Consider the following 72,089-nt stretch of genomic DNA (forward strand, 5'->3'; position numbering starts at 1 on the left):
AGACAGCAGGGCAGCAGTGCCACTGGGCAGCAAGGTAGCAGGGCAGTAGGATAGCAGTCCTTCTTGTAGCAGGGAAATAAAGCAGTCCTTCTGAGTCTTCCACATGTTCAGATGTTTACTGAAGAGTTGCATCTGAGGGTTTAATAGTTATTCTTAGTGCCAGTTTTGAAGTAGGAGAATTTTGTAGAGAGGTCCACCCCCAACTGTGTTTGAAATTCCGTTCCTCCCTGTTCTGAATGTAGTACGGTAACCCAATGTAATCCTATGGGAGAGGTAAGCCTTGCAGTAGTGAAAAACGAATTTTAGAGTTTTTGCCTACCAGGACATGTAAAACTTAAAAATACTTGTCCAATATTTTGAATATACTGCGCCATGTCCTCTGGGTTGTATAGGACATACCCTAGGGCTGACTTATATGTATTAGAAAGGAAGAATTAGGCCTGGCAAAAGATTTATTTTGCCTGGTCAATATGGCAGTTTAAAACTGCACACACAGGCTCTAATGGCAGCCATGAGAAATGCTTAAAGGGCTACTTAAGTGAGTGGCACAATTAGAGCTGCAGACCCGCTAGTAGCATTTAATTTGCAGGCCATAGGTTCAGGCAGTACCACTTTATTAGGGTTTTACGAGTAAGTTAAATGTGCTAATTGGGTGTACGCTAAATTCACCATGCTTAAGGGAGAGAGCACAAGCACACTAGCACATAAACTAGTTCACAATCTATGAGGGTTAAGGCAAAAAGATTGAGAATAATCATGCAGAGTGGGTCAAGACCAACACTGATGAAGTGCAGACTGGGTGCTCTTTGGCTAATCAGGTAGGAGTTCAACATAGGTCCTATTCTTGCTGGATGCACTTGGTTCACCTCTAAATTTCCCCATTACCTTGAGTACCTACAAATAAACCTGCAGTAAAGTTTTCTAAACACTAATTGCAGTGGTCTTGTCTTTTGTTCATTATGGTATTCACTCTCTTGGTACATGCATTCATTTATCCATTGCAGTAGATGTGTAGCGGACTATGGGATATCGGTACTAAGTGTTCTTGCTATAAGTATTTCCAAGGTATGAGTACCTAGTGCTGACTTTGTGATGTTGCCTGTAGGTGGTGGGCATCAGTACCAATTTGTGGAGACCAGGGTTTCTTTTTCATCAGTAGACTGACCCAGACCCGGTTGACAAAGGGGGAAAGGAGAGGTAAGAGAAATACATAAAATAGGTAAAAAATGGAGAAAGCTGGGGTGCAAAAGAAAACTTGCAAGAGAGAGATAAAGAGACATGACAAATAGGGTACTGGAATAAAAAAACAGGCAGCATTGGTATTTAGCCACCACAGCATTTGGCAGCACCAGCAGCAAACTTCTAAAACTTTTGGCCATGGTGAAGGTGTTTTTTTTAAATCAATCAATCATTTATAGAGTGTGGCACATCACCCGTGAGGGTTTCGTGGCATTGGAGCTGTTCGCTTCTGCATGGAGGTTGACTATTCAAACAGCTAGATCTTTAGATCGTGTCTGAATTGCTGGAGAAATGGTGCGGTCCGAAGGTGAAGGGAGGTTGTTTCAGGCCTCAGCTGCCAGATGCAAAAAGGAGAGTCCTCCGTTGCTGGTTTGACGGATACGTAGGGGTGTCTATGAAGGAGAGGGAGGCTGATCAGAGGTGCCTGGACAGTTGGTGGAAGGTTAGGTGTTTGTTGATGTATGCTAGTTCTTTGTTGTGCAAGACCTTGTAGGCATGGGTCAGCAGCTTGAACTGGCATCTCTTTTGAATCGGGAGCCAGTGCTGTTTATTGAGATGGGGTGTGATGTGGGTCCTTCTGGGGAGGTTTGAGAATGAGTCTTGCCACTAAGTTCTGTATTGTTTGGAGATTTTTCAGGAGGTGTGCAGTGATTCCTATGAAGAGCATATTTCCGTAGTCCAGTCTGATGGTGATGAGTGCCTGTGTGATGGTCCTTTTGGTGTTTATCGGGAGCCACCTGAAGATCTTAGGGAGAATGCGAAAGGTGTGAAAACAGGCAGATGAAACTGCATTGACTTGTTTCTTCATGGATAACATGTTGTCCAGGATAATGCCGAGGTTGCTGGCATGATCTGTTGGGTTGGTGGGGTGCTAAGCTCCACGGGCCACCATGAGTAGTTCCAAGGCGAAGTGTTGTTCCCAAAGATGAGGACATTCATCTTGTCCGAGTTAAGTTTGAGACATTTATTCTTCATCCAGTCTGAATTTCCATCATACATCTGTGGAAGTTGGTTTTGGTGTTGGAGGGATATTTGGATAGAGAGAGGTTGAGCTGGTGTAGGAGATGAAGTTGAGTCTGTGTGAATTGATGGTGTCAGCGTGTAGGCGCTGAAGAGAGTCCGGCTGAGGAATGAACCTTGAAGGGTTCCGCAAATGATCTTCTTGGTGGGAGATGGATCCTTTGATCTCTGCTGGTGAGGTACCAGGTGTTTCCTTGAATCCCGATATCATGGAGTCTGTTGATGAGGATGTGGTGGGAGATGGTGTAAAATGTACCAAACAGGTCCAGGAGAATGAGGGCTGCTGTTTTTCTGTGGTCCAGGAGGGCTCTGGTGTCATTGGTGGGTGCAATCAGGGCTGTCTTGGTGCTGTGGTTGGCTTGGAATCCATATTGGGAGGGGTCCAGGAGGTTGTGGTCTTTAAGGTTTTGGGTGATTGCTTCCTTGAATACTCTTGCTGGAAAGAGGAGCAGTGAGATGGCCAGTAGTTCTTCAAAACGGCACTGTCAGCAGATGATTTTGTCAGGAGGGGCTTTACTTCAGCATGTTTACAGTCCTCAGGGAAGAAGGCCGCAGTGATGGAGGTGTTCAGGACCTTCCTGAGCTTATTGCCTGTTGCCTTGCTTATGAGGTAGAAGACGTGCTGAAGGCATGGGTCTGTAGGCAGAGAGCACAGAGTTCATGATGGAGATATGTCTTGTGTGGTGAGGTGTTCCCAGTAGGTAATGAGGTGTTTGGCGTGTCTGTTCATAGATGCAAGCTGGTTGATGGTGTCTTCGGCAGAGGGATGGTGTTCGATGTTTTCGTAGAAGGTCGAGATCTTGTCGTGGAAGAAGTCCGCAAGGTTGTCAGACAGTTCTTGGGAGGGAGTGACATCGTTCTTGACAGCTGCGAGATTGGTGAACTCCTTCTCGATGGCAAAGAGTTCTTTGCTGTGGTTTGCGCTAGCTTGGATGCAATTTGCTAGAATGTTCTTCTTTATTTCTTTCAGGAGGTGGTGGAACTGTTTGAGGGCGGGCCTGTAGGCGGTGCTGTCTTCTGATGTTTTGCTGATGCACCGCTTCCTTTCGTGTTGACGCCAATTGCATTTGGTGGAGTGCAGTCCTGTGGTGAACCAGCTTGCCCTTTTGCTATGTTCTTTAGCCTTGGTTGTCTTGACGGGGCGATGGTGTTGGCACATTGCGTGATCCACGGGGTGAAGTTCTTTGCTGCTTGTTCGGGGTCATGTGTGAAGCCTGGGAGGCGGGAGTGGAGTGTGTTGTTCCACTGGTCTTCGGATATCTTTTTCCAGTTTCTACACATGGACCTGCAGGGCCCGGCACTGGGTAAGTGGGTCCTGTTATGATGAAGTGTATGCTGTGGTGGTTGGACCAGGTGAGTGGTGTGCTGTGGGTGTATCTGACTCTGTCGCTGGAGGTGAAGAAGGGGTCGAGCATGTGTCCTGCGATGTGGGTGGGGTCAGTGACAAACTGCTTGAGTCAAATGTTGCTCATGCTTTCAAGGAGGTCAGCGGAGCTGGCTTAGCTGGGGGTCATTGCGGTGGAAGTTAAGGTTCCCTAGGAAGATGTAGTGCTCTGAGTCAATTGCGAGCAGGGCGATGATTTCTGAGATGGTTTTGCAGAAGATGGGACGGGGGCCTGGTGATCTATGTCAAGGATACCTTTGATTGTGTTTTACCATCTGTGAGGAGTTGGAAGTTGAAGTGTTCCATTATCAGTGTTGGATCATCTGGGGATGTTGTGCAGCGGAAGATGTACCTGTAGATAATTGTAATTCCGCCTCCATGCTTGTTGGTTCAGTCCTGTGTGTTATCTGGTAACCTTTGATGATAGTAGTGGCGATGTCTGTTGCAGACATGGGGTGGAGCAACTTTCTGTGAAAAAGATGACGTCTGGGATAAGGAAAGAGATCATGTCCAAAACCTCTGTGGTGTGTTTTTCTGAACAAACATGTGTTGAGTGGGATACACTGGAGTGTCGTTGTGGGTTTCTTGGTTGATATAGCTGGTGCAGCCATGTTAGCAGTGTTGCTAGTGAAGTTGGTTGTTTCAGTGTTGAAAGTAATGGGGGGAGTTCGGCAGGAGAATGGTCTTTTGGTGGTCCATGGGGAGGTGCGTCAACAGTGATTGTTGGTGCGTCTGAGGGCCAGGGCACAGAGGTCAGTGGCAGTGTATCTTATAGAGGTGGAAGAGCCAGGAGTCCTGGCGCTGGGCACAGTTCAGGTGCAGACGGGCGCAGACAGGCTTGCTTTTGGCATGCCTTTTGTGCACCATTGATGCTCCCGCCTTGCAGCGGATACAATAAGTAGTCCTCGGAGGTGGGAGGGGCTGGCAGGGAGGGCACAGAACAGGAAAAACCAGGGGGAAACAGCGGGAACGAGCAGTGACTACCAACCAGTCAGGATGTATGAAGGAAGAGCCAAAAATAGGCCTAAAGAAATAACAATTAAATAAAGTCAAAATGCCTGCCACAGAGGAACAAAAGACTAATTAACAGATGAAAGTAACATCAATACACTAAATACCAGGTCAACTAGACAGCGAGCCGCTGACAATGGGATTGAACCGGTGGGCTTGAGGGCTGTTTGCAAGGCACAGTCTCGTGGAGCTGGGCAGCGGGGGGAGCAGCACACTCTTCAAGGAGGTAGAGGGCTCCTCCCTGGATCCGCACAGTGGCCTCCATAAGTAGTCCTGGGAAGTGGTAGGGGATGACAGGAAGGCAGGAGGGTGCAGGGAAGAAAAATCAGTGAGTGGGGGAAACAGCTAAAATGGGCAGTGGCTACCAATCAGTCAGTCTGAATGGGGGAAGGGCCATAAATAAGTCTAATGAAATAACAATAAAATAAAGTCACATTTTGACAAATTACACACCGTATGTACCCATTACTAAAATATATGAATCCACTGTAGCATGCACAAATATCTTTGCTGGACCTACAAAATACAGTACAGTTTCACATTACTTAAAAGCACTAATAAATTAGTCTGATTGTGTTATTTAATTGATTGATCCACAGCTTCCTGAAACAATGGTCAACTTAAAAAAATAACAAAATTACATTAATTAAATAAATGATGTTCAGACCTGGTGAAGTAGTCTAAGTCTCTCAATGAAATGTGATCATTTCAAAATGCTACATTTCCTCACTTGGAGTATAGTTTATTTTACTCTGGGGCACAAAATATCTCCACATACCCATCTCATTGCACAATGAAGCCTACTACCGATGAGAACAAGCAATGGCATTGCCAATTGGTCTTGCATGGCTATGAACTAACGAAATTGCTTAAAAATATTGTACACTTTATTTGTAGTATTCCATGACTTTGTGAATCGGTCTTGCAACATCTGACTTCCTATTTGTAAAAGTGCAAAAAGGGTGCAGTCCATTCTATTTGTTTAAATTGCTTACAAAATAGTTCAATTTCCTTCCAAGTGTTGGAGTTGAGTCACAAAAGCATGTAAGTGTATATGAAAAGTACTGCAGGAGTACTACTTTACATACTACAGACCTCATTTGTGAATCAGACCCGAAATATAAAGATTTGTAATTGACTTACCACTGTAAACAGCAATAATGTAGGCATGTTTATACTACTCCACGTTTACAAAAGTTCAACAAGTGAAAAAGGAGTGCATACCTAACTACTGTGTGCATAACTTACACAGTAAATATATTTCTTTTGAAAAGTGTGACTGGAAAATCTCATGTAAATGTTGGGAATGCCAGCTCAGGAGAAACCTTTTGGCTGCTTAGAAATAAGCCAAGGTGCATTTCCCACACTTCTTGGAACATTTAAGCTACACCTGGAAATTCAAGGCATAACTGTTGCAGTAAGTAGCACCAAACTAAGAGGCATTGGAAAAGAGGTTAGACAAAATAGGTTTAAGTGACAGAAAAATCAAGGTTTTCTAAAGGTGATAAAAAATAAATGGAGGATTTATTTGATAAATGAACTATGCATATGTAGGGCTAGGAAATCAATTTATAAACACAAATGCCCAAAGATCTGCTCAGAAGCTCTCAGCATGCCAATTACCAAACTGGTAGTCTTAAAGCCAATTTGTGCCTGCTATGTTAACTACTAGACACTTTATGCCCCTTTATCTCACTCTTGCAGGCTAGTGCTTTCTGCCTCTGTGACGTTTTTGATGTCTTTCTCGTCCTCCGTTTTTCTGATCTGTATGTTTCCTGCTCTTCCACTCTGTAAATACCTGATGCGAAAAAATAAGTGTTGGTCCCCAAAGAAGTGCTGTACCCCCAACCGGCAAACACCACCTCAAAAAAAGTACTGGTTTCACACTTTCAGGGATGAGTGTTTGTCACTCACATAATTTTCTCTGATGTAGGAGACACAGCTGTCAATGTCTCCTCTTCTGATAGGACCATGATGACCTTCATCATTAAAACCATTGTGTGCAGTTTGATAGTTCACTGTTCCATTGTTTCACAACAAATATAATGAATCCTCTATATGGTATTGTCTCAGCCAGAGGCCAAATAGCTGATCTTTGTTGTAGTTGGTGGAAACTAGGACTGCTCAGCAGGGGAGTGATTTCTTTTCTATTACTTGTGCTCTAAATAAATGCAATGCAGGTTTGGGTACACTTGAAATGTACTAATTGCTTCTCCTGCATATTTTTCCATAAGCAGTCACATTTTTAGTGCCTCAATTGAACTGTGTAATGAAACAGCTTGGGATAATACTGTTACTGCGAGGTCTCAGTAGCTCCTCATAAGGTTTTATCACCAAATTCTGAGTTGTTCCATTCATAATGAGGATTAACATGCAGTAAAAAGCCTTTGTGACAAGTAAAACTGGACTGTAGTGCTCATTTCACATTGAAACAAGCTTTATTTGGGTTAGACTCGTATGTAGGGTAGCATAATTTTGCTCCTTTTATGTTACATTAAGCTGGGCCTTATCTATATTTACCTTTGGCCTTATGTACTTGTATGATGCAGTGATGCAATAATACTAATGAGATATGGAGCACTAAAAGTATAGAAGGTGCATTTATTGTGTGTTTTTGACATATATATATGTGTGCATAGTACAGTTTTTCCTTTTTCAGAGGTATCTGGATTGCAGATATTGATCATCTGTAGGTTTAGATTGTAAGGTGGTGTGCTAAAATATATATGAAATGTAATGCATTCGCCAGGGATTAGTGAGAATAAATCATATATGTGCTCAATGCTTTCTTTGGAAATTATGACCAGAGGTAGCTTTTAGTTAATAATACGTGTATTTGTTTATTGTACCACATATAAGAGTACAGTATCATTTATTGGATTATATTTAGACTGTAAAATAAATATGCATTTAAAGAAAACGGTTAAGTTAAAGTGATTGTGGGCCTTAAATGTACAGGCGAGACATTTAATACCAACATGGAAGCTGTTTTTCCCATGTTTTTCTCCTCTGTAGGTGCAGACCAAAGGCATTCGTTAGTTAGTAAAAAGCACATTGTATTTCAGAGATAGTGAAGCGTGGAAGAACTGTCAAGATCCATAATTTTAATGATGAACAAAGGTATTTGACCAGTTGGTACTATCAGATTAAGGCAGGAATGCAAGAACGCCTCGGAAGTGGAGACAGGAATATGGGAGTAGCATTCAAGGCTCCAAGTTCTTTCTTCGGAACTGGAAAAGTACTATGATGTGTATGAGGTCATATTTCTCGAATGTTCTTTGTGCATTTTAAGAAGGGAACCCATCATGGGTTTGGTCAAATTTTCCTTCAGACTTGGAGGGGTGACAGACCACTCTTATCATCTCTGATTGAGGTTTATGCTATACATGACTCCTTACTTATAGAAATTATACAGAGGTTCTGATGCGGACACCTTTCTTGTTTCTTGATTACATAGGGTTTCCCCTATCTTTAGTTTAGTGTAGAGTTTAGTGGATATTGTGAATCTTTTCGATGTTTTGGAGAAGGATCGAAACCATTCATCTAGTCATCAAATCCTTTCCCTTACTTTTTGCATAGCTGCCACAGAAATTCTCCTTGCTGTTGAGGACCAATCTTGCACGTCGCTTTGGTCTTCCTTTGATAATCCTGTACTTTTATACTATATTCTTAAGATTGATTTATATGAGTCTGCCTTTTAGTTTGTAATAAATTTACAATTTACTGGCAACCACCATATCTAATTAAGTACTGGTTTCAATTTACTGACTCAGATTTGTATTGTTGGTCCTAATGGTCGCACTGTACTCTACGATAAAATTTGTCGCTAACCCCTTTTCCTCTCAGGCTACCATGAAGGTCTATTGACCAGAGTAAACTGAAAGAAACAGCACAGAGCGTTCTCATATGCTACTGTTGAAGGGCAGTAAACAGGCTGCAAAACTCAAGCAGACATTATGGAACACAGGAACGTTCTGGAATGCATATTGTTGGTAATTGTTAGGAACTGAGGCAAAGAGAAATTTTATTATTTTTTCAAATTGGGTGACCCTTGTAGCTCCCCATTATGCTCGATCATTTTGCTTTGATCTGCAAAGGTCCAAATTACTGGAAGAAGATCTGTTTGTATTTTCTGTCTTCTTAAGTGAAATGTTGGCATTTACAGAATATATCATAAAATGTGCTTAAGCCATTCTAAAATTTACCACAAATTGCGTTGAATATGTTTCTATCTGAGAGCAGTATTGCCTTTGTGGTGTCAGCTAAATCAATACTTAGAAAAGGAAATACTGTGGCTATTAAGATCAATGCACACTGTGGCAATCGTGGCCTCAGCTTTGTTCTGTCCAATAACAGAAAGGGATGCATCTATGGACCCGCGCCTGACAAATTAATCTGTCTTAAATCTGTATTAGGTAACAGTGCCTTGTAAATGCAATCTAAAAGGGAATTGCTGCACGTGCCAAACACGAGAAAACAAGCAGAAGAAAAAATATGTGAGCACGTCGTAAAGGGAGGTCTGATTTCAAGCAGGCCATTAAAGTTTATGACAAGCTGACAATTAAAGCAGTGTTTATATTTAGAGAGCCATAGGGGATCCCTTAGAATGAAAGCTAGTTGCAGAGAGAGGGTGGCGTGGGAGATTTCACAGGACATAGATGTCAAAGTAAAATGTGCTCGAGGTACTTAAGGGTCCTCTAAACCATTTCCCAGGGCAAAACATCTCCTCACGGAGCAATAGAATATGGGTATATCAAGGGGTAATGAGCATATGCTGCGTGAAACAGAGATCATTCTAAAATGGATTTTCAGCTGCCTGACCTGAAATAAATAAATAACACAATGAAGTGAATCACAACATTCTTGTTGCATGAAAATCGTTCTTTGAAAAATAGGTCTCGCCTGAAGATGTTGTCTTCTGACTGCAGTGAAGGGGGCAGTCGGTTTAGTCAAGCCACCGAATCATCCCAAGTTGGGGGTGATTTGTTGATTCATTGTTCCAGCAGAAAAACTCCCTCGTTTGAAGTGAGGTTGGTAGTGGGGTGGAGTGGGGTGCAGTAAAGGATTTGATTATTGTAATCCATGTGGGCCCAGCATTATAGTCAGGCTTTATTCCTGTCTTCAAACCCTGCAGAAGAAGGCTCGCTTGTCCCTTCCGAACCTACGCCCACTTGTTAGTCTTTGCCAGCATACACCTTTAGCTGTTTTTTTGTCAAAGGCCACTTATCTATAATACAGAGTAGGCTTTGTGTACGCCCCTTGCTCATGATTGTCTTTCGTCAGTTTCATTCACCATATTCAAAGGCTTTTCCCTCAAGTCCTGTGTTTGTCTCCAACCTGGTGTATTGCTTCTTTGAATCAATTCTGGATGAAAGGCATGTATCTATCCTCTGGTGATGTGAGGGGGCTACATTTTTAGCTCTGTTTCAGTAGTACATGGAAGTGCATAACTTTGTTCTCTCTACCTCCCCAGTCTGTTTAATATTATTCTCCAGTGAACACTCCCCCCCACTCTCCAACTGAAAAATAATTTTTCGCATTCCTGGATGGGTGCAGCACGCGGGCCAGCATATGCATACATCGGGAGGCGCCAGCGGCTATTCGGCTATTTGTAACTTAGTTACAACATGGCAAATGGCCATATTAGAAGGGTAACTTAAAATAAGGAGAGCTAGTGCAAAAAAGTGTTGGCAAAGCCAACAGGTCGGCACTCTCCTTTTAAAGGCAAGACCTATTGACATTGCCCATGCTTGTTTTTACAAGCCATGTAAGACAGAACAAGCTCCTTGAGGTTAGGGTGCTTGTTCTTCAGAAGTAAAGCCTGAGACGGCAGGGGCAAAAAGGTGGCATGTCCCTAATTTACATGGCGTGCAAGGCATGGATGGCGACCATAAGTGTAATACATATTCAAAAGGAAGGTTTTCTCCACCTTGCTCCCGGATCGTCTCAATTGTTAGAGGCACAATATATTTACTAGTTCTTTTAGTAAACAGTAATGCTTACTACCAAATCTAGTATAAGATGATAAATCTCTTTCCTAAGGACAAGGTAAACAGGCAATACCTCATCCTTCCACGACCAGCAGGAGACAAATGGATAGATTTGCAAGCCCCTTGTGACACTTTTGTGCCGACGATGCGTTACATTTGTGACACTGCGGCGTAAAAAATGTGGCCAATTTACACAACGTGACGCATTTAAGGAGATGCACACCGTTGTAAAGCCCTGTGTCACATTATACCAGCGTGAGGTATATTGTATGCAGGTTGGGCGTTCCCTCGCAGGAAAGCCTCGTAAAAGTGATGCAGTGAAATCTACAAGATTTCACAGCGTCACTTCTAGGACGCCAATGCGTCAAAACCTTACGCCTGCTTGAATCAGGCGTAAGGAGTGATGCAGTGTAGTGGGAATAGGCCTCAAAATGCATTGCTGGAGTTGTGTTGTGCTTGCGACATGACCCCAGCAATGCGTGACTTTTGCCCCAACAGATGCATCAGAATTTCTGACAGATCTGTCAATCCTTGTGCCATGGTGCGCTGTATTGTAAATACGTGGAATCCATGGTGGCGCAACCATTTCTTAGGGTGGGGCAGGGAAAGTGACACATCTCTACAGATGCATCTCTTTCTTGTAAATCTGCCCCAAAGTATGTAATCCTGAAAGAGATGTGCTTAACTTGACTAATGCTACCTCCTGCTGCACAGTGTAGGCCATGAACCATGGTTTACTAGGTATATTTTGTCGGTATGATATAAATATAGTAAACAGGGGGTTCCTCTTGCAACCACAATGGGCAGACATTTTGGTCTTTACTCATTTTGACCTGAAAAATCAATAGTCCTCTGGTTCCTAAGTAAGCATCCTTGTGTGCTAAGAGTTTCAGGACCCTTTTCCCTGTTTCCAATCTGTTAAATCTGTTTTATCACTTCATAACTACTAGAGTGACTTTTTGCGAGAAACTATACATTTTTATGGAATGTAACCGACTTCTAGAACCCATCCAACTAGAATACAGGTGGGATATCTAAACAGTCAGAATGGTTTTCTCAGTAGATAAGCAACCTTGGTTTTTAGATTTAATCAGCAGCGTCATTTTTTGCACATACGAGCCACATTTGATATCACTGGCCCTTTGATCAGTTTTTGCCAGGTGAAAGGCACATGTGTGGACAAACAGGCACCACTGTGGATTGTGATTTACATATTTGAGCACATTCACTGCTGGGAAGCTGTTGTCCTGTGGAGATTAATAAGACTTATCCTTGAACCAAGTGTTAATGGTATGTTGAAGAACTGGCTTTGCTTATGTTAACCTTGGGCTGAAGTATTTACCTTAAACTAAGGATGCCCATTTAGCTCTCCTCAGAATGTACTCTCAAATAGCAACACTCTCAGCTCAGTTCTTGCATCAATTTGTTAAATGGTAAATGACCTGGCAAAGTTGAGGTGCCTGTGCTCATTGCAAATTTACATTGGAGGCTCAAATGTGGCCCAGCAGCATGATATTAAACACAGGTCTACTAACGGGCAATAAGTAATTCAGGTGTTCAGCTACAACAAGAAGTAGTTTATTATGCTCAGATTAAGGCAGTGGCAATGTCTTGTTGCTATTAGATGACAGTTTTGAGAACAATGCTGGTCTCTCTCCCTAATTCTGACTTGAGAATCCCTGTGTCAGAGTCCCAAACAAGCTTGTGAGCAGCTCTGGGTGAGAATTTTAATCCTGCTCTCTCCCCGTGATGGTAACCCTCTTTGATTGGTAACTCTAAGCAATGGAGATACACAAAAGAGTACAGGAAGAGAGAGAAACAACACTGGACTTAGCAAACAACTCCTCAGGACCTCTAGAAAAGTAGAAAGGTAGAAGAGGTGGAGCTAGGCAATAGTCCCCCTAGCTACCTAGAACCAGTCAGTGAAAGGAACAGAAAGACGGCAGAACTGGAATCCAACCTCAGGGCTGCCTCATCGAAGGAGAAGAGAATCCAGTATCTCCAATAACATACTGACAAAGAATCTGTAGGTCTGAACAAAGGTAGAAGGCATGGAACCCTAAATATGGAAACTGCCTCAGGAATAGCATACATGGATGCAGAACAGGTGCAAAATTATTGAAAGCACAAGAAAAACCCATCAACCTCAGCTGCCAGGTTTTAAGCCCATGAATGTGAGTGAGGGTTCTCATCTCATCCCTAGTCGTCTTGCACCCAAACATTTTCTCATTCTAGCCTTGAAGTGGCAAGCCCCATCTTCCTGTGGACTGCCACAGAACCTAGCACTAGAATGCCAACCTCCATTCTTCCTCAAGCTACACCAGTGGCATAGCTAGTCCTCTGGCTGCCCGTGGCTGTCCCTGCATTTGCCGCCCACAGTGAAGAGTGGGAGGAGAGGTTACTGGCAAGAGTTTTCTCTTTTTGCCGCCCAAGCAAACGCATTGAGTAGCGGGGTTGGGGTGGGGGGCTGCTATTGCCTCCCTAAGATGGCAGGTAAGAGGGGGGGGACACAACATGAAACTTGTACTTTCTTCTGTTTCACGTGTGATTGGATATGTAGAGTGATTTGGGGTTTGGGCTTCTGACACATTGCTACTGCAATCAGTTCAGCTGGACATGATGATTGCAATGATCTTAACTTGGAACGTCCCCCAATATACTGCATCATCTTGGGTGGCTACAGAATGCTGTTGTACTCATGGTGCAATAGGTAGCTGGCAGGGACTGAATGATACGCATCCTTACTGGCTTCCCCGAGAGTGGAATTTAAGTCTCCTTTTGCAGTACATAAATTTGTTTTCGTGATCATTAAAATCTTTCTTGCTAAATGCTTTTATTGCTTTATGTTTCTTAGACAACTTTACTTGTTAAATTACAATTTTGTTGACAATTTTAAAATGCCACTAGACAGCACATTCCTTCCTTACTCAGATTTTAATCATATGGAATTACATGCAAAATGTCCTTTACAAACAAACTGGCATTTAGCTTCTCATAGACTGCTAAAGCTGTGGTTCTTTAACAGTACAGTATATCCATGGCTACCCTGTGAGATCATCATTATTCTTCTGGTGTAGTCTAACTTCATGAGTCCTTGGTTGTTAAGTGTGCTTTATAAATACACTAAAAAAGGGATATAAACCTTTTTTGTTGCACTGCAGAGGATTGGCCTCCCCCAGACAGTTTGGGAAAACAATGAAATTGCCCTGTGGAGGTCTGTCAACTACAGAGGGCCTGTAAATCAAAAATAACAAGGCATTTTGTCAGCCAAAAGTCTGCAGCTCAGACTTTAAAAGAACCAACAAACTGCACTGCCCAACTGGGACCAGCAAATGCCTGCAAACTTTATAAAAACATCTTTTTTCGAGCTCCTAAATCTCTACAAGATTTATGCCAGATTCAGGAATTCATATAATAAAAGAAATGCTCTTATGTTTCATCAGGAACCATTGGGGAATTTCACCCAGTGATAACATATAAAACAGTAATCTTATTTTGTTATGCATTATCTATTATTTGTGGGTTTCTCACACCAGCACTCAGCACCTACTGGCTAGGTAAGCAATGGCTTGATCAGCAGAGTGCATGGCAACGAAAAATGGCAGTGCAAATTTAAAATCAGGCCATCTACTATTTCCCAGACATTCCTATCAATGCAAAAAATCCTCAATTGATTTTCTAAACTGTAGAGTATCGGGAAATAACAAAATCATATTTGATATTTTGGTTAGTTTGATTCTTTCACTGATAGCTAAAATGGCTGGTTTCATAACAATCTTTCTCAATACGTGATATTGTTTGTATTTGCAGTGATTCTGCTACATATATAAAAATGTTGTGTGATGACTTGTCAAAATCGATATTTGAGCTGAAGTGCTTCCCTGTAAGAGATTCTTGACACTTGCTAGACGGTATGCTGAAAGCATCTTTACAATCCTCAGAGTTAATGAAAAATGTCATTGACTTTTTAACCCATTCTGGGAGACCGCTCTGCAACGCTTTGGCACACTGCACTTTTTCCTGGACCCTGAACCCTGAGAGCACTGTAGTACCTTACAGACACTCCCTGGAGGATGCTACAAGAACACGGGGCCGGTCGTGTAACGTGGGAGACCGCTCTGCAATGCTTTGGCACACTGCACTTTTTCCTGGACCCTGAACCCTGAGAGCACTGTAGCACTTTACAGATACTCCCTGGAGGACGCTACAGGAACACAGAGCCGACCACGCAACGCGGGACGTACGCCGACTCAGCACGGGCGAAGACCATCTACTATTTCCCAGACATTCCTATCAATGCAAAAAATCCTCAATTGAAAGCCACTTTTAACAAATTAATTTATAGTTGTCCCTTGAAGCACAGTGCGTTAGGCTGTACCAGAGAATTAGGTTCAGGGCGTTCCAGAGGCCTTGACAATGAACCCTAAATCATCTGTCAATCTAATGCAACAAATGTACTGAGATAGGATAAGGCTGCTATGCAATAGGTCATCTTGCACCCTCATACCATACATGTTAACTCAGACTTCCTGTTTTCATTCTAGTTACTGAATATTCATATTGTGCTTTGGTATGATTGGCAGAAACATTAACTTTATTATTATTATTATTATTGTTGTTCAGGCACATGCATCAATGTAAAAACCGGTCGCAAACGGGCAGATTCTCAGAATCTGCCCCTTTGCGACCGGTATTTTTGCATTTGGGATGCATCATCCCAAATGCAAAAATCACAATTTAAGGAATCTCTAAATTGCGATTCCTTAAATTGCGATTGCATTTAAGGAATCCCAAATTGAGATTCCTTAAATGCAATGCATGAAAGTGAAAAAATTAGCGATTTCGCTAATAGGGGGAGCAAATTACCATGAAGTTGAACTTCATGGTAATTTGCAAAAACTTTGAAAAATGCACCTTTGTGCATTTTTCAAAGTTTCATGTTGCGCACACACATGCCCTTAGAGCATGTGTGTGTGCAACATATATGCACAGATCAATTTCAGGGGTGCAATAGGGTGTCATTTTGACACCCTTGCACCCTTGAAATTGCATGAGCAATTTGCGAGTACCTACTGGTACTCGCAAATTGCTCATGCAATCTCCTATTCATTCCTATGGGCCTGGAGACCCATAGGAATGAATGGGACGTCATTCCTTAATTGCGACTCGCAATTTGCGAGTCGCAATTAAGGAATTTGTAGGAATCGCTATTTTTATAGCGATTCCTACATGCATAGGCTTTTGCAATTCCTTAATTGCGATTCCTTAAAAATCGCAATTAAGGAATCGCAAAAGTCTTTATTGATGCATGTGCCAGGTTGTTGTTATACTCCTTCTCATTTAGAAATCATCATTATTTGAAATGGTTCAATTTATTAATGATGAATGGAACTACATCACTATTGCAAAAGGCCTTTAAAATATTCATGATATCATTGGTGTTCACTACTTTAATAGCACCCTTTTAACTGTCACACAACCCACACATATACACGAGTCTCTGCAAATATGTTTATAAAAAAACACTGAAATTCAACAGTTACAGTTTACTGAGAAAATTATAACTTGCATCCCGCCATGCACTGCTTATGGTCTCACATATTACATCACTCATGACATGTTAAATTACATTGTTGAAGTTCTTTTAATTCGCAATTTTTGGTGGCATTCAATATGGAATACTAACACATTTTATGATGAGCTCTAGACGTCAATGATGAAATAATACCATTCCAGTCGGAAAAAGTTTAGTATGGCATTTAGAAGTGTATTTCTTAATGTGATTTAGCTGTGCTACATTTTTACGTAGACACCATTTTCGCTCATATGGATACTGTTCTGATGTTCTTTTCATCTTGTTCCTGCCTACTTTCCCCATTCCATCATGTCTCCCTTCGTGTCTTTGCTCCCCACAGTTCTCCCAGAGCAGGAGAGACTGTGATTTTCCTTAGAATGCATTTATTGTGAATGGTCTTTTCTACGTGTTCCAAATATATCTAGTCCACAAGGTCTTTACCGCTGTATTTTTGACATGTAACGGCAAGAAACACTAGTGTATGGGTCATTGTTGAATTAATGTATCGTATCGTAGTGTGTGTCTCCGGACGGCAACAGTGCAGAAGTTGCTTGATGCTGTGGTGAAAGTGGGTTAATGTTATATACTTTATTAGACCATTGGAATGTTGCGAGTTCCATTGAAAACAATAGAGTGCTCCGGGCTTCTAATGGCCAGGAGAAGCCCAGAGCTCCAACATTCTAATGCTGTCATTCACAGCTGTTGCTATGAACAAAGGCCTCATGGAGCCTAAGGTGATTTTAATTCACTCTGGCTTTGAGGCCTTTGTTTTATTTGTTTAACATTCTGTCCTCTAGTGGTGGAATTTTCTAATAGCCCTCTGTATCTGGGCTATACCAGCATTAAAGTCCCGCTCAGTTGTTAAAGGCCCTTGCCTTGGACTTGTGCCTTTAATGTCCAGTATAGCCCGATACGGCGAGCTGTAAGGTTAAATTATTGCGTCTCATGTTCTGATTGGCCCGAAATGTGTTATAGCTAGTAATATCATGCTGAATTAAGAGTCTTTGCTAAATTTGTACCTTGAAAATGTGTATAAAATCCTGATTTTAGGGGTGAGCCAGAAGATTACTTTCCTGTTCTACTGGGGACCCTGTTTAATTTATTAGTGACTCTCTTTTTTTCTACTAGAAATGCTGTTGGTTTCTCTTGTGATTTGCTGTTTATTTCGCACACGAAAAATTCAGATTTCCAATGATGTACTCTGCATTTGAGCATACATGTCATATTTTGCATGATTTTTGAGATTTTTAATAAAACCCTTTAACTTTTTCCCCTGCTGTAGAACTCCGTTGTTGAGTGGGCCCAGTTATCTAATTATTTAATTACTCAGCTAGATTTATGTAGGTCCAGATGTTGAGTAAGGTGTTTTTTGTCACAAGATCAAAGGTTGGAGCGGAACCGCCAAAGGTAAAGATTGGGAGATCGGATTTACAGGGTGTCTAAATTTTGTGGTTTGTGGTTCTGCTCCTACACATTTATTGATGACATCACTTATGAGATCTCAAGTGACATAATTCATGACATCGCTGACAACATCATCTAATGATTTTTGACAGTTTGCTATACGCTTTTCATACTAGAAGGTATTCAGCGAACTATACCTTAGACCCAATTTTGTATCACTTCTCTAGCCCTAATAGGCATAAACCTTAGCAACATGCATGACATGAAGCATATCTGTGAAGTCAATCACATGTAGTAGATATTATACTTTTTTTAACTTCTATCCAGATGTTTAATACATGTTATGTCTCTGTAGATAATAACACAATCATTACTTATCAAACCTTGAATACTGTTCAAAAGAGTGTTTTGTCATTATTTATCTTAATGCGATATAGGTGTTAAATACCTCATCTGACATATAATTTTAAGTCAACGGTTTCATATCTGTGCATTAGACACTGATAAGCATTGTAAGAAGTCGGATTATTAGTTGAAAATGTGGAAGCCCTACTCAAATAATAAACACAGTCCTTGTCAGGGTGAACCACAAAAAGTCACTAAATGTTCTTGTTAACCCTCTGGTAGCTCGGCACAAAACCAGTCAGGCTTAATTTAGAGGCAATGTGTAGAGTATTTATACAGCACACAAACAGTAATGCACTGAAAACACAATACATGAAAAATACCTAACAAACTTAGAAAAATAGAGTACATTATAATAAATAAACTGTCATCAATATCAAAGAAACTCAATCAGTAGAACCTGAGATTCAATTATTTAAATTTGTAGTTAAAATAGCACCAAAACAGCACAAAGTGCCATTTGCAGTCTTTTAGCTGCCCCAGACTGGGGTAAAATAGCAAGCTAAGGCTGACCGTGATGGAGCAGGGGTCGGATACAGGGAGCAGATTAGTCAGGCTGAAGAGTTACCTTTTCAAGTCTAGTACAAAAAAGTTTCTTTGCTTTGAAGGGGGCTGTGAGGAGCAGGACAAGCATCACCGACAGTCGTTACCATAGCGCGAAGAGCTGGTGAGGAGTTCGCATACGGTCATCGCTGTAGTATGAAGAGCCAGTTGGACGGTCATTTCTGGAGCTTTGTGTTGTTGATCACAATTGAATGTCATTGCTGTAGCATGAAGTGCAGCTCTCATGTAGCTGGTCATCGTCGGTGGTCACTGTCAATGAGAAAAGCAGGTCTCACCGGAGCTTCATGTTGGCAGTCATCTAGCAGCAGAGTCTTGGCAGGAATGGGCTTGTTTATGATCATGAAGAGCATACACGTCTGGTTTTGCACCTTTTCTTTCAGGAGGAGACCTCTCTGATGCAAGCCAATGGTAAAGGCTCTTAAGGACACCTCATGTGGATGGAATGTACTCCAGCAACATTTGGAGTCACTCTGGTGGTTCTTGGATCAAGGGAGCAGGCCCAGTCATCCTTCCTCAGACAGTAAGGCAGCAAGGCAGTCCTTCTAACAGCAGGACAGCCCTTCTTCTGAATCGTCCACAGGTCTAGGAGTGATCTTTTTTAGGGTCTGAGAGGTCTTTTATCAACACTACCAACTTGTGTTTCCCCTTATTTCTTCCTGAGCTAGTCTCCAAAGTGTGTAGGGTGACAATAGCAATAGCTAGGGCAGAAGTGTCTGTTGTTAGCTTCAAATGTGTGTGCTGGAGGCAAAACCCTTGAAATGTAAGTGGGGTTAGGTATAGCCCCTCCCAGCCATCCAGTCAGGATGGCCTATCTGGTCCACGCCTAGGCTTCCTTGGTCTCACTGTCTTGCAGTAAATACACAACCCCAAACAGCATGTGGCCCAGTCTGCCTGCAGAAAACCACAGAGGATATGGGCACGAAAAGGCAAACTTTCTAAAAGTGGCATATTTATAATTAGGCTATCCTGTTTTTGGTTTAAACCAATAATAACTGGGGAACAAAACACCAAAAGGGAAATGGCCCCCACCAGTGTAAACAGTTAAGCACCGAACAAACACCTGCACAACCACAAACCAAATGCCATTCAAAGAAAGGAAAAGGAGAGTGAAAGAGTCATATTTTTCCTTCCAGAATGGGCCAATACAATGTAACTTTGTTACACACGATAGCAGCAAGAAAGACTGGCTAACATCATTCTGCTTGAGTTTTGTTGTTTAAGGATGTCACTAAAATATTCTTTCTTATTCCATTAGCTTTTTCCAGTTTTGTGGTCTTTGGTCTAAAGATGCAGGGTTTAGAAGCATATTTTAGGTCTTGTTTAATGATTTTCTAAACTGTAGAGTATCAGGAAATAACAAAATCATATTTGATATTTTGGTTAGTTTGATTCTTTCACTGATAGCTAAAATGGCTGGTTTCATAAAAAAATTTCTCAATACGTGATATTGTTTGTATTTGCAGTGATTCTGCTACATATATAAAAATGTTGTGTGATGACTTGTCAAAATCGATATTTGAGCTGAAGTGCTTCCCTGTAAGAGATTCTTGACACTTGCTAGACGGTATGCTGAAAGCATCTTTACAATCCTCAGAGTTAATGAAAAATGTCATTGACTTTTTAACCCATTCTGGGAGACCGCTCTGCAACGCTTTGGCACACTGCACTTTTTCCTGGACCCTGAACCCTGAGAGCACTGTAGTACCTTACAGACGCTCCCTGGAGGACGCTACAAGAACACGGGGCCGGCCGTGTAACGTGGGAGACCGCTCTGCAATGCTTTGGCACACTGCACTTTTTCCTGGACCCTGAACCCTGAGAGCACTGTAGCACTTTACAGACGCTCCCTGGAGGACGCTACAGGAACACAGAGCCGACCACGCAACGCGGGACGTGCGCCGACTCAGCACGGGCGAAGACCGGGCCAAGACGGGCCCGTCTAAGCCCGTCATAGACCGGAAGAGGCCGGGCTGGGCAATATCTCTTGGCCCTCTGGCTCAGTAAGAAATTGCTACAATCCTTTACTTATTAGGTCTACGTGCGTGGGGCGGCTAAGACTATTTCTATGGACTTTAACCCGGTGATATCTTGGATTATTCTTAAAGTTCAGCAGCTCTGAGCAGCCTTGTTTGGGAGGAGGGTGTGACTTGTATAAGAGAGTTCACTGACTTCCGTGTCTTGAAATTTACATGTGCAGTGCCTCATTTAATCTGTTCGAAATGGGGAAAAGGAATGCTCAGGGCATATCCAAAACAAATAGGGTGGAAGACCCCAGGCAGACTTTGTTAAATTATCTGACCGGGGCGATGGGGGCTATAGAAAAACAAATTAGTTCTGTGGAGGAAGTTATCAACATAGAGAAACTAAGTACAGAGGGAGAGAACGTGGCAGAATCCACAGAAGTAGGTACGTCTATACGTTTATCCCCTGTCCCACCCTCTTATACTAGCCCATTAAGAAAGGAAGGCAAAGTAAATGGTTGCATTTTGGATATATCTGACCACATCTCGAGCTGTGAACAGGAAAGCGTGTTACAGCTACCAGATAAACAACCAAGAAATGCAAAACTTATACCTGTCCCCCTTGCGAATCGTGTCTCTGAGGCGACATTGCCTAGCCACAAATCCTCAAATAAATTAGCAAAGAACGTAGAGATTCAATCTAAAACTAAACAAAGGACCAAGGGAATTTCGGTTGTGGAAAGTGGAAATTCCTTTAAATGTGAATTAGAATCCGTGAAACTCACACTAGAGTCTTTAGATAAGTTTATTAGAGAATTTGTGTCCACCATTGCCACTAAGTTAGATGTTTTGGTGTCATTAATGTCCAAGCGAACGGAGTCTTCTGACGACGTGGGCCTGTTAAATAGCTCTGTCGCACCAGGGGGCATTATGCCTAAGAGGGTCCTTGTAGTTAATGGCATAACAAGGGATAGTTCCGTACAGTCTGATTCCTTGCCTAAATTTCAAACGCTTGTACCGCCACCCTTGTTCAACTACCAGGGCTCTGGTGTGATAAATCCCCATCAAAGACATCCATTAACCAAAAGATTAGATCCTGGTCTACAACCTTTGGTAGTTGCTGACAGGGGTAATTCGGGAGGGCATTCTAAAAGGGCTAATCAGGTAATTTCCCAGAAAGCTACCACACTGGACCTTCCTCCGGCAGCCACGCCATTGTCAGGGACTGCTTGTACCCCTTCCTCTCAGCACGGGAGCAGAATGTCGCGAGTTCCCGGTACCTCCCCTAGCCTTCCCAGTGTTCCGCGTAGTTAACCTGAGCGAACACACCAAGGAATTCCAGAGGGGGAAAGGGGATGGGACAGAGAAGAGACAGCCACTATTGTCCTTCGGGTTCTTCACTCTTCAGACCCTTCTATCTTCTTGGACTGGACAGATGAATCTTTACTAAAAGAGAAAACAACATTTATTCAATAAATATCTTTCCTATCTATCCATGTGTTGGCGTATTGTGAAGTCCTCCTCTAACACCTACCCTGTCTATAGTGACCAATGCTTCTATTCTATTTATCTTGGTTCTTTATTTCGGTTCTGCTGTGGCGCTGTAACTGAATGAAACAATATTAGTTTTCTTTTGCTTCTGCCTATCTCTATTAATTTCTCTTTATCTATATCTTCTTAGGGGCCCTTACCCACTGCCTCGAGACGAGCGCCTCGACTGGATTCTGTTCTGGTAAGTAATATTTTTAAAAAAGTTTTATTTCTGTCTTCAGCGTGTGAGTGTCTGGATCTCCTTCTTCCTTCTACTCCTTTCTGCTCTCTAATTTCCTTGTATACTGTACACTACTCTTCACACTAAGAGTTCCTGAAAATGCGTCTGACTGAAAATGTCTTTTTACACTGTATGAAGCGTTCTCATGAATATGCTTATACGATGAACACTGCTCGGTTTGTTCTCCTCAAATTCTGCCAAAAACTGCAGTAGGTAACTGCTACTATAAGCTTGAAGATTAGACACGCTACTTCGACTCTCCTGAAAATATCTTAATATTTAATAACTGGAACAGTCTTACTTTGCTTCTCTCCGCTACGAACAAACTAAGCTCAAGAACTGTGCTGCGTGACAAAGTGTCTTTTCCTGACTGACTTCACGACGCTTGGCAACGACCTTCTCTCCTCAAATTCTTGGTGAAGTGCGAAGCGGCAAACGCTCAACACCTGTACCTTCATTATCTTTGTGGAACGCTAGAGCGCTAACCTGCAGCTCCTTCGGTCCAGTGTTGGCGGCCATTTTGGATTTAGATCGATCCTTTAATAAGCTTAAGGAGCCGCTCCTCTTCTTATGAATGTTCGTTTTCAGCACCCTAGACCTTACACAAGGCTTCAGTCTTACTTTTGGTCTGACAGTCCTGACAGCCATACACTGTGATTTTAGCTAATGTACCCACACTGCCACAGGGGATTGAAGAATCCTGGGTCTCACTGAGAACTAAAAGTCTTGGTTGGTTGGGTACAAAGTTAGGTCACTCCGAGAAATTATTTGCTGAATTTAAGATGGTGAGAAGAATAAGCTGGGTAGGGCGTGGGCAAAAAAGGTTAAGGGGCGACTGTGTGGTTTTATCATTTGCCAACCCTTGGTTTGTGCAAATGATTCTGTCTAGGGGTGGCGATCAGGCCATATCACAAGTCAGCATAAATATTCTCCCCTTGGGCTATTTTTACCAACCAACATATGATTTCCATCCAATGGCACATACAGCCCCCCATTCAGTAAATCATAAACAACAGTATAATGTCCAGGTCCACAATAGGTTTGAGGCTCTTGATAATTTAGAAGAGGTAGATTGACTGACCACATATATTTCTAGGAACCATGCCTTTTCGCCTATTCGTATCAGCTTTAGCCCTGAAAGGTCTTTTGAACTCCAGCCCGATAATACCATAGAAGATTCAAATAGGGCTAGTAGTGGACAGATTTACGGTTATAATGAGGATGTTGTGGATGGAGTGGGAAACTTCAGTCCCACTAATATGGAAATACTTACTAGACTATCGAATGAACAGTCCCTACAGCCAACTCCACTGATAAATAACACAGGAGTGCCTATAATTCTAAAGAGAGATGATAGGATGAATTGTCATCAGTTCTGTTTCTGGAATATGGCCGGGCTAAAAACAAAGGTAATAGATCATACCTGGATTGATTTTGTTAAGGATTTTGATGTATTAGCTGTCCAAGAGACCTGGATCCTGGACCCCATACATTTAAATGGCTTTAGAACTTTTCATACCCCTGCAATTCCATCAGCTTATGGGAGAGCCAAGGGGGGTTTATGTTTTTATGTGTCTAACCTCCTGAATTTAGAAAAATCTGCTTTAATTGGTAACAACGCTAACTACAAGGTCCTGTCACTCTATTTAGACAGGACACTTTATCTACTGGTGGTTAACTTTTATAATAACATTCCATTTAGTAGATTTGAGGAGGTAGTGAGATCTATCAACACTATTGTACATAACATTCAGGCCGCATCGACTAGAGAAGTGTGCATCCTATTGGGAGGGGATTTTAATTGTAATATTTGTGATCCTGTAAATAGTGGGTGAAGCGGTTTATCATGTGATAAGGACCATCCCTTCCAGCATTTTGCACATAATAAATCTGGGGACATTCTAAATGAAATCATGTTTGATACAGACTTGGGTTTTGCTAATATGTTATGTTCTAACCCCGACCTAATGGGCAGAGAAAATCTTCAACAATAGATTTTATTCTGATGTCTTGTAGGTATGCTACTAGAGCTAAGGATTTTGTTACACATGATATATCAGTGAGTGACCATTTCCCATTGAGCATATCCATTAGGTCTAAGAGAAACATAATTGATCAAACATCTGAAACTATAGGGAACCTGAATGTATCTAGGCAAAATGGGTATGCCCTAAAATGGGACAAGTTGAACCCTGACACTTTCACAGGGAAGGTCATTATAAATTGCAAAGAGGAGGTCAAGGCGTGTTTAGATGTAAACACAATGAATAAAGATATTATTAGTGGGTTCCAGAAAATTTCAAAGTACATTTAGCAGGAATTGTCTATGAATATTAGTAAACCTAATAAACCTAAGCCTGGTTGGTTTGATGCAACATGTTCTAAGGCCTGTGCCAAGCTAAAGAAAATACTATATTTAGAGCCTAGAGTTGTGGAGGATGTCAGGCTTGCGCGTAGAGATTATAACGCGGCTTTAAAGCTAAGGAAAACAACTATTAAAAACGAAGCGTGGTGGGATTTACAGACAGCATCAAAGCTAAAGGATTCCTCCCCATTCTGGAAGGCGGTCAATGCGCCCTTTTTGATGGAGAAAGACTGGGCTACGATTGAGATAGCCATTAGCGAGGCAGAGTGGTTGGAGCATTTTGAAAAATTATATAGTAACTCAGATCACACATCAAGGGTAAAGATAGAGCCCGTAGCTAATCTGGTTATTACGCAATCTCCAGAGGATATGAATCTGAAATTTGAGCTGAGTGAGGTTAATATAGCCATCGAATCGAGCCTGGGAGGTAAGGCACCCGCTCCGGATGGCATACCAGTTGATCTTTTTAAACACAATATTTTATTGTGGGGTCCTCTTTTAACTCAAGTTTTAAATGCTTGCAGTGCAATTGGCCCTTTATCCTCCTGGTTTGAATCAACCCTGGTCCCCATTTTTAAAAAAGGGGAAAGGTCGGACCCAGCTTGCATTAGGCCGATATCTTTACTCGATTCAACAATTTAGATTATCGGCAGAGTCTTGTTATTAAGGCTACAAGACTGTGCGGAAGACCATTCGATTCTTAGCGATCTACAGTACGGCTTTCGCAAAGGCATGGGCACAATTGATCAGGGGTTAAATTTGAATATGATGATTGGCAAATACACTAAAGCCAAAAGGGGGAGGGTGTATTTAACGTTTGTAGATTTAACTGCAGCATTTGATTCTGTAATTCACGAAGAACTTTGGAGAATTTCAACTAACATGGGGGTGGAAAGTTCTATAGTTTTATTTTTGAGACAACTATATGCGGGGGCAAATGCTAGGATTCACTATGGCGTGGGAGGGGAATGCACCAAGCACTTTAGGGTGAGGAGGGGTGTGAGACAAGGGTGTGTCCTGGCACCGTTCCTGTTTATATTATATATTAATGATTTGGGAAGTACGCTGGAGAAAGAGTGCCAGGACCTCCCACAAGTGGGTAAGAGACCTATACCCACATTAATGTATGCTGATGATGCGGTCCTTATGTCACGCACCCCGGCAGGGATGCAGAGGTTAGTTGGCTTCTTTTTTGATTATATGGCCAAACTGGGATTAAAAGTTAATATCTCTAAAACCTTTGTGATGAAATGTGGGACAGGGAATATAAACTTTAGACCCATTTCAATAGGTAAGAAGCTTATTGATTGTTGCAATACCTTTTCATACCTGGCTATCAGGACCAGGAGGCTACTGTTTTCTAAAGTGGTAGCCGCACTGCTAAATTTTAGTAGGAAGCTGGGGAAACGGGTTCCAGAGGTCCTACTACAGATTTATAAGGCGAAATGCATCTCAATAGCCACTTTGGGGCAGGTATTTGGGGTTATGAGAACATTAATTCACTCCAATGTATTGAGAACAGGTTTATAAGATTTTTATTGATTGTCCCGGATAGCACTTCCACTTTTATCTGCCACACTGAATTGGGCTTGTCTTATATTGTGGACATTTGTAAAATCCAACCTGCCCTCCAGTGGCACAGGATTTGGACCTCCGACTCGCTAGAGCTTAACAGACAGATACTCATAGACTGTGGTAAACTGGATGGGGCGCGGAACATCCCGCGCATGCGCATTTCTCGTGAGAAATGCGCATGCGCATTTGCATGAAGAAGTTACCGTCAGCTAGAAGAGGGAGCCCCGGGACTCCGCGCTAAAGGTAAGGTAGTTTATTTACATTTAACCTTCTTTAAATAATTTTAAAATTAGGGCGAGCGGGAGGCGGGTGATGGGCAGCTCTGCTTCGCTACGGTGTGTGCGTAGTGCTGCCTGCTTCGCCTACTTCGTAAACGGCGAAGCAGGCAGCGCTACGTGCACTCCATGGGTGAAGCGGAGCACGACGCCCAGGGTTACCAAATATCACCCAGATGTAGCCCAAGTATAACCCAATGACAGAATGTCTCAGAGTGTTCTTAAGAACAACTAGAGCGCTTACTGTCTTACTTATGACAAAAGTATGGCACACCTGAAGCCATCTTGATTGGAATAAACTGGTAACACTTAAAACATTTAATTTAAAAAGGAACACAATGAGGGGGTTCATTTTGACATAGAAATTATGATTAGTGCTGAAGAAAGAAAAATTAGGGCACATTTTGATTGATTTCTCAAATCCTCTTCTATTTCATTAAAAAATTCTGATATGCAGACTGAAACATGCACTTTTAATACCAGCAGCAGACTTCTGTGGTGAGCACTAGCTTTACTACAGTGATCTAATGAGCAACTAGAGTGCTAATATTCAGAATTTATGGCAAATGTGTGACATATCTGAATACCTTCTTGATGAAATCAAAGTAAAAAACTGAAAGCATTTCCTACTGAGGAGACTGCAGTAAATTAGGAAATTAGGAAATTAGGAAACTTCATAACAAATAAATCTCCCAAGATGGCCACCAGAGACAAAAGAGCCCAAATGCAGCACAAATATCACCCAGATGTAGCCCACATGTAGCCCAATGACAGAAGTGTGCAAAACACTTATTGTTTGTGTATTTTCAGTCTTATATAGTGCAGACTTGTCAGGTATTGGAGTGCTTTACATGAGCATTGGTTACATCACACAAGATCATATTCATTTTGGTTGTAAACATGGGGAGATTAAGTGATTTGACCAGAATCACAGAATGTTGAGCTGAAGCAGAAACTCCAACCTGGTTCCCCAGTTGCAAAGTCTGCAGCTCTGGAAGTAACACCACATCCTCTCCCCTAAGTGCAACATTTAATCAAGTGGTCAACTGGATAAAAAAACATAACGATTTAAAAGTTCTTTGTCGCTATTTGAAAACTCAGAAAATATGTCCTCATTTTAGTTTTTCAGAGCACTAACCATAATTTTGATGCAAATAAGACCCTCTCATAATGTAATTTCTAAAGGAAATGCTCTAGGTATTACAGTTTTGATTACATCAAGATGACGTCAGGCGTTCCACACTTTTGTAATAAATATAGAATGTTAGCAATCTATTTGTTCATTGGGATACTGTTGAGAGGCAGAGGCAACAATTTGACCACACTGGGCAGGCAGGAAGGGCAGTGGCAGCACAACAGACTATGGAGGGCAGTGGAAAGGGGGGCAGGGGCAACAAACAAACAATACAGGGCTGGCAAGAGAGGCTGTGGCAATATAATAGACCATTGTGGGCAGAAGGAAGAGGCAGTGGTAGTACAACCATACATGCCAACAGACCCGTTTCAGCCAGGAAACGTCCAATGTTTTTAAGCTCAAATGGGCTTTATTTGATCTGTCTCCTGTCTACAATCTCCTCTTTTTCAATGTAACTCAAAGGGGAAAATCAATACCCCAGTTTTTTTTCAAAATCTCCCTCTTACCAAGTTCAAAATGTTCGCAAGTATGGTACATTGGATCATGGTAGGCAGGAGGAATTCGGGTAGGGACATGGACTCGGATAACAGAGGACAGAAGCGAAATGGAGAGGTGCACCAAACTGACCCTACAGGGCAGGCATCAGGGTTTGCAGCAGCACAATACACCACACCGGGCATGCGGGACGGGAGTGCAGCACAGCAATCCATAGAAAGCAATAGGGAGGGGACAGGACCATGCACATGGACAACAGAGAACAGAGGGGAAAGGTTGTTGTAACTGGTATTGATATGTCCATTGTTTTGAAAATTTTAGTTTCTATTTTTGAATGTGTGTATCATAGGTTATATTGGGGGAGAGGAGGTCTGCCACTCTATCACAAGGATGATGTCATCAGTGATGTCTTCAGTGATGTCATTTGAGATGTCATCAGTGATGTCATGAGTGATGTCACTGACCATGTCATGAGTGATGTAATATGTGACGTCATCAGCAGTGCATTGCGGACGCGCGAGTTATAGTTAGCTGAACTAACTATAACGGGGGAATTTCAATGGTTTTGTACGAGTGAAAAGTCGAGCTAACTATAACGCCCCTGAAACCTTTGGTTTTTTCAGTGAATTTCTAAGGTTTTTTAAATGCTAATTCCTAACTATAACGTGCCTGGAACCTATGTTTTTTTCAGTGAATATATATATATATATATATATATATATGTGTTTGTGTGTGTGTGTGTATCTATCTATCTATCTATCTATCTATCTATCTATCTATCTATCTATCTATCTATCTATCTATCTATCTATATAGTTTCTATCTATCTATCTATCTATCTATCTATCTATCTATCTATCTATCTATCTATCTATCTATCTATCTATCTATCTATCTATCTATCTATCTATCTATCTATCTATCTATCTATCTATCTATCTATCTATCTATCTATCTATCTATATATATATATATATATATATATATACATTTATATATACACCAAAGACGTTGCCTCCAACGAACGAGGCCCACAACAGGTTTGTATGCTGACAAATTTATTGAGAAGCCTTCAGCTTGGATGTTGCAGTCTTTTAAGAGCCTTGTCAGGCCAACACGTTTCGGGCTCCCACCCTTCTTCCTGGGCCTATTGAAACTCGTGCTGTTGGCAAAGGAATGCACTTATCGTCCACATTGATACCACCCCCAGTGGGCGTGGCCCCTCTTTCTCGCTCGGCCTTATGGTACCTGGAGTGCTTCGCTTGTGTTCCTCAGGTGAGTTGCTAAATCAGAACGACTCCATATTAAAATGAAAACCCACAGTGGTTGCTTTTAAAGTCCAGTCAACATTCAGCTTACTCGTTCTTAACTTCAAAATGCAGCGCCTGTCCCCGCATCACAGACGTCGTTTGGCGTCATCAGGGTCTGCATAGCAGCGGGGCCGCCTCTATGGTTGAGACAGGCCGTTACAAATACACCAAAGAAGTTGCCTCCAATGAACGAGACCCACAACAGGTTCATATGCTGACAAATTATTGAGAAGCTTTCAGCTTAGACGTGGAAGTCTTTTAAAAGACTTGTCAGGCCAACACATTGCGGGCTCCCGCCCTTCTTCCTGGGCCAATTGAAACTCATGCTGTTGGCAAAGGGATGCACTTATCGTCCACAGTGATACCACCCCTAGTGGGCATGGCTGCTCTTTCTCGCTCGACCTAATGGTACCTGGAGTGCTTCGCTTGTGTTCCTTAGGTGAGTTGCCAAATCAGAACGACTCCATATTAAAATGAAAAACCACTGTGGGTTGCCTTTAAAGTCCTGTCAACGTTCAGCTTACTCGTTCGGAGCTTCAAAATGCAGCGCCTGTCCCCGCATCACAGACGGTGTTTGGCGTCATCAGGGTCTGCATAGCAGTGGGGCTCCATCCATGGCTGAGACAGGCCGTTACAAATACACCAAAGAGGTTGCCTCCAACGAACGAGGCCCACAACAGGTTTGTATGTTGACAAATTTATTGATAATCTTTCAGCTTAGACGTGGCAGTCTTTTAAAAGCCTTTATTGGTAGACATCTTCTAAAGATGTGTTAATAGGCCCTAGTTATATTCACTGGCATGGAATAAATATTATATATATATACATACAGAAATGCAAAGTGTAGCAAGCTATGTATTATGATTGTTGAGTATGAGTAGAGACCATGCCTCATGATAGACGGAGACTCAAATGGGTCATGGTGCAAGGGTTACGTTTATGTTGCGATGTAAAATTACACTTGAGAGGGGTCCTGACTATGTTGTTTCCACATGCAGTGTCATTGTAGAATGCAACCTGAGCATCAGCCAACAGTGATTAATGTTGCTCTTAAGACATGAGAATACAGAAATTCACTGAAAATAAAACCTAGTTAAGGTGTTGTTATGATTGTGGTTTTCAGACAAAAAAACATAAGTCGCCCCACTCCCCGGTACATTGCTCACAACCTCACTCATGATGTCACAGATGACTTCATAAATGGCATTCAATAATAACACCTCAATATTAGGACCAGGTGGTTTAACTTTGTAGTTTAACACTGATCCAGCTACACCCTGAAACAAAAAATCATTATTGCTGCATTAAATCAACCATGAATGCAAAGTCTGCCTTTGATCAAGCTGCTGGACAAAATTAATTTGATGCATATTTGAGATCTTATACTGGTTCAAAGGGAATGGATCCAACATACACATGGGGTCTAGCAATATATGAGGGCCTGGTCAAAAGAAGGCCTTCTACTGAAGCCTTGCGCTGCATGGCAAAAGAATGTGATCAGTGGAATGAATGAGGTGGTGTTGGGAGCCAGATCTAAGGCCAAGTCCTGCATGTGGCCCCACTGTGCTCAGCATAATGCAGTACATAGTGTGTTGTATCTATACAGAGCTCCCACAACACCTATCTACACTTGTTTATGTCCACACAGGAGGAGGTCCCAGGGCTTGGCCAAAGATAAGGTAACCCGATTAAAATCACATTTATTTCATTATGTATCACAATTTCTTCAAGGGCCAAACATTCTAGTTCTTCATGTCTTGTAACAGTCAGATGGAATAGATTCAGCTCGACTGGTTGGGTTAAGACATGTGCAAATGGCTTACATATTTTGACCGATAGGCCTACTAAAAAACTATTTATCAGAAATGGAATTGGTATCTATTATTGTTTACTAAAGAATGCAGATGTATATGCACACTCCATAGGTTTGTTCCCTATAAACATTAATAAAACGTATATGTATTCATGCTAGATGGATGAGTGTGGAAGTGTGACTGAATACATAGGCTTGCTCCATCACCCTTCAGATGGAAAAACATATTGCTCTTTTAAAATATTTAAACTAAAGGGAAACAATTATTTTGTATCATGTAACCATTTAATGTAGATTGATCATGTTTTTTGTATGCTTAGTTTTTTTGATACTATTAAACTGTTTCTTATGTAGATCTTGATATGGGTTTTCGTTCTTCTACTGTTTGCCCATATTTTCAACAGTTGCCTAAGTTGTTATATATACATCACATGTATCAATGATGTGAATGATGAGGTATTATGCGATATCAGATGTGATGTCTATGAAGATTTGTGACATTACTTGTGAGGTCAGGAGCAGGGCATTGTGGTTGTGTCATTACTATTATGCCACTTTAGTTGTGGGTCTGTCAGTGAATTTCTGAGTTTTTATTTGTCATTTATTATGGTTCTGAATTGCTAAATGAGAAGGATGTGCCGATTTTAAATACACTTCAGTCAAGCCTCGTCTAAAAGCTCTTTGCGTTACCACAGTATGCTTCTTGAGCTCAAATTAGGCTCAAGTGCGGCCTACACCACCAGGGCCTAGTAAGGAATGATACCTTAGATAAATTGTATTGGAGAATGAAATTGGTCATATTGTTTTTTTTTTTTTTTTTTTGAAACCGTTTATTGCAGTTTATAGAAGTTACAGGTATGGGCCTACAACCACACGGCCGGCCGCTAGAGCATCAAAAGCATATTACAGACATACAGCAAAAAACTTTCTCAGCGGTGCACAGTAGGAAGACAGGAGTGATCAATGGTGCAGGCCTCACAACTCCATGCCCACAGTACGGTTCCATTTTCTTAAAGCAAAACAACGTAAACAAACCACAACCGCAAGGCAACCCTCGATCCAAAGCGACAACACGTGCTCCATAAGTGGGGGATCCCAACCAGCAGCAAAATTCTGAAGAGGGGGACGGGAGTAGATCAGGGACTGGGGGACCGCGCGCCCGCGACCAAGGGAGGGGCGCCATCTAGGGAGACGGAGCCGGCGAGGCCGCCGGTAGCAGCGGCGGCTCACAAATACCCCCGCGGTAGGCGTTCCAGGGGCCCCAGAGTTTCATCCACGCCCCAGGCTTACCCCTCGCCACATACACCACCTTTTCACGAAACATACACCAATCCATATGCTCTTTCCAGGCCGACACCGCAGGGGGCCTCTGGGATCCCCACAATTGGGCAATATCACGCTTGGCTATCATGTATCCCAGGGTCACCCACCGCGCCTGCGGGACCGAGTAGTCATTTGGTTCCCAGACATTCAGCAGGCATCTCCTCGCTTCAGGCAGCAGCGCGACACGCGTAACCATTCGTAGAACCTCATGCACACCACGCCAGAATCGCTCCACCTTCGGGCACTCCCACAGTATATGCATGAAAGTCGCCAACGCACCACAGCCACGCTTACACGTTCCATCACCGGCAAAACCCATACGTAAAAGCCTTGGCCCCGTCACGTAGACCCGGTGAAGGATCTTGAGCTGGACGAAACGAAGGCGAGCCGGGATGGCCACCTCTTTCGGAGAGGCCACCGCGGAGATCCAATCCTCGTCGTCCAGCTCCAGCCCGTCGGCAACCCAAGCCTCGCGGAGACTAGTCAGCAGACACGATCTATCGTTAATCAATTTTTTGTAAATGAGGGAGATCGTGCTGTCCGGGACATGGCCATCTAGCACTCTGTCCTCCAGGGGGGAAGACTCCGGAATGGATGCAACATCCGGGAAGACGGAGCCCAGCGCATGGCGGACCTGTAGGTACGAAAGTACTCACTGCCCTGCAGCTGAAACTCCGCCTGCAGCGTCTCAAAAGTTTTGAATCCCCCCCTCGTCCAGAGATCTCCCACCGTGCTGATTCCGATCGTGTCCCACTTCTCGAAGCCCTTCGACGTCCACAGGGAGCCCAACCTCTCAGATGCATACAGCGGAGACGCTCGGGTCAAACGGTCCTTCCACCCCATAGCTGCATTAGCCGCGTGCCAGACACGCACCATGACACGCGTCGGTCCCGTCAAACGGGAGTCGGGCGCGCCAGAGTAGAGCGCTCGATTATAATCGGCACCGGGCAGAAGCGTCCTGTCCATCTCAAATGCCGGGTTCAAGGCGGGCCCGTAAAGGCCATGATTAATAGCAGCTAGTTGGGAGGCCCAGTAATACCGTTTGATGTCCGGGAGGGCGACCCCTCCATCGTACCACGGGAGCGTCAATTTAGCCAGAGCAATACGCGGCCTCCCGTCCCAGAACAGGCGCCGCTGGAGGCCCTCCACCTCGCGAAAGTAGCGTGCCGGGACCAGGTCCATGGTATTCTGGAGGGCGTAGAGGAAGCGCGGCAGGGACATCATTTTAAATAAGGCCGCTCGGCCGAGCGGCGAGAGCGGCAGCCGCCGCCAGCGCACTACGTCCTCCCTCAGACGCTGGAGGGGGGGCAGCAAGTTACGCTCATAGCGGGCCTCCGGGTCAAGAGTGATATATATACCCAGGTATCGGAAACCCTGGGAGGCAATCTGGATCGGACAGTCCCGTGGCAAGACCGGGGCCTCCCCGGAGAGCACATAGACACAGGATTTCGCCCAGTTGATGACCAGGCCTGAGTTGCGACCGAAGGAGCGCAAAACATCAACCAGGACGATCAGTGACTTGCGCGGGGAGGCGAGATACAAAAGGATATCGTCAGCATAGAGGGACACACGGTCCTCATGCTCGGGGGTCCAGCGGAGACCACGGATAGAAGGGTGCCACCGCAACCACTCCGCCAGGGGCTCCATGGCCAGGGCGAACAGGAGAGGCGACAGGGGACAACCCTGTCGCGTGCCCCGCCCCAGCGCGAATGGGGCAGATACTCGCCCATTCACCACCACCTGCGCCAACGGGCCCGAATATAGCAATTTGACCCAGCTGACGAAACCCGGGCCGAACCCAAACTTCGCCAGCATCGCCCAAATATATGGCCATTCGAGCGTATCAAACGCCATGGTGGCGTCCAAGGACGCCAAGATGGCCGGCTCCCGCACAAATGGGACACGCGCGAGCACCCCGTGTAAGCGCCGCAGATTAAGCGCCGTGTTGCGGTGTGGTATAAAGCCCGATTGGTCTTGGTGGACCAAATCGCCCACCACGCCAACCAACCGGTTGGCCAACACCTTGGCGAGGATTTTGGGCTCCGCGTTCAGAAGCGAAATCGGCCTGTAGGATGTGACCCGCTCACGGGGCTTCCCCTCCTTATGGATCACCACAATTGTAGCCAGACGCTGGTCCGGCGGGAGGGAGCCCTGCGAGTGGGCCGCAAGGAACATCGCGCGCAGGTGGGGCGCCAACACATCCGGGCGTAGCTTGTATAGCTCAATGGGAATACCATTGGGGCCCATGGCCTTGCCGGATGCAACCGAGCGAATAGCCGAGGCAATTTCGTCCGAGGTGGGCGGGGCATCCAGCGAATCCCTGTCCTCCACCGTAAGGGAGGGCAGTGCGATGTCCCGAAGCAAGGCATGGGAATCTTCCTCCGAGCAGGGGGAAACCGGGGAGTAGACTTCGCGGAAATAATCCGCGAAGCAGGAGACAATGGCTTCCGGCTCAGTGACGCACACACCATCCACGCTCTCAATCAAAGGCACCACGCGGCTCGCTCTTTCCCTCTTGTCCAACCACGCAATCAATTTGCCAGCCTTATCACCCACATCATACAATCGCCCCTGCTGCTCTCTACTGAGGCCCCTGGCCGCCTCCGTGACGAGGGCCCGATAGGCCGCCTGCTTTAAGTGCAAAACATGCAACTTGGCGTCTGTCACCCCGCTCCCCAGGTCACCCTCCAGTTCTGCAATCTCGGCCTCAACCCGGGTCACCTCCTCCCGCTCGCGCCGCCGGGCATTGGAAATAAAGGAGAGGGCCTCCCCTCTAAGAACCACCTTGAAAGCCTCCCACAGGGAGATGGCAGACGGGACCGACCCCACATTCTCATCGAAATAGCGCTGTAAGGATTTGATCAAGTCGGCACGAATGGTGGGGTCGCGCAAATACCATGCATTGATCGGGGCCACTCTGCCATCCCCCCTCGGGAGGACATCGAAATGCAACAACAATGGGGAGTGGTCTGAGATACCCCGTGCCAAATGGCGCACCTCCCCCACCCTCCCTGCCTGGGCCGCCGGGACAAGGATGTAATCAAGCCGCGAGAGGCTACCATGGGCCCCCGAGTGGAAGGTGTACTGTTGCAATACGGGATGCTTTAAGCGCCAACAATCCACCAGGCCCAGCGTGTCTAAAAGGCCGGGCAGCCACGCCTGTGCCCGGGGGAGGTCCCTAGGGGGATGGCGATCCATAGACCCAGAGGCAACCGCGTTAAAGTCCCCTCCAACCACCAACAGGCCACCCGGGAGGTCCAGGAGGAGGCGCCCCAGGTCCGCAAATGTAGTGGCTTGTAACCCAGGCGGGACGTACACTGATATAAAGATAAACACTCTACCCTCCATTCGTCCCACCAGAACAGTGTAACGTCCCCTCTCATCATGGCGCACCTCGTCAATCTCCAACGGGAGCGAGTTCTTGACCATAATACCCACCCCCCGCGAGCCCGAAGTGAAGCCGGAGTGGGCCGCCAAACGATATCCCCGCCGATTCATTGCATGAAAGGTGTTACCTATAAGGTGTGTCTCCTGCAGGAAGACAACATCTGGAGAGATACGTTTTAAATACTGCAGGACCACACCACGCTTAATCCTATCCCCCAGGCCGTTAACATTCCAGGACAACACAATCAAATCCCTACCCCCCATCATACGGTAAAACAATCGGTGGCCCCCCACCGAGCATCTTAAAAACAACAAAACAGTTGCGGGTTTGCCTTGCGGTGCTAACAAACAACACACCCCCCCCACCCCCCGGTCCCAACAGAACTCCCCCCTCCCTGCACCCCTGCATGAGCCCAGACAGCCCCCCCAAAGTGCAGTGTGCCTGTCGCCCCATAGCTAAGTACTAACTAGTCCCCCCGAGGAGGAGGGAAGCCCCCAGCAGACCCCACCCGACCTCCATGGGAGGGGAACATACGAAAGCAATATATGGTAAAGGAACAATAACCAGAGCAAGGCCTATACAGTCACCCCTCAATTCTGATCCGGCGGGCCCTCCCCGCCAGCCGCGCCCCCCCCACCCCGATCTCCAGGCAAAGTATCTAACCAGTCCCCAGCCACCTCGGGCCGGTCGAAGAAGTGCGTACGGCCATCCACCTCCACCCTCAGCTTAGCCGGAAAGAGCATTGAGTACTTGAGGTTTAGGTCCCTTAGGCGACGTTTAATACCAAGAAAGCTCTGTCGCTGCTTCTGGACCGCCGGAGTAAAGTCTGGGTAGAAGTGTACATCCATGTTGTCCAGCCTGACCGGTCCCTGTTGCCTGGAGGTCTGGAGGATGGCGTCCCTGTCCCGGAAATTAAAAATCCGGGCAATAATAGGCCGCGGCGGGGCACCGGTCTTAGGGCGGCCCCCAGGGACCCGGTGGGCACGCTCCACCGCAAAAAGCTTACTCAGCCCCCGGGGCTGGAGATGGGTCAGGATCAGTTCTTCCACGAAGAGATCTGCCGCCTCCGCCTCTCGGCCCTCCGGCACACCAATAATGCGAACATTGTTCCTCCGGGCCCGACCCTCGGAATCCTCCAGTCGCCGGTCCATCAGGGCGCTCGCTTGGCCAAGCCGGCGCACCTCCTTCTGGAGGGCCACCACGTCCGTAGTGAGGCTCGTTGTGGTGTGGGCCAGGGAGTCAACTCGGTCGTTCGTTTTTGACAAGTCTGCCCTCACAAGGCCCACATCCACCAGGACCGAGTCAATTTTTTGCGCCAAGGTATCGAAACGCTGGTCCACTGAGGCCTTCATCTCTGCGATGGCGCCCATGACGTCCCGGAGGGTCAGATCCACCGGTTGGGCAGGCGCCTCCGTCGGGCCCACCAGGGATGACCGCGATGTCTCCGGAGAACCCTTCTGGAGCGTATAGCGATCCATACTATTGGCCTGGTGCGCCGTGCCACGGCGGGTTGTCTTCATCTTCGCCCGGTCGCCATCTTGTTTGGTGGACATGCTGGCCCTTCTACCGTCGTGCCAAGATCTCCAAACGGGCCGCCACACCAAGTCACGGGTGCCAGGGGGGGGGCAGGGGCGACCACCGAACCGCGGGTCAACCCACCGCCGGCGGGTCAGCCGGGCACCTGGACAAGGCAACACCACCGCACCCCGCTCCGCAGCCCGACCCCGCCTGAGGCAAGGAGGGCGCAAAAGCGAAAGTGAAAGTGCGGGGTACGCAAGTCGCCCAGCCCCGCTCGCCGCTGTTATTCACTTCGTCCCCGGATCGCCCCACTACTCCAATCCGGGGGGCCGGCGAGGAGAAGGCCGCAACCTTCAATCGATGCTCCCACCGGTGTTCGGGGTCCGATTCGAGCCCAAAAAACGGGTGGCGCCTCAGCTCGGGTTCACCGACACAGTCCCCTCAACAAGGACAGGATATCGCCAGGATTAATTCAGGAGGTCGCGGAGGTCCTCGGGAGCCTCGCACCTACGCGGCTATCTTGGTTGCGCGCTAGGCTCCTCCGAAATTGGTCATATTGGACACAATTTCCCACCTGTGTTGGCTGGAAATTGAAAAACAGGCACACAATTGGATCTTTTGGCACTTTGCCATCTAACATTTAGTCAAAGCCCTGCAACTAAAGGATGCATGGAAAACTATGGAATATGCTGCCTTTAAGTGGATCACCAACAGAGCAACCAAGCTTTTATCACAAACCTTAGAAGAGGCTGAATATGCTCACAAATGCCATGCGTAGGCAGTTCTGCCATGGTATGTGGCCTGGAGCCCACAGCATTACCTGACTTCCTGTTTCTCTGCGGCCAGGAAACACGAATTGCTTGCTCATCCGCCTTGGTGTTTTCCCATCAAAGGGTCTTGTACCCTCTTGGAAGCAGTCTTTGTCCAACAACCAGTGGCACTTATGCAGATATATCCACAAAATGCTGCTTCACCTACTCTGAGTGTGTCCGGCCCTCTTAACCCATAGGTGAAAAATCTTACGACCAGCTCTAAGGGCTTTGCAAGTCAGGTCATGTTGCTCAACACTAATAAATCTACTAAGCGGGAATCCAGTTCAATTATCCTGCAAGGCTGTGAGGTTCCTCAGCTATGCTTCCAAGAAGCTGAAAGGGCATTGAAACTGCGCTTCTGGGGGGGCCCCAGCTGCGGTTTGTTGCACATGCATTTGCATTTGTTTTCTTTTTAATTTCTCAACACGGACTTGTGGACAGAGGGATCCCTCACATAGGACATTCTCATAGTGCACTTGTAGTGCTTCAGTCTAGCTCTAGTCTGATATCTAGATGTTGTGGTCTCTTTTATACACCAGCAGTTTGTTTCTGGACTGGATCATTATTATTTGTCTTTAATGCCCCAAATCGTTTTTAAAATATTTGTATTGATTGTTTGGTTTACTACAGTAAATAATGTAAATTGTTATGATTTCAAATGAATAAAAAAAAAAAAAAAAACTTACTTAGCTATTTGACTAAGGGAGAGTTTTCCCACTTTGCCAAACTTACAGTTCTCTCTATCCTCCTTTGAAGTTTGGGGAACCGCTGGGTTTCCAAAGGCAGGGCCTTAGGGAGTTCCATTATTGAAAATCCTTCATTTGGCGACCTTCTGCCACAGGGACACCAGGTCACTGTGTCAAAAGGCCTTCACTATTATAGGTGCGGCAGACCTCTTAAGGGAAAACAATTAACGACTCCCTCCCACAGGGTAAATACTCCTTGGACCTCAGGGTCTTTGTTATTTTTACAAACAAACTCTCCCCCCTGGAATTTCAGGCTAGATGTACGAACATTAGGCACATAGCTTTGAAAATAGTGATTTATTCAGAATTGCTATTTAGAAATCGCTATTTTTATTGAATGAAACCTTTATTTTTTAATTAGCAATTCCTAGTGGGTCACAGATAGACCGATGTACCGAATATTAATGAGGTGGTCGCAATTTGAAACTCATTAGGAATGACAGCTAACACCGGGATGGTGGCCTGCTGTGGTCAGCAGGTCAACATTTCTGTGAAAGTTTTTAAATAAAGCAAGGATTGTTTTTTTTAAACTCATTTTCCTTAAAGGAAAATGGAATACATTGAAAAAAAAAATGAAAAGTGTAACTTTCATTCTTGAACATTTTCCATGGGTAAGGGGTCTCTTGGGGGCTTATCACCTTCTTTGAGGAGGAGGAAATGTATCGCTGTTTTGCAACCGGAATTCGGTCTCAAAATATTAATACATACCATAAGTATAGCTGTTTTGAAGGGATGCCCTGAACATGCCCCAAACAAAATACGGACTCCTTATTCAATACAGATTTCTAAAGTGCACTAGTGGACTAAGAGTAAAAACAAGAGAGACATTATCTAGAAAAGCCATGTCTTAAGCATCTTCCTGAACAGTGCAAAGGAGTTGCAAAGGTGAAGAGAGAGCAGCAAGGAATTCCATAACTTAGGACTCAAACAAGTAAAGAATTGCCTGCCCTGTCTTGCTAGTCTTACACTAAGTATACTGGTCAAATTGCCATCACCCGACCAAAGCTTTCACTACAGTATGTAGGGATCAAGGAACGAATACATAGAGGACCAGCCTGATGCTTGGCTTCAAACACATAGCATAGCGCCTTATGCTTAATGTGTTTGGCCACAGAAAGCTGCTGCTTCTAATTATTACACTTACCGCGTTTGACTATATAGGAAGCCAATCTGTTATGATTTTCTAAACACCTTTAGCAATTTGGTAACATGTTACTGAATAGGGTTTAGTATATTTGTACAAGCCATTTAGCAGTTGCAAATCCTGTCGGGATTTTGCAGATTGCAGGCTTTGCAACTGCTAATTATCTTCGTACATCGGGCTCTTGTTTCCGAAAAATAAAAAATTAATACTGAGCACCAAACCAGTGTAGGTATCAATTCAATATTAATCTTTGCCTTAATTGATATACCACACGTGCACTGAAGTCTAATAGATCTTGCCAGGCTGGCGGGGATCCCCATTTAAAAAGAGCAATTTGTTGCCCGGGGAGCAGATTCCAGGGCCATTGCTGCCATGGCAGGCTAGTAGAATGGATGAAATGCCCCCCTGTTTTCAGCAAAGAGTATGCTAAGAAGCAGTGGTGGCTGGCATGTAAGAAGGGTGGGGGGGACAAAAATAAAAGTAAAAAACAAGTAAAAAAAATAAATCCCACTTCTCTTCCTGGTCTGACGTCTTCCTCTCTTGGGTCTTCTGTAGGCAGGTAGATTCTGGGAAACTGAAGTAACCAATCCTGGTGCTGCTCTCATGCTGCATGAGAGCAGCAGCAGGATTAGATGGAGCTGCCTCTCTCGCCACTCCTGAGGACAATGGAGTCCTATTCTGTCTCTAACTCAGCTGTCTAAGTACATGTCTGGCTGGCTGTTGCAAGTCGGCCAGCCAAACAGACATGCGCACATTAAACCTACATGCCCTGTCGATCACTGCGTTCTGCTGCTGCCTGACTGGTTGTAGCAGAAATAAGAAAGCCGCGCCTCACGTCCTGACGCTCCGCTCGGGGCAGGGTTTTGAAAAATAAAATGGTAATAAATAACCTTTTATTACTATTTTATTTTTCCATCTCCGGGGGAAATGTTTTAGTGGGGCGATGCTCCTCTGCCTTACAGAGGACATGCCGCTGCCAAGAAGCAGTAATTGTTTTTCGTGAAAGAAGGTATGTGCAACATGAATTGACACAAACCACACAAAGAGTTTTCCATGGGCCTCCGCAGAGGTTGAAAATATCTTTGCAACTTCCTACAAGCCAATGTGAATATTTAACAACTTTTATTGTGCTGCAACATGTTTTGCATTGGGTTAAGTAGCTGGCCAACAAGAGATAATAAAGTAAACAGAGGCTGTCTAGAAATTAAATCATGTTTAGCTATCAGGCAGCAGATGTTCACAATGACCTAGATTTTTTAAACACGCTGTTACATTTCCAATATGTTTCTCAATGTTTCATTGTCATTTTTCCCCTTTTCCTTCCACATAATATGATTTGGAAATGCGGATATTTTTAAGAATGATTATTGTTATATAAACCTCAGCATATGGTACTTGGTGATTTTAAAGAGAAAATTGCAAATGTAATGGATATCAATTCAGAGTTTTTATTCTTTATCTACTGCATGCAGAAAAATGGGACCGAAGCAAAGGAAATTGACTAGTACAGCTCCAAAACCTTTTAAATAGTACTTATATTTGAAAATATGCACTCAATAGTTCTGATTAACTGACATTCAGTAGTTGATTTCTATGTTTGCTAATAGGCAAGCTAAACCTCTGTTAGCAACATCAGATTTTTTGGCACGCTGCTTATCACACACACTTGTATGTTAATCAAAATTGGTTTTATTCTTTACATGTGGTGGGAATTTACCCTTCCTCCAGAGTAACCCCGGATTTTTTCCTTCTGTTGCTGAACCCATATTTTGTTGGTCATAGAACTCCAGTGGTGCTTGTGCTTCCATTTTAAGCATGGGAAGATAGGCAGATGCCAAATTATCACAATTAAATTACTGATAGGTCCCTGGTACATGGTGCTAAACATACACAGGTCCGATAAGTTAAATGCTACTAGTGGGGTGCAGTGCTCGTGCCACCCACTAAAGTAGCAACACAACACGTCTCTAGGCCTGTCACTGCAGCCTGGGTGGGCAGTTTTAAAACAGTAACTTCAGCCTGGTAAAACAAAATTTTTGCAAGGCCGAAACCTTCATTTTTAATACTTATCAGTCACTCCTAAAGTAGGCCCTAAATTCCATAGAGCAGTGTGCATGATATATAAAATTAGGACATGTATAATTTATGTTTTACATGTCCTGGCAGTGAAAAAACTTCTACAAAGTCGTTTTTCAATGTGGCAAGGCGGGGTTTCCTACAGGTTAACACTGGTTTACAGGATTATACACAATAAGTGGAAAATTCATTTTGGGAGTAGCTAGAAAAGTTGTTCAAGGGCTTATTTTATTAGTAGTTTTCAAAATCCAGCTTCATCGTCAATTCAGATTCTATATTACTACTTTCATAATGACACATTTTGAAAGTTGTCATTTTCCTTCCTAAAGCCAAAAGATATTCTTGCCAGTGGCCAGCTGTCACCTGATACTTAATGGCTCCCCTATGGTGATATGTGTATTGCTCCCAGACAGTGGAAAAAAGGCCCCAAGATTGGGGAAGGGAACTCCTCCGTTAAGAGGGATTAGAGAGCCCTTGGCATGTCTGTGGGATCCATAGAACTCCCCTTTCCTCCCATCAGAAGGCTGCTATCAGGGAGCACTGTCAGTGCACCTCATGACAGCTTCTTTGTCTATGCGCCCATGTCTATAGTATGGTGAGGGTGCAGAGACAAAGGGATTCCCTCATTTTCATGGGACCACACCCCCATGCCAATGAGGGAACACCCTTTGGTGATAGCGCTGGTGCTATATTTGGGATAGCGCTGTTGTGTGAAGATTTAGATTCCGTACATAGGTTTCCCGATTTATGCCCTTATATAGGTACAATTCATATTGCTCTTATTTAGGCAAAGAAAATCCAGCCCTTATTTAGGCATTGTCCATGCTAACCAAATACAGGCATGTTCTCCTACATCCGTCAATCCACGTCACAACGAGTTCTTGTAAAACCAGACTCTTAAGCCTTTAGGAATTTCCCTTGCTTGGATATTGATTTCTCCAAGAACTCATTTAGTATACGTGAACATCTATTCCTTAGGGGTTCATTCATGACGTTCCGATGCTGGATTTCTACGTCAATACAGGCATTCCTAAACACCATCAAGGTATAAATATACCTGCACTTGCCTTGGCAAACCACGGTTCCAGTACGGTCCAGTTCGACTGCCTACTTGCGGTTCGCCACAGCAAGATCGGAAGGAGATCGAGTTCCCGCATGATGCACTGACCAGACGCTGTCATCCTCCTTGCAGAGAATCCAGCTCCAGTGCTTCTGATTCCCCTTGCAGGGTGTTAGACATCGAGTCCCGGAAAGAGATTCCAACCTCACACATTCTAAGGTATGGAGCAGACTAGAACTTAGAGAAATTTCTGGCAACTCTTGGCAAAACTAAAACTATAGCTAGCTATACTTTAGAAAGCAGCATCTACTTCTTACCTTGTACTACACTTAGGTTAGGTACACTGGGGTAGAACTATTTAGAAGCGTCAGATGAGTATCCACATTTTATCCTGCATTATTTATCTATGTATTTATGAATATATGTCATAGCTACCAACCATGCTATTGCAGTATTATTTTATCCTACTGCTAACTCTGTACGTATTGTACTTCGCATCCTGTCTTACGATTGTAGCAGTTCATATCTCTTGCATGAGAAATAAGACTGTTCAATAAACCCCTTGTTATTGAAACACCCTTCTCTATATTTCTGTGCAACTCTGTAGAAACGAAGCATGCACGATTGACTGAGTGAAACTGTTATCTATTGTTTCCACGGTTCTGAGATTGTTCCGACTCTAAGGGAAACAAAGTTGTCATGTTTATGCGGTTGTCAGAAACTAATCCCTTCTTGTATATTCGAGAAGTTTCTAGTGACCTCTGAGTTAGCTGGCACACATAAGTAATAAAGTTTAATGTACTCGATAGAGACATACTGACCTCAGTCCTATGTTAAAACTATAGTGTATATTATTCCAATGCGGCGAGCCTATCAGGGATATAGGAACTACACTACAGCGCTATCTGTATTACAGAATGAGCTGCACAAGCATTTGATCACCAAAGTGCCCCGGGGGCACATGCCCGTTGTGCCCCGGGGCAATTTCCATAATACAGCCCTCGAAGTGCTTATTGGGTTTTTGGTCTTTTGGAGTCATTTTTTAACTCTTTACAGAGAGCCTAATTGCATTATGTCATGCTACCACAGGGGAAACCCCACATTTATTTATGGACTTTAGTGGCTCACCCTGACATGAACTGTGATTATTATTTGAGGTGGGTTCTCCGCACCATCAACTAATAATCCAATTTCTTACAACAACACTCACATTTTAAGCTTATTGGTGTTTTAAATATATATTTTTTTTTTACAAATGATATCTCAAACAACATATTTTTCCTGGAGAAGTGTCTTGAAGCTTAGTACCAGCTACACAAGTTTAGAATTAAAACTATAACTGACACACCTAATCTACCAGCTGAGTTCCCTTCACAGTATTAGATAGAAGCATAAATGCGGAAAAAAACAATGACATTGTTTTTAGGAAAAATAAAGGCCAAAATGGGCTCCATATACATTTTAAAAAGGTCAGGTAATCCAAGGAACAGATGCGGAAAGAGTGAAGTAGGAGAAAGAAAAAAAGATCAGAGTATCACCAGCTTTGAAGCCAATCAGCTTTTTGGCAGCCTCAAACACAATTGCAGATTATGTTTAATTTATACCTTTTTATAACACTAACAACAAAGCACTGTCAATTTATTACCCTTTTGATGCCACCTTTATGGTTGCTGTATAGATGCCTGACCATAGGGCAGCTTCGGCTCTAACAAAAATTGTAAGGACAGAAGAAAAAACAATAATGGGGCTGCTTATGATGTCGGACGAACCACAACCTACCGGGCGTCAGCTTTGCTCTGCCCAGCATCCAGCATTGCGGTCCTCCTGCTGCATTAGAAAATCTACTCGAGCTGCTGCATAGAAGCTGCACCCTCTCGCGCATTGTGTAACAGTGCAGTTTGTGCTGATTTTGCAATGCGGAACACGTTCCCGGATCTAACAATCAAAATGAGAAGTGCGACCTGCCAATTCTGCCCACTTGTGGGATTCCACAGAATCTCGCAGAGTTCAGAATTCTGCAGAGTGAAGCTCCACAAGGTCTGCCCATCCCTACTGTCTATTACAGTAAATGTACTTTAGGAAACTTTATTTTTGTCTGCTCAAAGCTCTGGAGTCCTTTCTAAAAGTATTCAGCTGTCACCAGGCAGCTTGATGGCTCACCTGGGGTGAGAGGGTTACTGCTCCCAGGACAGGTACAATGAGCCTAGGGTGTGGGGAGGTGTTGTCCTAACTTCACAGGATAGCCTGGGGTATGTGGCCAGATCCTTGGTGCATTTCAAAAAGGCCTCCCCTGTCATAGGCAAATATAAATCACACCTGGGCCGGGCTCCCCTTTTGTCCTTCTGATAAGCAGAGCACTGACTACTGTGAGAGGGAGAGGTGTCCCAGAACTAGTTTAAAGTCACCAGCGAGGAGGGCTGTGAGCATCCTCTTTTACATTTGAGTGTTAAATCCTGATTCAATGTAATAGTCTGTTTGACCACTCTGCTGTGTTCTTGCATGACATTTGGGGTGCAGTTCCTAGCAGGGAAACAGAATTTGTGTGTATCCACTGTCTTGTTGCTGAAACCTCAGCTTTGTCCTACCAGACGTCTGTATCTGATGTTGTTGTGGGTACTGGGACTGCCTAAAACTGAATTTTGGTGTTAGATGTTGGAAGGCACTCAATTTACTATAGTACACTGTCCCCACACACTCCAAGCCCTAAGAGTCCACGTTTAGTGTGGTTGAAGACCTCAGTTATCTTGAAAGAGCCCAAAGGGAGTAGGATTAGCCCCAGGCACCTTTATCCTATTGGTTAGAGCATCCTCAGGGGTCATTCGAACCCACAAGCTCATGCCGTAATAATTGTGGCACTTTGAGGCACCCACTTCAGACCACTTCTAGACCTGTGGAAGATCAGAAGACCTGCTGTCGTAGAACAGAGAAGAGGCTGGAAGACTTGACTTGCCTTCCCACTTCTACCTAAGGCAGAAAAGTAGACTACAAGGGTCATAAGGCTGACCTCCTGTTAAAGCTATAGGGAAACAACAAGCTACATGAGGCCTTTTCCTGCAACTACCCAGCAGACCAGTGGAAACTGAACCTAGACAGTACTCTGCTGTGGCCACTGCCTGCTACCATGGAATTCTCTAAGTGCCTCCCTCTGAGGCCCTGGGGGACTTTAGAAGTGTACTCCTGTAGTAAATTGGGACTTAAAGGACTAAAGTTAGAAAGTAAAATCTTTGGCCAAGATGAACATGGTAAGTCTATCCCTCCCGTGCTCCATCGTGGTCAGTGTCAAATTGCGCTTAGGTCCTGTTCAACTATGACTATTAACTATGATTGAAACTTTGTGGTTCTCAGCACTCATTCTACTTAAAACTTTAAAAATTCATATTTCCGGTTCCCCTCATTGTATTTTTGTTATTTTGGTGTCATTTTGTTTATTAAATGTTTTGCCCTATTTTTATAGTTTATTTTGTTTATTGTTTCACATTTTGACTTTATTACCGGTTGAGCACTGTGGAAAAATACTTTACACAGTGCTCACAGTTAATCTTGTCTGCTCTGTGCCATAGCTACCAGGGGTTTGAGCTCAGGTCAATGACTTTGAGAGGTCATTCTGAAAAGGATTGCAGTTATTACCTGAGGTGAGTACGTACCCCCCTCAACTAATACCCCAATTTCTTACATAAATATATAGAATTGGCTCAGTTACTGTTTAATTGTATATAGATGTAGCTATTAATTCTATGATGCAACATCTCACTTGGAATAACCCCTACGTTCTGTGTAATTCTTTGAAGATAGTCTTCCAGGTAGCCTCTGCTCGCTGTGTGAAGGCCTGTCAATGAACTTTTGAGCCTTCCTGAAGTATTGCTCAATGGTATCTTTTTGGCAATAGAGGTACTGATTTCCTTCTGGAGGTGATTGGAAAACAGTCATGATTTATATGACCTAAATGAGTTCCTAACCCTGTGTTCTTCACCCGAGCATAATATCTTCCTTTGATATAGAAAAAAGGTACCCCCTGTTTACTTTCAGGTCCAAGAGGAGGGGGAAACAACAATAAATAAGAGAAGGACCTCTAAACTGACCTATTTTATTTCGACATGTCGAAATAAAATAGGTCAGTTTAGAGGTTCTTCTCTTATTTGTTAATATCTTCCTTTGAACCTTCCCCATTTACCCTAAAAATACACTCTGGTGGGAAAATAGAGGGTATGTTCTTGTGTGGCACTATAGACTCTGCTTGAGTTCTGCATGGAAGAATAAGGACAGTATATTTTTAAGACTTTATTATTAAGAACATCATGAGTTTCTACAGAGAAAACTTCTTTCAAGTACCTCTAGGGCTTTTCCTTTAACATCTTTCCAGCCCTACTTTCAGAGACTGCCTAGATGATGCAGAAATATTACATCTTAATCCTTATGATCAAGCAAAGCTGATTCAAAGCCAAAGTCAATCAAATTTCAAAGTTAAAAGTTCTGTATATGGGCAAACTCGTCCTTTTTCCATAACTCAGTCTAGCTAAAGACTATCTTGAAAAAGTTCACGTCGAGGGAAATGATCTCTTCTCAAGTCTTATAACTAATGGCATATGTTGGCATAAGATGACGATAATGACCTGAGGTGTCAGTAAGCACACAGGCATAGAGTATAGGATGGACAAGGAAACACGGGGTATGGAAATGAAGTTGCACTGGCTGACCATATCAAAGGGGCTGGTTGATGCTACACTGGTAATGGGAACAGCTCAACTCCAACTCTTCTTCAAGGACCTGGTGTATCTCAGTCACTTTTAAGGGATATGGTGGAAAAGAGGTGGACAAGGTCAAGGAGGGCAGGGGACTCTTGGAAGGAGGGGGATTATGGACATTGAAGACTTGAGATTTCAGGGAACACAACAGATGTTTCAGAAAAAAAAAAGCAAAAAAGACATTCAGAAATGCAGGTGAAAGAATTGTGAAGTAATGCAGGCATGCATGCTGTTTAAACAGGAGAGTTAAGTTTAGAATCAAGAATGTTGGCTAAGATAAATAGGAAGATATTCTATCTGAAGGTCAATGATTTAATAATACGATTGTTGAGTTGGTTTGAGGGGCAGAGAGAAGGGATTGTCTTCCTACAGAAAACTCATAATACATCAGGAAACTAAATATCGACCTCAATATAACTGAGTCTAAAAAGTGCAACACTTATTGGAAGATACAGAGGAGTATAAAAAATTACAAGAAAAAAGGAGGGTGGAGGGTTATAATGAGGGACTGCGCAGGCCACTGGTTAGAGCTGAAAGTTATGTACTCTTGGTCTGAATTCTTATTTGTGAATTATTATGTCCCACTGCATGATGCCCCCTAATTCCATAACAAGATCTATTTTATGCTGGCAAATATCTCGACTTCCCAATACATTGGGAGGTGATTTTAATATGGCTTAGCTCCAATAGATTGGATTTCAACAAGGTGAAGTCAAATGTAATGTGATGAAAGAAACAATGGACATAATTTATTATGGTTCTCGACAGGGCCTACTTGAAGATTAGCAACTGACCCACCCTGTGAGTCGGTAAATACAATGACATGGAGTGAAAATGTATGCCTGCAGTACTATCAGACGATTCTCAGGTAGCGATTGATTGTGAACTCCCTTCAAGAAGATGGATGAGGACAAGTAGAACCTCTTGACGGTTGGACAAGACTTTGTGTTTTAGACCAGGTCTTTGTTCATCAAATTGGAAGAACAGCTGTGTGAATTTTAGTGAATAAATAAAGGCAGTTCTTCAATATATATTGTGCAGGGCCCGCTTAAAGCCTTCTTCAGGGGAATTTTCATGCATTATGTTCCTAAAAAGATTATGTGACAGCATTACTGTACTAGAGTAGAAGTTAGAGGGGCACATACTGTGTTTGATAGTAATCTGTGATATTAAAACAGTAGTGCAGCTCAGCGTAGGCTCTGGGATTCTAAAGGAGAAATATTTTGAGTGCAGATGTTACGCCCTAATACATAATCAATGAATCTAATGCAAATAAGCTGCTGTATAAAGTAACAGAGTGGGAGGTTTTGAAGACTTTCACAGTCATGCCAAATGATAATGCAGCAGGCCCTGATGGCCTCCCAAACAAGCTATACAAAACATTCAGTTAAGCACAAAAATCAAATTTGATACATGTGTTTTTAAACAATCTTAGGGAATTCACAGTGCCTCTATAAATACCAGAAATCTGGAAAATGTCCCTAAACCAGCTAAGGGCAAGAACATATGCAAATCCAATCAGCCAGGTAGTCTGCTCAGTTTTTATTATTAAGTACAAATTAAAATTCTTGCTAATAGTTTAGAAGGAGGAATTCTTTTTTTCTCCCAGTTGTTTATTGTCCAACGTCACTAACTAAATGGTTGAAGCTATTGTCTCTAAGGCACCCAGAGACTGAAAATTGGAGCCTGATACTCAGTATTATAGGAATGTATGACGATACAACGCATACATTTACAATGCATGCCTTTACAACGCAGTTTTTACATCGCAACATCCTTTACAACGCACACATTTACATTGCATGCCACTACAACGAATCTTTTAAAACCACACTTACAACGCATTCCATTACATCGCATCATACCTTTACAACACATACCATTACAATGCATACCATTACATTGCATTTAAGGTAAGTGTTGGATAGTGTAGGGGTAACAATTACTATTCTAACTCCAGGGGGTGCAACAGTAGGGTAAGTGTTGGATAGTGTAGGGGTAAAAATGACTATTCTAACTCCAGGGAGTGCAACAGTAGGGTAAGTGTTGGATAGTGTAGGGGTACTATGCGTTGTAATGGTATGCATTGTAATGACTTGCGATGTAATACCTGCGTTGTAGTGACATGCGTTGTAGTGTCATGCGTTGTAGTGTCATGCAATGTAACTGCTGCATTGTAGTGACATGCGTTGTAAAGGATGTTGCGATGTAATGACTGCGTTGTAAATGTAGTGCGATGTAATGACTGCGTAGTAAAGGTTGTTTCCCGTATTATAGGAGAATACAAAAGTGCATCTGGATATTGGATCAATTAATCACAAACAGAAATTATTCTCTTTAACTCCAGAGGAGATATTCTACCAGATTACCTTGGATGGAGGGAAAATTCTAAACCAGTGAGGTATCTAGAGGTTATGGTCAATAATCAACCACAAGACCTGTTAAACCATTATACCCTTGAATAAAAAACTGAAAATGAATTAGTGGCCTGGTGTGCAATTTCTGTGTCTCTCGTGGACAGGATCAATCTCATTACATTTATTATACTCATATAGTTCCCCTCTCTTTTAAATCAATTCTGGAATATCATAATTTGCTTTTCTTTCAAATTAATGCCAATGAAAAAAGGCCTTCATCTAGGCTGGAAAATCTAGAAAACATCCTAGAGCTTTGGGCAAATGTAGTTTGACCATCCTGGAGATGGAGGACTATTACTTTCTTCCAGCTCTGCCTTATGTAAAAAATGCTGCTTATTCCTGTGACTCAAAGACTAATAAATTGTGTGATAATAAACCAGATGATTCAGGGCACTGGCTCCCATGGCTTTTCAGCTATGTTTCAAAGGTTTTCAAAATTGATTTTGAGTGCTGACAGGCCCCTGACAGATTTACAGCTGTTTAGAGAAAATAGGAGCTGAAAACAATGGACCACATACTCCCCTTGTGGAAAATTTGATTCTCACAGAATAAATAACGGATTCTGGTTTAAGCTTGGGAACAGGTGTGGGGTTCTTGAACTTAGGCAAAAATAGAAAAGTGAAAGCTTAATATCTAAAACTATATACAAGTATTACTGGATCTCTATACAAAGCTGAGCAGACATAATAAATAGAAGGAAAAGGCTGTAATCAGCATTCTTAAAGAGGAATGGATACACACAGAATTGCACTCTTGGACATGCATATGATACTAATATTAGCAAATCTGAGGTGACTTCAATACTTCTTACTTTTTCACCTTCTCTACATCAAATATAAATGGAAGAAGATGAGTGGCAAAGCTTCTTAGCATGCACAAAGCGTGACTCAAACCCTGGAACTTTAGTAACATATATTATGGAACTGACTACCTTGAGAGAAATTCAAGGAGTTTCTTTGGCAGCTCAGCACAATATTCAGGTTTAGATTTTACCATGACATATGTATAGCTCTAGTGACATAGTGAAATCATTTGTGGTCCAGCAGAAATGCAGTTTTATTTTTAGTATGCCTGACTTTAAGATCTTTTATAGCCCAGTCATGGAAATAATGGAACTCAGATGAGGTTTCTAAAGTTGAAAGATGAGAATGTAAATAAAGTACATTATGTACTGTGAGGAGTTTTTTTTATAAGTGTGTGAGCTTAGATATAAGCTCCAGAAGACCTCAAGAGCATGTCTCAGGTATGTAGGGTAAACATAAGATGGTAGATAGCACATGTTTTAGCTGTTCTTACACAGGTAAGCAAGTTAAACATGATTTTAGAGTTTCATCTTTTTCAATGCAAAATAATAATATGAATATGAATAATGATCTTATCAAACGGAGCCCACTTCGAGGCATATATTTTAGGCAGCGCATTCCTTTGATTTGAGCAGTTTTAGATGCGAGAACCCTGAATTTTAATCTATGAATCTGAAGGAAATTGATGTTTTGCTGTTTTAAAACGTAGGCACTTGAATTGCTGTTTTACATGAACGGGAGCTGTGTTATAGCTCCGGGGGCGGGACACTGCTGGGAACCAGGCACTAAACTCCATTGAGGGACATCACGCTTAGGTCAGCGCTCTAGGCACTGACGCACACCCGACTTCAAAAGGGGCTGATGACGCGGCCGCGCAGCAGCGCGGTCATTTGATTTGAGCAGTTTCAGACGAGAGATGCCTGAATTTTAATCTATGAATCTGAATGAAATTGATGTTTTGCTGTTTTAAAACTTATGCACTTGAATTGCTATTTTGCACGAACGGGAGCTGTGTCATAGCTCCGGGGGCGGGACACTGCTGGAAACCGGGCACTAAACTCCATTGAGGGACATCACGCTTAGGTCAGCGCTCTAGGCACTGATGCACGCCTGACTTCAAAAGGCAAGCCCATATGCACCCATCCGCGCCCGGCCAGGACCAGGGGCCAGAACCCCTGCTGGTTTAGCATCGGAAAGGTATTTTTACACCACAGATCAGCTCCTTCAACTCAATGGGTCAAATAAGAGTTTGGGCACTCACTCAATCAGTCCTGATAGCAATGTAAGCCATTGCCCCCACTATCCCTTCAAACTTTGTTCAGGCTAGAAAAATTCCCTTAGCTTCATCCTTTCAGGCCACTCTCAAAATGCTACTACTTAATTGTCGAACGATCCCAAAGCACACCATTGAAATCCGACTTTTGTTGGAAGAAGAGAGACCGGATGTGTTGTTTCTAACAGAAACTTGGCTAAACAGCGAGGCTGACTCAGCTGTTGTGCAAGCCCTACCTCCGGGGTATGCTATACAGAGACAAGACCGGGAATTAGGCAGAGGAGGCGGCATAGCAATTATTTACAAAACAGCATTCAATTGCCGCATATCTGCAACCCCCCTTCCCCATTGTGAGAGCCTTTTTTCTCTGTTAGTTTTTCGCACATTTGTACTCTCTCTGGGTTCTTAATCTACCGCCCCCCAGGTCCCCTTGGCAAATTTTGCACCAATCTTCTTGACATTGCTGCTAATTTTGCTAGCACCCTCCCTAATTTTACCCTACCAGGTGATCTAAATCTCCATTTTGAGGACACTGCACACTCAGCTACATGTGAGTTGATCGAAGGTCTCGGGGCGTTTCAGCTCAATAAAAAAGTTGGCAGGCCCACTCACCTTAAAGGCCATTTACTCTAACCTGTCTTTTCCAACCTTGATCACCTTCTAGTCAGGGACCCTCTCCCAGTGCCCTGGACTGACCACTTTCTAATCACATGCACCCGGGCCTTTCCTGCCCCCATTACACCAGTTATAAGAACTGAAAGACAGGCACGCGTATGGTCTAAACTCCCATCGAGGCCTGTGTGCCAACGCTTAAGAACACCATACCAACTAAGCCTGGGCAAAGCACTACGCTACGCTCGCGTAGTTTGCGAAGTTCGCGCTACTTCGCACTACGCAAACTGCACGTAGCACAGTGCGAACACGCGTAGCGTAGTGTTGTGTAGTGCTGCGGTCATTTTTTGCTTGCTCGCGGTCCTCAACGTCAAGTTGGCGACCGCGAGCAAGCAAAATGACATCCCGGCGAGACTTTTTCCTTGTTCGCGATCAGCAACATCAAGTTGGCGATCGCGAGCATGGAAAATAAACCTCCCGGCGAGATTCCCAACGCGAGGAGGTCATGTTTCTCATTGCGAGTGGTCGCGTATGCTCGCGACCGCTCGTGATGAGAAACTACCAGTTCGCGTTGAGAAAGCTGCCGCTCGAGTAAAAATCTACTCGAGCAGCAGAAAACTACAGCTCGCACTGTGCAAGATGCCATTTTCAATGATTGCACAGTGCCGGTTGCTTGTCCGCACTGTGCAATCATTGAAAACGACATCTGGCACAGTGCGAACGAGGTACTACGCAGTTCGCGAAGTGCTACGCGAAGCTCGCGTAGTGCGAACTGCACTTTGCGTAGCTTCGCGAAGTGCTACTTTGCGAACTACGCCCAGGGTTAATACCAATACCTGAGTCAAACCCCAGCATAGCAAATGATACATTTAATGCATGGTTGGAGTCATCTCTGAACCAGGATCTACCAAAATATCGATTTGTAATAAGGTAGAAGGCAATCGCAATCCTTGCTATGCTCCTAAACTTCGCAAGCTCAAGCAATCGTGTAAAAAGCTTGAAAGAAGACAGAGAAAAGATTTCTCATCACTCAACAAAGATAAATATAGAGAGGTTATCAGAATCTACAAAGTTGAAATAAAACTGGCTCTGGCTCTCTACTTTGAGGAGAAAATTACATCAGCCTCCAATTCCCCACGCAAAATCTTTCGCTTTGCGAAATCACTTCTCCAATCCCCGCCCCTCCCATTGTGTCTGATGATACTTTATCTACCTATAATCAAATGGCAGAGGTCTTTTTCAATAAAATACAGGATATATACTCCGCCTTCCCTCAGGAGATATCCCAACAAAACGTAACATCTTTGGACATTATGCCCCAAGATAGAGAATGCTTATTTGCCGAAATCCCCCTTCTCAATTTGTCCACTCTTCAAAGAATTCCCAGCCAACTAAAGTCTGGCTCGCCCATGGATTCCTCCCCCCACCATCCTCAATTTAGTCACGGAGACCGTTGCCCCTGCGATTCTCGATTTGATTAATGCCTCATTCCAGACAGGACTTGTCCTCCCTTCTTGGAAGCGGGCAATGGTCAAAGAATTGTTAAAAGAACCCAACCTGGTCTTCCGGTTCCGGCGCTGGCCAGGATGGCCGCAACGGAGTGAGGCTCCCGGCTGCCGGACCCCTCAGCGCCGATCCTCCTCCACTGATGCCGTCCCAGGTCCTGGCTGCAGACCGGCGCGGGTGGAGGAACTGACGCACTACCCCCGGCCCGAGTTTCGAGACATCCGACACCCCCGCGGTGGAGCTGGACGGCCCGCGAGCCGCGCCGGCACCTGGCTGCGTCCTTCTGGTTCTGTGTGCGGCGCTGCCCGCTACGCGAGGCCCCGGCGCGCCACGAGGGGCACAGGCCCCACGCTTGCCACTGGCTGACCTGCCCCTGCCGATGATCACCGGCGCTCGCCTGGCGGAAAAGGGGCCCTAGTCGGCGGGGAGATCGACCCGCATTCGCCTTGGCGGCGCTGGGCCGCCTGGAGGTCTGGACTGCCGCTGATGCCTCTTGGGAGGTGGATCTCCTTGGCCGCCCCGCTGTGCCCCCCCTGGTGGGTCCCTGGCTGCTGGAATCCGGGAGAGCCCTACAGGAGCGCAGACTCGTTGTTGGCAGCCTCACGCGCGGAGGAGCTGTGATCTGGGCCCCGGTTGGCGGTGACTTTGAGGTGAGCCGGGACGGGAGAAGCTGGAGGGGCGCTTCTTGGGGGTGGCGTAGCCCTCATCGGCGGGCAGGTCGGCCCGCGCAGAGAGAGAGACCCAGGTTGGGGGGATCGGAACTGTCGCGTTGTGGCGGCTTGAGGGGGCCCCTTCCTGCTGCTTTCCCCTGGCGGACTCCCGGTGGGGTGCAGCACTTGGACTAATCGTTTCTTGTTGGCGCCAACCTGTGCTGGATGGGGTGGTGACCCCCTGCGCCCCCGAATCGCTGCCCCGGGACCACTGCTGGCGGGGGGGGCCCCCCCCCTTCGAGCCCCCTCCTGCCCCAGGATTTAGGGGGGGCTGGGCTCTCGGCCCTGGAGTCTCCTGTTGCCCTGACCGGACGACGCCTCGGTGGCCCCCAGCAACCCACCGTTGGATAGCGGGTGACCGCTTTGGCCCGTGGCGCGCGCCGCGGTGACGGCGGCCTGGTCGGACCCTGACGAAGCGGTTGGGGGGTGCCCGTGCCCTTCCTCCTTGCCCCCGACCTCCTCCCTCGCTGGCCTGTGTGGAGCGGTGCCGCGTTTGTGGAGCAGGAGTCGCCTGCTGTCCTCCGGGCCTCCTCACGGATCGGGCCCCTACTTCTTCGGTCCGCCATGGGCAAGGAGAGGGGATCCAAGTTGCCGGGTACGTCCCACCAGACGAGGATCGACCAGTTTGCCAGCTCGGACCCTCCGGGTGGGGGGGGGGCTTCGGCCCCGAATAAAGACTTGGCCGTCATCCTTCAGGCCATCGACGCCTCCCGCACCTCCCTGGAGGGGATGGTTGGCGAGGTGAAGGTCGACGTTGCGCTCCTACGGCAGGACCTCCGCAACGCCACGGCCCGCATTACGGAGGCAGAATCCCGGATTTCCACAGCGGAAGACGACATTCACCTGCTGCAAGACCAGGTCAGAGAACTCACCACCCACTCTAAAGAACTACACTGGCGGGCAGAGGACGCCGAAAATCGTGCCCGTCGTAACAACCTTCGCCTGGTGGGCTTTCCGGAAGGAGTGGAATCTGGCCGCGCCGACGATTTCCTCGAGCAATGGTTCAAGTCCTGGATGCCGGAGACCGGGCTGTCGACCTGGTTTGTGGTGGAGAGGGCGCACCGGTCTCTGGCGGCCAAACCTCCTGTGGGGGCTCCCCCGCGCCCGTTTATCCTCCGAATCCTCAATTTCAGAGACAGAGACGCTATCTTGCGGGAGGCGCGAGTGCGTGGCCCCTTGACCTTTGACAATCACACCATCATGATTTTTCCGGACTACACCCGGGAGGTCCAGGAGCAGCGCCGCTCCTACACAGAGGTGAAGCAAAAGCTGCGCTCCCTGGGTCTTCAGTACCAGCTCCAATTCCCGGCCCGCCTCCGTGTTGTTTTCCAGGACAAGACTCTCTTCTTTGATACCCCTCGGGCAGCCTGGACCTGGCTCACGGAGGAGAAGCCTCTGCGCCATGCCGCGGCGATGTCGCCCGCTACGGGGGCCCGGGGCAAAGAGGTGCTTGGAACCCGACGACCTCGGCGCAGGAAACGCACGCAGTCCCGGCTGCGCCGCGGAGGGGCGGTGGCCCGAACCAGGTCTGCCAATGCTTCTGAGAGGCATGTGAGGGACTCTTCGGCCTCCTCTGGCGCATCATCTCACGTGGCTGGGGGTCCCCGGCGCCGCCTGTCGCCCGGACCGGGGGGATCTCCCGCCCCCCTCACCATACAGTCTGACTTGTCTGACCTCTCCCGTAGTCCCGCCATGTAACTTGCTGACTGAGCCAAATCTCTACGGGGAGGGGTGATTGCCTTATTTGATGGAGGGGTGGAGGGGGTTTCCACTCCTACGCTTTCTTACAACTACCTGGGACGTATCATTGAAATCCGTTCTTCTGGAGGGGTCCACTACGTTCTCCACACCCGAGCATCTAGGCTTGGGGTCTCGTACCTGTTGGGTTGCTCGGGCGACAGATGCTTCCGTTTTTGAAGTGTAGGGTGGGGGGTGGGGGTCTGGGGTTGGGGGTTTGTTGGCTGTTTCTTCTTAAGGGACTGTTTTGTTTGGGTTGGTTTTGGCTTTGGTTTTCTTTGGGCGTCTGTTACTACACCACACTCGACACACTGCTGCGCCTCACCTTGCATTCATTCATGCGCGCCTTGCTGCCGCTTGCCTTCACGCGTGGTCCGTTGCCCCTCCCTGGTGGAGGACCCGTGGTCCTGGCTTCTTCTGGCCGCTTCCTTTCTGGCATGCTCTGTTCCCCTCGCTCCCATGGATGACCTCCCCTCCAAAGCGCTTATGCGCATCCTGTCATGGAACGTGAATGGCCTATTAGACAGACTCAAACGCACTGCAGTCCTTAAATATGCTCACCGTAATGAGATCGACGTGCTCCTTCTTCAGGAGACCCATTTGCTAGGCGAGAGGTGTCCCTTCTTGGCCAGATACGGGTACGATCGGGTGTGGCACTCTGGGTTCTCCCGCGGGTCTCGGGGGGTCGCCGTCCTGCTGCGCCGTTCTGTTCCCTTTGTCTTTACCCGGGTGGCCCGTGACCCCCAGGGGATGGGGATCGCAGTCTGTGGCACACTGGAAGGTCGGCCGCTTACTTTTCTTTCGCTCTACGCGCCACCCACCGGGTTGGCCCAAGCATTATCCCATGCCGCGTCCCTGCTGGCCGCTCTACCGCCGGGTGCTGTGGTTCTGGGTGGGGACTTCAACGCTGTCTCTGCCCCATTGCTTGACTCTTCTGGACCGGTCTCGACGCCCCGCGCCGCGCGGGCTAAACAGCTGGTGGGGTGGGCGGAGGCTCAGGGCTTGTGCGACGCCTGGCGTATCTGGCATCCGCGCGCGCGGCAATACACCCACACCTCGGCCGCCCACCACACTCATGCGCGGATTGACGCAATCTTTGTCCCGTCCACCGAGTGTGCGGGCATCCAAGATGTCCGCATTCTTCCTAGAGGGATATCTGATCATTCCCCTGTCCTCCTGGGTCTGGGGCCCCCGCCCCACGGGGCCCGTCAAATGTGGCGCTTCAACGCCTGGTTTCTCCGAGATAAGAGACTCTGCAAGGAGGTAGGGTCCGCGCTGGCGCAGTACTTTAATGACAACGACGGGTCTGTCTCCTCGGCGGGCACCCTCTGGGAGGCGGGTAAAGCCACCATCAGGGGGGCCGCCAAGGCGTTGGTGGTGCGGCACCGCCAGACGCAGCTTCAGCAACTTACTGCTTGCGAGGCCCGGGCGTTACGTTTGGAACAATCTCTGTCCGCGGATGGGGATCCGACCGTAGATCGTCAACTGCGGCTTCTGCGGGACGAGATTCACCAACGGTCAATGGATGCGGCCAAGCTTCTCTGGCGGTCCTCGGTGGCGAGGGTCTACGGGTGGGGGGACAAGAATGGGGCTCTGCTGCACCGGCTGGTTACCTACCCCGGGGCGTCGCGCATCATACCGGCGGTCACTGATTCAGAAGGCCAGCTTCAGTCCACCTCCGTGGCCATGGCCAACGCCTTCGCTCAATACTATGCTCAGCTATACCGGGCCCGGGCGTCGGATTTGTCTCTAGCTTCGCTGCTGGCAACTCACAATTTCAAACTGCCTTGTCTTCGGTCCAGTGACTGGGAGAGTCTGGAGGTGCCCATCTCTCTGGAGGAGATTGGGGAGGCAATTGGGCGCACGTCGGCGGGGAAGACCCCGGGACCGGACGGATTCCCGCAAGAACTTTACGCCGCCTACAAGGACCTCCTGATCCCTCGGTTGAGCGCCCTTTATGCTGACGCGATTGAACGCGGTTCCTTCCGCCCAGAGGCCGATATGGCCACGATTGTGGTCCTGCCCAAGTCCGCGCCGCCCTCCTGCGACAGGTCAGCGTACCGACCGATCTCTCTCATCAACACGGACATCAAACTCTACGCGGCGGTCCTGGCACAGAGGCTTCGGCCCTTTCTGCCCCACCTGGTGCACCCGGACCAATGTGGCTTCATGCCGGACCGCGGTACTCGCCATTGCCTCCGTCGACTTCACGTGGCCCTGGCTCATCGCCACCGCATATCCCCATATCTCACCCTCCTACTTGCCGACTTTGAGAAGGCGTTTGATTCGGTTGGGTGGTCCTACCTATTTGAGGTCCTGACTCATATGGGTTTCGGCCCCAAATTTGTCGGAATGGTGCGGGTCCTCTACGCGCGCCCTCGTGCTCGAGTGCTAGTTAACGGGGCGTTGTCGACGCCGTTTCGGATCGGTCGGGGGACGCGGCAGGGATGCCCACTGTCGCCTCTCCTCTTTGCCCTCGCTATGGAACCCCTTGCTGCCCTGGTCCGCACAGACCCTGTTCTTCGGGGCTGGGAGTGGCCGGGTCTTGCGCCCGACAGAATAGCCCTTTATGCGGACGACGTGTTATTGTATCTCAGCGACCCGGCGCGATCTGGTCCCCGTGCCCTCCATCTCTTGGGCCTTTTTGGCCGCGTGTCTGGCCTCTTCTTAAACTCGCACAAATCGGTCCTTGTGCCTCTGCACCCCTCTCGGGAATGCTTTGACTGGCAGGACAGGATTCCCCTTCGCCGGCTGTCCTTTAAATACCTGGGCATTTGGGTCTCTCTGCTCCCGGAACTGAGCTGGGCCCTCAATGTGGCTCCCCTGGTCAAAAAGGCCAAGGCTGACCTGACGCGCTGGCAACCGCTCCCGCTCAATCCGCTGGGGAGGGTGGCACTCTACAAAATGATGATCCTTCCCCGGTTCCTGTACATCTTACAAAACACCCCCGTGTCCTTTCCGCGGCCTTGGTTCCGCGAGCTGGACGGGCTGGCGACTCGATTCCTCTGGGGCGGTGGACGGCCGCGGCTGGCCTTGTCGACGTGTCGTCTACCCACCTTTGATGGAGGGTTGGGTATGACCAATCTATACCTCTACTATTTGGCCACTCGCCTTCTCGTCATTCACGATTGGTTCGGAGGGGGATGGTCCGACCCGGCCTATAGGTTGGAACTAGCCGATTTGGGTTTTCCCTGCATTTTAGATCGCCTGTACGGAGCTCCCATCCCCTCTTCTTGCCCCGGAATCACTAGGGCGGTTTTCCTGGCCTGGCGAGCGGCGCTTCGCCATACCCGGTGGACTGGGCGGCTGACTCGCGCCACTCCCCTTTGGCACGGGGTGCTGTTGCGGGACGTTACTGCCCTGGAGGGCTTTAGGTCATGGGACCTGCTCGGCATCTCCCAGTTGGGGGACGTCTGGCGGGGGGGGCGCATGTGCTCATACGCAGAGCTACAGGAACGCTTCTCCCTTCACTCGTCACAGTTTTATAGGTACCTCCAGCTGCGCCATGCCATACGCACTTATACTCCTTTAGATGTTCGACTGCCAGACCACAGTCCCCCTGAAGCTCAGGTCTTGCTGGGTAACCTGGGGAGGGGGGGTATCTCCCGTATACACCGCTCACTTATTAACAATACCCCCGCGGTTCAGGATGGCTTGAGAGAGAGATGGGAGGGTTGGGTGGGGCCCTTGGACGAGGTGGACTGGAGGGACGCCCTTATGGCCCCCCGGCTGGTGACGGCCTCTGCCAAGTTGCGGCTGATTCAGATATACTACCTCCATACTGCATATCTCACACCGGCACGTCTACACCGAGCGGGCCTCTCTGTCACCGCATCTTGCCCCCGCTGTGGCTTTGACCCGGCCGACTTTCTCCATATGGTGTGGTCCTGTCCGGACCTAAGAGATTACTGGAGGGGCATAGAGGCCGACCTCACGGAGGTGTTGGGTTGGGAGGTACCACATAACCCTAGGCACACCCTGCTGGGCATCACGGACGGTCTACAAGGCACTCGTGCAGAGAAACTGTTCCTTATGACGGCCTTCATGGTGGCAAAGAGAGACATTGCAGCGGCATGGAAACACCCACGGCCGCCTACTTTGGCTAAATGGAGTGCTGGTGTGGACTGGTGCGCGGCCCAGGAACGTACTCTCTATCAGGCGAGGGGCTGTCCTAAGAAATACCGTAGGGTATGGGGGAAGTGGTTGGGCAATATACTGTGATTGGGCGCTTTGGGGGTAGGGGTGGGGGGCAGGGCTCGGGTGGGGACGAGGGGGGGCATGCTTTCAACCTGTGTGAATGTACAGTGGTGATTGTCAGGCACAAGGTTTTAATACAGTGTTTTTCAAAATCTCCAATAAAAATTGTTTATCAAAAAAAGAACCCAACCTAGATCTGGAAGTGGGGAGGAATTACCACCCCATTTCACTACTGCCAGGAATCAGCAAAATTTCAGAGAGGCATCTTAACTCTGCTCTTTCTGCTTTTTTGGAAAATAATGACTGTCTCCACCCGTCACAAATGGGATTTAGATCCCTACCGGGCACAGAGACCGCTCTCCTGGCAGTAGTAGAAGAGTCTAGAAAAATCCTAGATGACGGAGGCTGAACCGCTATTTTTCTTCTAGATCTCAGCGCAGCCTTCGATACGGTCAATCACCAGCTGCTGATCCAGAGACTTGATGATTTGGGAGTGGTCAGGACAGCACTGAAATGGTTGCAGTCCTTTCTAGAGGATAGATCTTTTGAAGTCTACGAGGATTATATCACCTCAGAACGGATGCCGCTTAAATGTGGGGTTCCTCAGGGATCCTCTATGAGCCCCACACTATTCAATATTTACATGAGGTCTCTGGCGGAGGTGGTTCTACCTTTCGGAATTCAGATTGTCACATATGCCGATGACATCCAATTGGTTGTCTCTCTCAATCAGCCGGATAGTACTGGACATGGTCTAACAAGGTCCCTTGAGAAGGGATGTTCGTACTTGAAATTTAACAGAGCAAAGACGGAGCTGATGTTCCTCGGCAATTCTGCCTCTCTCAATATGGGACCATTCTGACCCAGCTGCCTGGGCATAGCTCCCTCTCCCAAAGACCAGATTAAGAGCCTGGGCGTCTGGCTTGATCGGAACCTTGATTTCAAGGTGCAAGCACGGAAGGTTGCAGCCAGTTGCTATGGGATCCTAAGAATGATAAGGAAAATCCTCCCTTTGCTACCTTTTGCAGCCAGAAGATTGCTGGTGCAAGCATTGATTCTCCCACCGGCTTGACTATGACAATGCCCCTTACTTAGGAGCTCCTTGCTGTATCACAAGAAAAATTACAGATTGTGCAAAGCTGCGCAGCACGGCTGTTATTGAACATTCCCAATCGTTCATCAGCTAAGCCTGCCCTCGCGATTCTCCACTGGCTTCCTTTCCAGGATAGGATCCAATTTAAGGCATTGTGCATGGCTCACAAAGCACTATCAGGGAAGGGGCCTCCCTTCATCCAATCCACTATTCTGCCCTATCGTGCTAACAGGGCCTTAAGGTCGGACATTAAACATCTGGCAATAGTACCGAAGAGTGGAGGACGCCTCTTTTCATACAATGCTGCCAAGCTTTGGAATTGACTTCCCCTTCAGATCCAGCTTGAAAAAAATTATTTGACCTTCCGAAAACAAATGAAAACGTTTCTCTTTCCCTAAATACTGCTCGGAGTCTTTGATCGCACTGCCGTAGTGCTGGGATGCCCTCGGGTAACCATGCGCTTTAGAAATGTTGCTTCAATTCAATTAAATTCAATTAAGCACAGGCATATTACCATCCTTTACTTCAATATACACTTGAATAGGATTTAGACTCTGTATCTAATGCTCATTAAAAAAAATCCTTTTGAATGATACAGGTAACACCTGTACTGAGATAAGGAAAAATAAATATAAATTGCTTTTTAGGCTACTGTGAATATACTTCATTGTTTCCACTGCTTCTTTCAGGTATTGTGTTAGAGCCATTGGAAAGAGACATCTCTAGCTTTAGAGACAGATAATTGTGGAGATCTCAGGTTATTAACAGAATAAATGATATTCCTTTGAATTCTTAGATAAAAATGAAATATTTACCCTAACAAGGAAGGATGTGATTTAAAAAAAACATTTCTAATTTTAATGAAATACACTTTGCAGCTATTCAAAAAGGAGATTTCAATGTTTCCAGATAGGAACAATGTTAACTTTACAATATGAAGAGATTATATCATATCTATAAGTCTTGATTAAAAATAGTTAGAATGACAAGAGAAATTCAGTTTATATCTTTATGTGTGCTCATATATTTTTGCAATTCTATTCAGTTGTCAATTTTATTTTGGTAAATTTTAAAATGTGGCTAATAATAAAGACAATTAAAAACACAGAATTAAAGTGCCATGGTCAAAGAAGATAAAGTGACATGCAGTGTTGTGGGAAGACAGATAGGGACACCTGACGTCAGTCCAACTTCTTACTTCCAGCTCCCTACTCACTTGCAAATATTGAGTCAGATATGTTGGATTTAAGATACATAAACATTTAAAGCGAAGTTCTATATAGGTAAACAATGATAGCCCTAATGATTTTTTGTTTTTCACATATGTTTATTTAGGCAACTGACCATTATACCATACACTTCCAAGCAATCATAAAATACTGACGCTGAAATATCAAAAGAATTAAAAAATAAATTCTCAGGATAATACCAAGTATTAAAGGTACATGGCTCATATTAACTTTAACAGGAGCAAAGAAACCTTTTGTGTATCATGCATGACCAAACCCAACACTGCATTTCAGGACTTCTGTGCATAATAAATTCTACTTCACCTACACAATTGTGCATGATATAGATAAGGAGGGCTTTGGTAACAAGTTCATACTCATTCCTCATCTCAGTCTTAACTATAAGTATTTTTGCTAGGGAGACCCTTCATTGATAAATATTCTCCTTAATAATTCCCATAATTTCAAATTCATATTATTTAATCTTTCACTTAAGAATGCCTCTAATGGCCGTAACATTTAAAGACAGCTTTGACCCATAAAAATAATGTAGTTATTCTAATTAACAGAAATTAAGTTTGATCAGAAGTGTGTGAGGCATTACAGACCCAGGAAGTGGCAACGCTCTTTAAATAGATTGGCTCTAATATTCTGAAATATATTCAATCATCAAGAGTAAGGACGTCACTCAAATATAAAGTATGGCCTTTATTTTCCTTCAGTCTGCAGCAATGGGGGGTGTTGTAGAAAACCCAGCACACAATGTGTTGAACTTCCTAATGTATTTTGTTACTTACCTTGTCACTATGGACCAGTGTGCTGTAAACAATAGTACTCCTAGTAAAGAGCATACCTAAATATATATAGTGCTCTAACACATTAAATCACTCTGAGGACTGAATTTTCTTTTTGTATCAAATACCAATACTTTGGTTTGATCCAAAATGACAAGTTTATTTTGCAACCAGCAATCTCGCAAGGTAGCTATCTTTCTCTGGAACTCTATATATGTTAGGTCCATCATCACCATATCATCTGAATACAAAAGGAAAACTGCATTCTTAGACAAAAAGGAATTAATCAAGTCATGGAGCAGGGCACCTTGTAAATGGAGAGGTGAAATAAAGCAGGGGCTCATGAAATTATCATGCCTGGATTTTAGAAAGCAATACAATGGCTACTCCACTACCTTTCTGTTTCATCAATAAGACCTCTCTATCTAGTCTGTGAAATGTCCCTTGAAAATTCTTAAAGCAATTGTACAAAGAACCCATCTGCTCTGTGGAGTCAATGTAGAATTCAGACTCAATCAGTAGTGAAAAAATTCCCGCCTTGGATTTTCTGGAGAACTGCTCTCATCTGTCTCTGCTTGTTGAATGGCAATTGACTTCATGAATACCGTAATCACTATAGAAACGGATTGACGTTTCCCTGAGTGTTTCAAGGCCCACTTTATCCTTGGACCTTGTCCATTCATACAACACCCTTCTTGGATGTAGGATTCCATTCGTAACCATCTCGCATATCTGTGACTGCCAATACTTGTCCCTCCATAGGTGCCCGGCCGGGACCTATGTGAGTATCCTTAACCACCACGCACTCCCACAGGTGTTCCACTCACTCACTGTCAGTCATCCACAGGTGTCCCTACATTGATAGGTCCCGATGAGACCCAACGTTGGTAGCTGGGTCAAAACATCATCGTCAATTTGAAAACTAACCAATCCCAGTCCCTACTATTAAACTAGGAAACTGTTAACATTGATTGTGTATCCATTGAATGGTCGTTTTCTGTAACAACATTGAAACCTTGTCTTTTTGTCACAAAAGTCACAATTGATACTCACGCTTTTTTTCACTTGGGACACTCAACACTGATAAATTTATAACAAATGTGTGAATTTTCGTATATAAAAAAGCTTGTTTCTCTATACCTCCTGTGTTACATGTTCTCCTTTACCTAGCATTGATAGACTCCCAGTTAACTGCGATTGTGCTGAGAATTATATTGGGATATTAATCATTGAGTGTCCACAGGAACCACTGTTTTTGTTTAAATTTTAATGTACCCTGGTTCCACGTGAGTAGTGTCCCTTGTGTTTTTTTACACCATTCACCAGAGAGTCACACTTCCTAATTTTGTATTGACTACCAAGATTTCACCCTTTTTAGCCCTACCACAGTGACCACCAAATAAACTCATCACAGGGCACACTTTAGGTAATTTTAATTCACAAACATACTCACCTGTCAGTCCACACACCCGTACTCACCATTACGGCTTTTTTACTAAATAGATCTCCGCCAAAGAGCCCACTCACAATGCCTGTGGGGCATTGCAGCACTGGCCCCTTGAGGAGCAAAAAGCCTGATGATGAAGCTTGACACCCATATGGGTGTGTGAGGGCCTCACTTCCTAATAAGGACGATCACCCTCACATTTTTCTACTTCCAACCATTCTCTTTCATCTCTTCTAGACGGATCACTGACATAATATCGACTACCAAAATATAGACCTACAAAAATATCGATGCCAAAATATCGACTACAAAAATATCAACGTCCTATCTACAAACAGGTAAGTACAAAAATATCGAGTCAAAAATATCGTTGTAAAAAATATAGTCAGTCAAAATATCGAATTTTTTTAAATGTATTAAAAGTAATGTAAAAGTAATTAAATAATAAATATAATTAACTAAAACATATTTAAAAATACTTAAATAACCTTCAAAATAATAAATAATTAATGTAACTTCCAAAAAATAAACTTACATTTTTATTTTTTAATAGATATATATAAACGTAATATTAATACAAAATAATCAATATTTTTACCGTAGGATAGCGGCTGGGTAAAATGTACCATTACCACTCCAGTGAGTGCAACAGTAGGGAAAGCGTCAGATAGCGTAGGGGTAAAAATTACTATTCCCATTCCAAAGAGTGCAACAGTCGGGAAAGCGTTGGATAGCGGGAGGGTAAAATTTACTATTCCCACTCCAGTGAGTGCAACAATAGGGAAAGCGTCAGATAGCGTAGGGGTAAAAATTACTATACCCACTCCAAAGAGTGCAACAGTAGGGAAAACGTTGGATAGCGTAGGGGTAAAAATTACTATTCCCACTCCAAAGAGTGCAACAGTAGGGAAAGCTTTGGATAGCGGGAGGGCAAAATTTACTATTCCCACTCGAGTGAGTGCAACAATAGGGAAAAGGTTGGATAGTGTTTGGGTAAAAATTACTATTCCCACTTCAAAGAGTGCAACAATAGGGAAAGCGTTGTATAGCGTATGGGTACAAACTACTACTCCCATTCCAAAGAATGCAACAGTAGGGAAAGCGTTGGATAGCGGGAGAGTAAAATTTACTATTCCCACTCCAGTGAGTGCAACAATAGGGAAAGCGTCAGATAGCGTAGGGGTAAAAATTACTATACCCACTCCAAAGAGTGCAACAGTAGGGAAAACGTTGGATAGCGTAGGGGTAAAATGTATTATTCCCACTCCAAAGAGTTCAACAGCAGGGAAAAGGTTGGATAGCGGGAGGGTAAAATCTACTATTCCCACTCCAGTGAGTGCAACAATAGGGAAAGCGTTGGATAGTGTATGGGTAAAAATTACTATTCCCACTCCAAAGAGTGAAACAGTAGGGAAAGCATTGGATAGCAGGAGAGTAAAATTTACTATTCCCACTCCAGTGAGTGCAACAATAGGGAAAACGTTGGATAGCGTACGGGTAAAAATTACTATTACCACTCCAAAGACTGCAACAGTAGGGAAGGTGTTGGATAGCAGGAGGGTAAAATTTACTATTCCCACTCCAGTGAGTGCAACAATAGGGAAAACGTTGGATAGCGTACGGGTAAAAATTACTATTCCCATTCCAAAGAGTGCAACAGTAGGGAAAGCGTTGGATAGTGGGAGGGTAAAATTTACTATTCCCGCTCCAGTGAGTGCAACAATAGGGAAAGCGTTGGATAGCGTATGGGTAAAAATTACTATTTGCACTCCAAAGAATGCAACAGTAAGGATAGCGTGGATAGTGTAGGGGTAAAAATTACTATTCCCACTCCAGTGAGCGCAACAATAGGGAAAGCGTTGGATAGCATATGTGTAAAAATTACTATTCCCACTCCAAAGAGTGCAACAGTAGGGAAAGCGTTGGATAGCGGGAGGGTAAAATTTACTATTCCCACTCCAGTGAGTGCAACAATAGGGAAAGCGTTGGATAGCGTAGGGGTAAAAATTACTATTCCCACTCCAAAGAGTGCAGTAGTAGGGAAAATAATAATTTAATATTTTTATTAAAATAATTTAATTGTTAATACCAATACAAAAATTATTAAAATGAATTACCAATCACAACATATTTAATAATCAAATAATTATAAATACCAATAAATATTGTTTATTTAATTAATTACCTATTAATAATTAATTAACAAACAATTAATTTTCAATACCACAAATGATTAAATACAAATATTACCAATTAATAATTAAATAATAGTAAATTAATTATCAATATACAAAATTAATTTCAATAATTAATTATTTAAAATTAAATTACTTCTCACCATATTCCCCTATAAACCCACAACCCACTACAAATAATAAATTAAAACAATTAACATAATTATCAATTAAACAATTCATAAAAATTAATTACCAATTAATAAAAATTAATTACCAATTAATAATTAACCAACAACCAATTACCAATTAATACAAATTAATTACCAATTAATAATCAATCAACAACCAATTCATTTTCAATACCAAAAATTGATAAATAATCAAACATGCAAATTAATAATTAATTAACAGTAGATTAATTATCTATACCAATAAATAAAAATAAATATTTACTTTATTATTATGAAATTACTTCCCACCCTATTCCCCTATAAACCCACAACCCGCTACGGAATTAAATTACGCAAAAATTTAATAACATAAAATTCATTACTTTAAAAAAATTAAACATACATTACAAAAAATATTATACACTTTTAACACATATACTAACAAGCAAAACACTTTAAAAAAATCGATATTTTTTCATGCCTATATTATGACATTCGATATTACTGTACTGCTCGATTTTCCCGGCCTTTCTTGTGTTAAAGAGGGACCAATATGACTTCAGTCTCTTTCCATTCAAGTTTAAGGGTTAGAGTAGTGTATAGAGCCTATTTACTAGGCACTTCAACATGATCCTGTGTTCTTCCCCATAGATCAGGGCTTGCCCACATAACCTAGGGGATAGATTCGTTAGTATTAGGGGTAACCTGTCCTGTAGTGAGGGTATTTCATGGAGCCGTGCTGAATTCAGGCCTGGTAGGCCTCAATCAGGAGAGACTCCATCTTTCTTTCTGCTCCGGCAGCTTGGGATGTTTTTAGGTCGAGGGTGATGTTTTAGTTATGATGTGTTATTCGCTTGGAGAGAACCGGTTCAGGCCGGCCCTTATCGAAGGATTGTATTTTTCTTCATGCCGAAGACACTACATCAGGCCGGCCGGCTGGGAACGTGTCCTTGGCACGGGGAGGTACAAGAATTTGGTGGGCGGCAGGTTACGGGCTGGAATTTTCCATGAGGAAATGCACATCTATATTAGTAAAAGTTTGAGGCAGATACTGGCACTTTTCTTTTAGTCCGTAGGCGGCACCTGGCCGTTAGCAGGAAAGCTACTACTTATTCCAGGGAAGACAGCTGACAAACTTGAAGGTGGAGAAAAAACCGAGAGACAGATATTCTTCTAACAGAATAGCCAAAGAGAAGAGAGTAGCCGATGAGGAAGAGGTCCCAGTGACTCGGAGAAGAGAGAAGGGAGTAGATCTGTGACTGCGGAGGTGTGACTTCCAGGCGAAGCCGAGGCGCAGACGAGAAGGGAACCTAGATGACCATTGAGTGCAGGCTACATACGACCAAGGTGATGTCAACCCCTTACTATTAGAGTGTACAACTTAATCTTCCACTTTGCTTTGCAGGTTATGTGATATGTATTATGTTCTGTGAGCGTGTATGTAGTAACTAAATAAAGTATTCAGTTTGTAGCGAATCAATATGTGCTGCGTGTTCTTGTATAAGAGGGTAACCTATTCTTCTAGTCAGCTGTGACTTGACATGAACAGATGTTAATCCTGATCAGGTAGGTGGTAACTGAATAAGGGAGAAAGGAGCCCCTCGAACTGGGGAACAAGTTGTGCTCAACTAGCTGTCTTTGTGTGATCTGATATATAGTAACACTGATTCCCTTGTTGTATGTCGTGGTAATTATAGGATGAACTCGTGCTAAGGCTGCCATCTGGGCAGGAAGTCCTGGGTCCGTTTGGGACCGCGAGGCTGTGGCTGCCGTCTGGGCAGGAAGTCCTGGGTCCGTTTGGGACCGCGAGGCTGTGGCTGCCGTCTGGGCAGGAAGTCCTGGGTCCGTTTGGGACCGCGAGGCTGTGGCTGCCGTCTGGGCAGGAAGTCCTGGGTCCGTTTGGGACCACGAGGCTGTGGCTGCGTCTGGCCAGGAAGTCCTGGGTCCGTTTGGGACCGCGAGGCTGTGACTGCCGTCTGGGCAGGAAGTCCTGGGTCCGTTTGGGACCGCGAGGCTGTGGCTGCCGTCTGGGCAGGAAGTCCTGGGTCCGTTTGGGACCGCGAGGCTGTGAGGTATATATATGAGTAGGAATTCCCTGTCCTTAGGTGGTACATATATGTGGTTATGTAGGTATAAATAGGCCCTAGGGAGGGGGGTAACGTTCTGGTTTGGGTTAGAGAGGCTCTGTTGAGCGGGTTCTATCTGATCCGAAAACCCAAGCAGAACAATTACTTACCTGCAATTCGATATTTTTAACGACTATATTATGTCCATTCGATATTGTGTCCATTCTATATTTTAGACTCGATATTATGTCCATTCGATATTTTCTTTTCGATATTATGTCTAGTTACCCTTCTAGACAGGAACAACTACCCTAGTTTTGTTGATACACATGTTAAACCTTCAAAAGAAGCATGGGGTCTGAACCTTGATCACGCTCCTTGTCCCTCTTCATTTTGGGATGATATCTAGGTCAGCCGCTTGGCTTAGGTTCATGGAAGAAATCTGTTATTTTATTTTGCTCACAGTTTCAAGGAGTGAAATATTGGGAGCATATTAATTTGTATGACTACTTCAGGCCTAGCACTGGAATAAACCTATGTATGGAAGTTGATTGCATATCAATCAATAGCAATTGTGGGGCAGCAACAATTTGTCGATCCCCAGAACTTGGAGCAATCACACAGGCTGAGTTTCAGAGTTATTTCTACGAAGCCATCAGTATAGATGCGCGGCCCATTTTTCACCTGTGCTTGCAAGTTCATGGCACTATAAATACTAGTTATTCTTGATTACAATTTCTCAAAACAAATCACTAATACATATCATAATCGTAAGGCTGCGACGACAGGGACTGCTGCGAGCCTAACCGATAACTTGCAGGTTATACAAGATCACAGCAACGGGAGCTTAGCCCACCAGGATAGCTTGCAGGTTGTACAAGATCACAGCTGCAGCAGCTTAGCCCACCAGGATAACTTGCAGGATGTACATGATCACAGCAGTGGCAGCTTAGCCCACCAGGATAGCTTGCAGGTTGTACAAGATCACAGCAGCGGCAGACTAGCCCAACAGGATAGCTTGAAGGTTGTACAAGATCACAGCAGCAGGGGCATAGCACATCACAATAACTTCAGGTTGTACAAGATCACAGCAGCGGGAGTTAAGCCCGCCACGCTATCTTTCACATGCTGAGGTTTATTTAAAGTCCACTGCCCCGCACTCCCGCACTGTGTTGTCTTTTCACTGCACTTTTCTCAGGTCTAAGTTCTTGACTAGAGCTATGGTGCTGATTTTGTTTCCGATGCCATCCTCTAAGGCCCTCCCCTCTTGCGGGAGTAAACTGGGCGAAATGCCATTTGATCGCACCCTGCATTAGACGAAATATAGCCCTAATGGTGCGCAATCCTCACTTTCTAGAAACAATAAGTATATTATCTTTCAAGTGTTGCACATTGTAGTGCACACGCGGGCTTTATCGCAAATGAATGGGTTCACAATCTGCACCTGATTCTTTCAGCATAGCATTTAGGACCAGGCTCCGAGGCCAGGATTTGCCAACACACTACTTGCACCTTGCCTGTGCCCACCTATGGTCACTTTACATTTTGTTGGCACACAGCACATGGAACTGTACACCCATTGGGGATGCATGGCATCGATGCAAAGCAATTTGCACATGTGGGAATACCAGGTGCCATTGCGCCAGGACACATTCAACCGACACGAGAGTTTGTGCTTGGCACACAATTAAAAGCTGAGTCTCCCGAGAGGTATCATTTGTGCCCTGGTTTTGAGTGTTAATAGAATACACATATTT

This window comes from Triturus cristatus, chromosome 11, assembly GCF_964204655.1.
Source record: "Triturus cristatus chromosome 11, aTriCri1.1, whole genome shotgun sequence".
Taxonomy (NCBI): domain Eukaryota; kingdom Metazoa; phylum Chordata; class Amphibia; order Caudata; family Salamandridae; genus Triturus; species Triturus cristatus.